Genomic DNA, 72,089 nt, shown 5'->3' on the forward strand with positions numbered 1-72,089 from the left:
TGCCCTGGATGTGTATCCCACAAATCTCCATCAACTGCAAGATGCTATCCTATCAATATGGACCAACATTTGTAAAGAATGCTTTCAGCACCTTGTTGAATCAATGCCACGTAGAATTAAGGCAGTTGTGAAGGCGAAAGGGGGCCAAACACCGTATTAGTATGGTGGTCCTAATAATCCTTTAGGTGAGTGTAGATACAGTATTATATAAATATATCTTTTTAACTTTTGTAAGCTTTATCTTTTGTTTAATGTTTTGTTAAATTGTTTTTACTAGCTGTGGAAGAATGAACAATCAAGTCAATTTTATGCAGGTTTAATGAAATTGCTCAGATCATTTTCTGATGAGAATCACCAAGTGATAATCTTTTATAACAATGAAGCACATTCTGCATTTTATAATGTGACACTTGAAGCCCTTCAATCCTGAATCTGAATGGCATGTGTGCTGCACAAGGCAGCTTTATAGTTCTAGACTTATTCACCCTGTAAATCTTTCCACTTGACAAATGCTGAGGATAAAATGGAAAAATAATGAAAAGTCAGTGTGGCTCCTATCATAACCAATTAAAAGTTCTAATACAATAAAGAAGATATTTACTTGGCAGCCTTTTATTCCATTAAATACTCCATAAACCAATTTTACAAGCATTCTGTATGGTTACTGTGAAAACAATAATTCAAATAAAATATGTAAAACATGAAAGTACCCAAATTATCATTTAACAATTTTATGCTAAAAAGAAACCTCTAAACATCTGATTCATTTACATAAGCACAGATTCCATCACCATCTAGAAGCTCTTGCTGCAAATTTTAAAGCAGTATAATAAAAAAGGATGTTGAAGATATCAATTATTTTTATTTATTTCTGTAATATCTATATAGAGAAAAAAGAGAAGCTTCAGAGTTGCTTCATTTTAGAACATTAAAGGTCTAAGGGGTCATTATTGTCACAAATCACTGTAATCTGTTTTCAGCACATTGTGAATTACAAATGCAATATTCTGCTTAACCTACAATAGCGCTGTAATAAAACATGATATTGGTGCGTCAGAAATAAGATTACAGGGAAGCAGCTCTGGAAGACATTTATAGAATTTTGAATGATTTTTGGCATATTCTATGATATGTAGCCATACAGCTAAAAATAAGGCCTGAGATTTAACACAATTAATACAATTAAAGATAAGCCACGGCTTTCTCAACAAACCTAAGGTCAGAGTGGGGGGGCTCCCACCTGGGATGGAGCTGCAGTCTATTGTAGGCCTCACTCCACACACACACACACACGCGCGCACACACACACACACACACACACACACACACGTGTAATGCCAATTTATAGCCATTTGTAAACCTCATGTGCACATCTTTGGAGAATACAAGACAAAAGCAGTGAAAAAAGCATGTAGGCACAAGGAAGGCACATAAATTACACACAACCACTGAGCATGGAATTAGAAAAAAATAATAAAAATATTATTCACACATTCATGTCTTATACAGATGTGTTTTGAATAAATGAATTTTATCTAAACAGCATATGGCAACTTTTTAGCTAGCAGAACCATTAAAAGTGCCTTTATTAAGCATAACAACACTTAAAGGAAGCAAATCATTGTAAAATAATACAGGCAGTCATTCATTAAGCGGACTTGTTTTTCAATGAATTATTCAATGTTTTATTACGTGGCAGGCTTCACTGAAGAAGGGCTGAGTTTTGGGCTACATTGACACTACTGTGTTTTTAAATGAACACAACCTCCATCCACACTACAAAAGTATCTCCATAGACACTAAAATGGCTGAAAATGCATATGACATAGAGGTTCACTTACACTGGACATGGACGCTTTGGAGGAAAAGCTCTTAAAGGGGTGGTAATGCTGCCAGCCATTAAACTTATTGCAAAGCTGTAGTAACCGGTAAATTATTTGTCTTTTGTGCTTGTATGCAGCATTCAAACTGTACAAAGCATAGTTTAGATGCTTATGGGTAAGCAAAACAACAAACACCATGGAAAGCAATTCCTGCATGTCTGCTATGTTGGAATTACAGTTTTCTATCGTGAAGGGCTATGTAATAAGCATGAGGAAATCAGAGCGTGATTAGAGTTTGCATTTTTAAACGTCTACATTTTTGGCCATCCACATTGCAACACTGAGCCAGAGTTTTCTGGAGTATGCAGGCCTACAGAGCGGTTTTAAAAGTCACCATTATTGGGGGTTAAAAACCCCAGGTTAGTGTAGATGAAGGGTAAAAACAGAGATTAATGTCTGCATATTTAAAATGAAAATGTAATAATGTGGAGGTAGCATAAGTTACAGGTATTAATTAGGAAAAGCAAAGTACAAAACCAACTGACAATTATTTAGTCGAAATTAGAATGAATAACCTTATAACGGTGTGTCTATCGTAACTGCTTCAAAAATTGGAATGTAATTATTCTGAAAGTGTGTCTTAATTATATTGTTTTAGATAGTAATAGATAGGATGGTTTATTCTTATGTCCCTAATATAATTCATGCTGGTCATATAGTGAGAGTCAGTGGCAAAAAATAAACACAGTTTAGATTGAAGAGTTATATGGCAACAGGAAAATTACATTTATCTCAACAGACAAGGTTGTTCATATTTTAAATGAGCAAGTGAGATAAGTGTTGAGTTTTTATGGTCAAAAATCTTCAATTTTGGAAAATACAGCATTGTACAGTTTCATTTAGTGATTACAAAAATGGGCAATATGACTTTTCAAGGCCATATGGTACAACAGAGCTTGTGATTTTAAAAGGGATAGCTATAAAGAGGTGAATGTACTTATTGCATATATGTTGTAGACCTAAAAGGACAAAAAACGATTGAAAATGATATGCCACCCCACCTCAAAAGAAAACATCCCCTCTAAGCTAGACATTTGAAATCCTGATCCAGTAGCCCATCTCAGTAGGCTATTCTCAAAATGTAATTGATAATAATTGTAAATCTGTTTTGGTTATTCATGTCTTTTTGCTGTGGCGCATACTGTAGTGTAACTTTAAAGAAAAGGTAACTAATGATTCACATTTAATTCATTTTACCACTTTAAATGATTTGCTAATTTGACGTACACAGAACTGGACCCCTTGGTGGCCTATAGTTCATCATTTAAGTGTAATAATGACTTAATATTTTAATAAGTGTTCTTGGTTTTTAGAAGCACATGAACGATAATGAACATGTGCTGTCCATCACAGTGTCATGTTGGGTGTTGTTGTGAAGTCAATTCCTATTCTTTGGTGGACATGTTACCTCACAGTTTTGGACCTTCGTGTTTTTAATCGCATAACAACTGGCTGTTTTAGATCTGTCTGAAAGAACAGAAATTGTATTAAAGTAGTATTAGAGTGCAAAAACAATCAAACTTTATGTTCAACAATTGAACTTTATGTAATCTTGTACTCTTTATCATACATGTATACCTATCAAATTTAATTTAATCAGCAAGAAATTCATTTTTGTAAATTATGAGGTCTTATAGTCGACTTTTCCTTGGAGTCATTTTGAGATAATAGTAAGTATGTGGATACTCTGTCATTCCAAGACTTTTACAAAGCAACTGCGATATGGTGTTGCTTTTTGTAACAAAGGTGTAGGCGGGATGTCCCCTTTGATGGATCAACTTTGCCAGATTTGTGACTAGTCTCTTCATATAGCCTTTGTTTCTGAATTCTGGAAGGATGTAACCCATCCTAAATGTGGACAGTTCGTCAGTCAGACACCATCCCATAAAGTGGCCCTCGTCATCTAATATGTAAGCAGATGGTAAAAGTTCAATACACTTCTTTATATAATTCAGGCTTTGTTCACTTCCACAGTACTTTGTATTTTTGTTAATGAGCTCTGCAAGGAACGTAGTGTCACTGGATAGCTTTGATGATTTGTGAAACCTGCAAAGTGAAACAAGAAGTTTTGTTGTTAGTTACTTTAGTTACCTTACTATTGTGTGATTTGCTGTCATATAGTTTCTTGATTATAGACTATGCTATGGAGCAAATGAATTTACAGCTAAAGGATGCAATATAAAAAATGTACAGTCAAACAACTTTCAGCTTTGTCCCCTCATATTATACAAACCAGTTGACCCAAATAATCAAGGTCTCTTAGATGTACAGTATATGGGGGGATTAAATAATTCATGAATAAATAAATGTACTCACAGTCAAGGTCTAGCCAATCTAGGGCTTTCCCACCTATGCCTGCCACTAAATTGGCATCCAACCCAACCCTCACCCATCATCTTACAGGTGGTGAGCCCACATCCTCGGCCACTATCACCCATGGGGTCCCTCAAGGATCTATTCTGGGGTCTGTTCTTTTATCACAGTACGTGTTGCACTTATGATCCATTTTTACATTTCTTTCCATTGCTACGCTGATCATACACAGATATATTTTCCACTGAAACAGATCAAAACAAAATCTCTTAAGCCATTATTGGAATGTCTAGAAGATATTTAAACATGGATGTCCCTAAATCTTCTTAGTCTAAATGACAAAAAAAAAAAACAGAGATTGTGTGTTTTGGACCTTCTGATCTTACTTGTGCTCCAGAAATGAATCTTGTCCCTTTGACAACTTACTGTAAATACGTCAATGATTTTTGGTAATGCCCTCAAATTAACTCTTCATTTCAGAGTACTGGCTAAGGTTGAGTTCTTTCTTTCTCTAAACGATTTTGAAACACTCATTTGTTTGTATCTTCTCATCCTGACTACTGCAACTCATTATACATTGGAGGTAATCAGTCATCCCTTACCTGTCTCCAGCTCGGCCTGAATGCTGCTGCCAAGTTTCTAACGGGCACACAAAAACAGAATCCCATCACACCAGTCTTAGCTCCTCTTCACTGGCTTCCTGTTTACTACAGGATTGAGTTTATTACATTTTACTGTTTGTTTTTTAGTCCCTGAGTGGTTTAGCAACATTCTATCTTATTGACCTCTTGCTGCCTTACTCTCCTTCATGATCACGGAGGTCCTCTGACCAGAAGTTATTGGTCATACTTAGAGGGCTCCATGTCTTTGCAGTAGCTGCCCCTAAGCTTTGGAATAGTCTACCTTTTTATATAAAGGTCAGCACCAACTTTGGTCACATTTAAATCCTGCCTGAAAGCCTATATTTTCACCTTAGCTTTTTAAATTGTATGTGAGCATTTATTTTTGGTGTACTAGGGGGCTTTGTCCCCTGCTCGCTTCGTTCACCAACCCCCCGGCTGCGCTATGTGCCAGCCACTCGCGTATATGGATTTCACTTTCACCAAACAACAAATCTTTTAATTCTCACAGATATGCCTCTTCTTTGGGAAGAAACACTACTTTTCCCTGATGGCAACACGAATTAGACGATCTACAAGTCTCCGTCTTAACCTTTAAATCCGAACAATATGTTTGATTTCTTTTCGCTGTTCCGTTATTTCACCGAGTAATAATTTCCAGAGGTTTGCACTAATGCGATCTTTAATATCAGTTTTTTTTGAGACTTTTTGTACTTTCATCATCTCTAACCTGCTCTGCATGTGTATCGCGCCAACATTTTTGAATTCTTTACGACATTCTACTTTGTCATCTACTCTTTGTCTTTTATTTCTGGCCTCGGACGTAGTTAAATCTCTTGGCATAAGGTCTTATCTTGCGGTGCTTGAAAGTATCTCTCTGAAAATGTCACGTCTCATCCCAGGCTAAAAAGTTTTTTTTATATAATAGAGAGACTTATTCATTCTAGAAGCTGTACAGCACTTTAGTCAACTTATGTTGTTTTTAATTGTGCTCTGTTAATAAATTTGACATGACTTGAACATCACTGTTTAAGTATGAGCCCGGATGAGTTATGGTGGTTGCTCAACCACCTTCTGTCCTCTGGGGAACGTCACTCCCAAGCCTGGCTCTAGAAGTGGATCCCGGTTGTTATGATTTGATATACAAAACATGGCAGATGAGGTAAGGTCTTCAAAAACCTCTACAAAAGGCAGACCAGAACCTTCATGGGCCAACCCAAAAGAGGCTTATCTCAGACCAGTTTGTCCCAGAAATCCACCTGCAGGCCCCATATTGGGCAGCTGGCCTTGAAAGTTTGAAAAGACTGTGATGGACAGCAGGGCTGGACTGATATCCCAGTTGGGATAAAATCCCACACCCTCACATGGCAGGGAGGCCAGTGTAGTGGATGGACAGGGATTGATGGGCTGGAGGGTGGAGGGGTAGGTACTGCCTCCCAAGAGTACATGCACACTGGATGACAGCATTCTTGTGCCAATATGCCCATTTATGTACCTGCAGGGCATGTTGGGAGTTGTGGTCCCCTGGGTCGGCCTTGCTGGGTTCCTTGGGCACTGACAAGGGAAGCTGTTGGGGAGGACTGTCACTACTTTCAGGGGTTTCTGCCTGACTTGGGAATGCTTCCACCTGAACACAGGAAGTATTTCTGGGTCCGCATAAAAGGGGGCACCACTGTTCTCTCCGTAGTCTGCGTCTGGAGGAGGTGGATGAGACTGCCTGGGAGGTGTAGAAGGAGAAACCTATCGCTTGGTGTGGGTCTAGAAAGAAGGAAACTGAAGCCCTGTGGAGCAATTGTGCAAAATAAACACCTTGCATATGAACCCAGGACTGTAGTAGTAGTGTAGTAGTGCCTGGGAGTTTCGGGCACTGCAATACCCCACACAGGTCACAAGACTAAATGTTGCAAAATATACAATGGAGAATAAACGGTGAAAATTCTGACCTGTAGAACAATCCCAAACTGTATTTTAAATTGAGGTTTATGTACATATGTGGAAAATAACAAAAAATGCTCCAAATAGCAAAAAGGATGTGCCTTAAAAGAAAAACAAGAACCAAAGTCAGAGCAGAAAAATCCATCCATCCATCCATCCATTTTTTAACCCGCTGAATCCGAATACAGGGTCACGGGGGTCTGCTGCAGCCAATCCCAGCCAACACAGGGCACAAGGCAGGAACCAATCCTGGGCAGGGTGCCAACCCACCGCAGAGAGCAGAAAAATCCACACAAAAAACAATACTTACAATAAACTCCTTCACGCTAAAGTGTTCTTCTGATTTTACTTGTCCCTACCTATGGTCATGAGCTGTGGGTAATGACCAAAAGAATGAGCTGAGCTGACACGCTGTGATAGGGTTTGAAGTTCAGCAATTCCGGAGAGCACTTAGAGTAGAGTTGCTGCTTGCCAGATTGACAGGAGACCGTTCTGGTGGTTTGGACATGTGGTAAGGACGCCCTCTGGGTGGCTCTCCCTAGAGCTGCTATGGGAACATCCCACTGGATAGAAACACTGTGACAGACACAGGACATGCCAGAGGGATTAAATCTCTCAACTAGTCTGATAACACCGGGAAATTACCCAGGAATCTGTAGCTGAGGGCAGGGAAGTCTGGGTTGACCTGCTTTGACTGCAACCCTCAATAGACAAAGAGGTAAAGAAGATAAGTGTAGTTGTTATATAGAGCAGCACATTTTGGTAAATCATTTTATTTGTATCGATCCATCCACCCATTTTTAAGCCCTCTTAATTTCAAATTTTCCAGGAGCCAAATCCTGTCTCATCTACTCTATCATTACAGGCCAATTTTGATTCAACAATTAGCCTAACACAAAGCTTTTTTGGATATGAAGGCAAAACATTTTAGAGAATGTGGTTAATTCTGCTGCATTCTGAATAATTTTTTCAGAACTAAAGTACAGAACCAACATTGTTATGCTCTGGATTTCATCTGTGACAACCATGTTGAGCTGAGCAGAAATGCAAATGCATTTTGTCTACACTTACAACAATGAAGTCAACAAAAAACTCAAATGATTGTGCAAAGTGGTGGCAGCAGTCAGGTAAACATTTTAATGCCAGGAGAAAATGCAATCCAGCCAAACTATATACAAGTTTATATATGAGATGCACTTTAACGGGGCTCTTTGAGAAAACTAACAGTCATCATTGGCCATGTTTAACATGTGTTGAATACAAAAAAAAAAACAAAAAAACAACCAGGACTCTGGAAGTTCACTATTAACATTTGAAAACCACAGCAATATAGGGTTAGCTAGCGGCTATACCAGCAGCAGCAGGCAAAGGGCAGGGACCGGCCATGAACACAGTATGACTCCACTGGAGGGCACAATCACTCCTACTAAACCAATGGACCATTTCCAGTCAATCCACACTTATTCTGGATGGTGGGGGTGGGGGGGGGACCAGAGCACCTTGTGAAAACCAAAAAAGACACAGAAAGAAGGTGAACAATTCATAAAGATACCAAGCTACTAAACCTGGAAACGCATGAGAAATAAATACTCCTGTTTTGCCGAATTAGACAATGCATAAAGAAAACTTTAAAGAAGCACTGGTTCAGAGATTCTATTTGGTCAATTCCCAAACTGTATTACAAATGCAGCTGTTTCTTTAGTTTCGAAAAATGTGAAAAACCATTTAATGGAGTTTAGGACTGAGTTGAAAAGATGTGAAAGTTTCACTGCATTGTTGAAAATAGTTTTTTTGTACATATACTGCATATGTTAATTAATGTTGACTTATTTTATTTTCTTACTGTGTCTTTTATTTTTCTATTCTTCATTATGTAAAGCACTTTGAGCTACTTTTTGTATGAAAATGTACAATATAAATAAATGTTGTTGTTGATATGTGTGCATATACAGTAATTTTGCTTAAGTACCTCTGTACTGTCTAAATTTAGCTTTCAAGTATTTATTTTTTTGTAAAAGAAGACAAATTATGCAGGCAGTATTAATAAATTTGCACAGGATACCCAATGTGTCAAGCAGACTGTTGTCAGTACTTACCAACCATCCTCAATAATTTCTGGATTATGATGAATAAATATTTTGCTTGGCATCGTGAAATTCTCCAATGTCAGATCTTTTGCATCTGCCACTTCTTTCAAAATATCAAAGGTGAAACCTGAAATGCCTTAACAAACATAATGTACATTATAACAAATCTAGAATTTCAACAAGTGCTGCAGGTCTGCTTTCCTCTCCACATTTTTTCTCTTTTGATAGGCACAGTATAATGAGATAGGATGTGGTAGGCAACAACTTTAAACTCATTTGCCCTCATGGGTAATGCCTTCAGGAAAGGGCACAAACAGGTGAGATGACTTTTCTTTATGACAGACATAAAGACAGTGAAATTTGAAGTATGAATCTCCAAGTTTAAAAACTTCTCTCCACTAGAATACTTTTAAAGCTGTACAAAATGTCTAAAATTTTATCTCAGATGTTTTCTCCGTTTAACCACAGAGCCATTTTTTTGGAGACGTGACTTCAGGTGACATATTAAAGCCTCTTACTCTTTATAAGATTAGGTTCCAGCTGTTAGCTCATTCTTGGACTGTCTCAAGTGGTCTGATACTTACAGTATAGCAGAAGGCTTTGCTTCCAGTCAATGACTTTGAATTCCAGTAGCATTCTCTTCAGCTGCTCTGGCTCCTTAGCAAATATTGCATATGGATTGGAAAAGGCGTCATTGTCGTCTGTGATAAACTGTTAAGTAATTAACAAGAGAGAGCTGTTAAAAGAGGTCACTTCTGCGTAGTCCTTTCATGATCACTTTGTTCTTGTGCCACTTGCAGTGTTCTGTCATTTTCTTTCTGAGTGATAATTGAAGGTGCACAATTTCTGATTCAATTTTTTCCTAAAAGTTTCCAGTATACAATCAATTTCTTTTTTGGTCTTAAAAAAAGATCACTCGGTAAGTGACAGTTCTTTGATCGATGGTGATCACCTCGATAGACATGTTAATGGGGGTACGGTTGGAATGATAAAGGAAATGGGTATCTGAACAATGTAAAGTAAGTCTAAAATACCTACACAATAACTATAATCATAATAAATGAACAATAAAACAGTGGAGAAGCCGTGGATTAAATTAAAAGGCTGTAGTTATCAGCAGGGAGACGTGAATCCCGTGGCGAAGCAAGGAACGGAATGTAGCGACCGGAGCGACAGACGGCCTTATATAGGCAGGCAGCCAACAACGTGGGAGGCGTTGGGATGGGGGACCCAGCGCCGCCTCACACGGTGACCAAGCTGCAGGCTATGGACGTATATATGTACTGTGGCAGTAGGGGGCAGTAGTGCACCCTCGAACCCTCAGGTACGACTCCTGACACCAGGTAACAGTCCAAGACCTTTTTATTTTTCCCACAGTGCACCAAGCACCTTCCACACTACAAATAAACACACTCTAATAAACACTATCCACACAATAACCTCTCCTCCTCGCCCAGACACTTTGCTCCTCTCCCACCCAGCACAGCTCAGTGTCTGGACTGAGGCACGGTCCTTTTATAGCCCCTGACCCGGAGGTGTTCCTGTCCCAGCAATCCACAGTTCCTTATTCCTTCCGGGTCAGGGCAATCAGTCTATTATTTCACACCGGGCACGCCATATCTTCCTGTCACGTGACGTGACATACTCCCGGTCATAAGGCACAACAGAGCCCATAAGTCCCCCACAGCGACTCCTGGTGGCCCAAGGTATCCAGCAGGGCTGTGTATAAACACCACAGAGTCCATAAGGCCCTGCTGGACCTCGGGGCATGATCCCGCTGTCGGGAGAGCTCCTCCTGTCGGCCTGGGGGTGCGGACCGGCCTCGGAAGCCGGCAGTCTTCCACAGTACTTAAGTAGGATTGAGTTAGCGTTGGGAACCCGCGTACCAAATTTCTTGAAGATGGGCCCATAAGTAACAAAGACCGTTGAAAAGTTCAATATGGCGGCCGACAGTAGCATCATACCACCGAAATAAGTATGTACATTGGTTTCGGTTAGCGCAGGGAAGCCGCCTACCAAATTTCGTGAAGATGGGGCCATATATAAGACAGTTCAACATGGCGGACTTTGTCGACCGTTATGACCGTTACTCGTAGAATTTAGAAATGAAACCTGCTTAACTTTTGTAAGTAATCTGTAAGGAATGAGCCTGCCAAATTTCAGCCTTCTACCTACACGGGAAGTTGGAAAATTAATTTCGTTGGAAAGTTCAATATGGCGGCCGACAGTGGCATCATACCATCGAAATAAGTACGTACAACGGTTTCGGTTAGCGCAGGGAAGCCGCCTACCAAATTTCGTGAAGATGGGGCCATAAATAAGAAAGTTCAACATGGCGGACATTGTCGACCGTTATCGACCTTTATGACCGTTACGTGTAGAATTTCGAAATGAAACCTGCTTAACTTTTCTAAGTAAGCTGTAAGGAATGAGCCTGCCAAATTTCAGCCTTCTACCTACATGGGAAGTTGGAGAATTAGAGACGAGTGAGTGAGTGAGTGAGTGAGTCAGTGAGGGCTTTGCCTTTTATTAGTATAGATAAATAAATTAGATAGATAGATAGTTAAGCATGAAATTGGTCATTAAATATAAAAAGAGCACTCTAAATCCTGATTAATCCAGTTAAGGTTAATGGGGCCACCGACTGTCCCCTCAGCACAAACCCAGGACTGTGAGCCAGTGCTTTGCACAACCCATTCATGCACATCTCTGTACTCCTGCTCAAATGGAGAGAAGTTAAGAGTCACCAAGTAACCTAACCTGAACATCTTTGGGATTTGGGATGAATGCCCATACCAGGCCAGTTTACAGTCACAAGTTAACCTAACAAATGGCTGACTGGTTTGCCAACTTGATTTTGGAAATTATACTGTAAAAGCAATTTCCTGGGTAAGATGTTTCAGGTTTTTAAGACACAGACTATACAGTAAAAGTCTTGTGCTTTTATGGTCATACTAATACCTGTGTTAGTATTAAGAAATAATAAACAAGTCATTTATGTCATTGTTTTGTTTAGAGAGAGAGAGAGAGACATGGTTCTTCCTATGAAATCAGTAGACGGATTGGGAGAGCATGGGGGTCATGAGGTCGCTGGAAAGGGGTGTGTGGTGCTCCCAATCTATACAAAAGGACAAAGGTTCAAGTCTTTAGTGTCCTGGTGCTTCCTGTCTTGCTATATGGTTGCGAGACATGGATGCTATGCAGTGACCTGAGACAAAGACTGGACTCCTTTGGTACTGTGTCTCTCCGGAAAATCCTTGGGTACTGTTGGTTTGTCTTTGTGTCGAATGAGCGGTTGCTCATGGAGTCCCAAATGAGGCACATTACCTGCATTGTGAGGGAGCATCACTTAGGCCATGTGGCGTGTTTCCCTGAGGGTGATCTAGCTCATAAGATCCTCATTGTTGGGGATGTGAGTGGCTGGACCAGGCCAAAGGGTCGCCCACATATAGCCTGGCTGTGGCAGATAGGAGGTCATTTCCGGAGGGTGGGACTGGACCATGTGTCTGCCTGGGGGGTTGCCAAACAGGATCCCAAGTTGTTTCGTTGTGTAGTGGGTGCGGCAACAAACTGTACCAGTGCATGCTCCCCAACTTGACTTGACTTAACTTGACTTTGTTTACATATTAAAAACTGAAATCAAATAATTTGTTAATTTCTGCAGTGACTGACCAGTCTGTATCTGGATTCATTTGTAAAAAAAAAAGGTGGAAGCCAAGCCTGGATGTTATCTACATATCTTAGTACAGTTCAAAAAATGTGCAGAAGAAGGAATCAGAATGCACTTCAATAAGTGAATCCAAATACCTGTCTCTGACGCCGCAAGACAACTGTTCTGAAATCTGGCCATGAATCAACGCACACCTCCATGTTGAAAGGATTATTGTTTCGTATGTGCTGAAGACCTCCATAAACCTGGAAATGACAGTAAGAAGAAAGGATTTGAGTGAGTAAGTGAATACTTACTTTCTGCTTCACTTTGACATACCTACAAGTACTTGTTTTATAGATTTTTCATCATCAGAGTGGAAGGACGAAGTGTGAGCCTTAATTCCATCTCAGGAATTACTATGTCTCGTTTAGATACAGTGACCACCGGGGTCACTGCGTAGTGTGTGACGTGGTGAATCTTTTAATATCTGTTGAATGCTCATACAAATTATGTGTAATCATTTCTTCAGTTTTATATACAGTAGGTGTCTTCAATGAATCAACCATCACAAAGCACCTTAGAAATATACTCCTATAATACACAGTATCAAGAGATAAAATACATTACAAGGCCATTTAACATTCTCAGTCCTAATTAATACTGCTGAGGGGGTGGTGGGGGGCAGAGCCTATCCAGTCTATCACAGGGTCAGCTCATGCACAGACCCTCACCGAGCCAATTTAACCAATTACCAGTTAACCTAGCGAGCACATCTTTGTAATGCTAGAAGAAGAATACCCCATGCAGACAAAAAGAAAACCTGAAACACGTAGGCATGTACAAATAACAACCATGTATGTTATTTGAACTCGGGACACAAGATCCATTGTACCACCCACATGATCGTGCATGTTAGTATTTATTTGTTGTTTTTGTTTTATTTTTTAATTTAACTAGGGTGCTCTTTAAAATTTAAAGAGATTGTTATTTTCATGGGAATTTTTACACATGCATTATTTTCACTTTTACTTTAAAACTTTTGTAAAAACAATACTTGTCCTTTATTTCCGGCCCCAGGCATGGTTAAATCTCTTTCTTTTCTCGCAGGACGTATAATGCTGATCGCATTGTGAAGGGGGGGGGCGGCTGAACACACGCTAAGGAGCAGCAGTTAGATCATCTGCTGGCTTGTTGCTGCTGCTGGCGGGCTGCATCTTCTGCTTGTTGCGCTGCACGTCGATCATTTAAAAGCCTGTACAGCAGCTGACCTTTTGCCACTTCGCGTCTCTGCCGCTTGCATTGTGAAGGGTGGAGGGCTGAACGCACCCTAAGGAGAAGCGGTCGGATCATCTGCTGGCTTACTGCTGCTGGCGAGCTGCATGTTCTGCTTGTCGTTGTTTTAAGAGCTGGGAGCACATGAAGTGTGTCTGCCAAAAGCATTCCAACAACTGCTAGGTTAGATGTCCGTGAACTTGTTTTAAATGTTGTCTCACTGCCTTGACTCGCGGGACGGTAAAGTGTCTCTCGCGGGACGTCAAATTGTCTTCCAAGAAGATCACGTCTCGTCTCTCTAGTCTCCCTCCCAAGATTTTTTTTCATAATAGAGAGATATTGTTTTTGTTCATTTTGAATTATTTTTCATGTTTTGATTTCATTCCTGTTAGTTTTGTTTATTATTTGCTAATGATATACCGTCTTTTTAAAGCGATGTCCATTCCTTGTACTTTGGAATGTACCCAGGAGGTGGTGCCACTCTGATGTCATTGATGCCTTGTCTTCATTCTGGCTCTACCTTTGAGGCACAAAGACCGGGCCAGCAGTGGATCATGAAGCCTGTGTAGGAGTTTGAAGTAAGTATTGTTGTTCTTGATTTTTTGGTTTATACGATTTATTTTGCTCTTGTCTTTGGCTTTTGCTGTCGGACTGTGAATTGGACTATTTTGCCATTTTGGATTTATTTTTGCTTTATTTTTTCTACATTTGTTATATTTATTTTCTTTGTCAATAAATATCTTAATTTATAAAGATTCTTTGTGTGAGTTTTTTTTTTTGAGTTTCACAGTTTCTCTCTCCATTGTGAGATATTTTGACATTTCTGGGACACTTGTGATGTTTTGAACTTTAAAGGTCAGCTCTTCATTTTTGGGCCTGTGCATGCCAAAGCCTGTTATTGGCAGTTGGGAACATTATGACCTGGGGTGAGCCTCACCTGAGGTGGCTGGTGAATCTCCTGGTCTTCTAAATGGAACATTTTCAGAGGCCATACACCCTTTCCACTGTGTTTGTGACTCTATGTTTGTCTTGTCATATCGGGTCCCGTGATTACCCTATTTTCCCTTTTATACTATTTATTATGTATACTTTACCAAAATGCCTCAAGCCACATACACTTACCACTCTGTGGTCAAGTACCGTACTTTAGCATTTCCTCCTCCCTTTCATTCTTCATGTATAATTTCAGGCAATCAGAGTGAAAGAACAGGCAGAAGAAAGAGCTACACATTCAATTAGTTATATATTATTGGTCAATATAGCCAAAATAATAAGCAAAATAAAATGAATGTGACAAAAATACCACCACAGCTTAAGCAGCAGTGCATCTTCTGTTGACCTACAGGTATATTCAGTGTAGCTTTGTCTTTGTTACCATGTGGCCTTTGAGTAGACTATGGAAACACTCTTGTCTTAATATGGGTGCCAAGATAGAGTTGTCTTCATCATGGAAAAGTGGTAATTAAGGGAATTGATCTTCTCGTCACAGCCAAATGACAAGAGGTAAAGAGAAAGTCAGAGTGACCAGCTTATATCATTCTTATCAAAAATCATAAACCAATGGGGCATCACGGTACTGAAAGGCATCTGAGTCAAGACCAATCATAAACGGCCATAATTTAGGCCAGTAGGTGCACCGCCTTTTCACACTTGGCCTAAAATCTTATCTGTTCCTGTGGGGAATGGCTTATAAAATGTCCTGCACAGAATCACCCCTGCCAAGCTGGTCCAAGATACGCCCTAACCCAATGCAATAAAATGCACTTCCAGGGCAGCACTTAACAAAAGGTAATGGCATTCCTAAAGCTTTGGGGGAAGGAAATAACTACTGCTTACTTAAAGAAAGCCACTCTTTCTTTTAAGTTACTACTAATTCTTAAATGACAATGTACAGTCAAGGGTAGTCAGATATCGAGCCGTACAGCCAAATGACAAGAGGTAAAGAGAAAGTCAGAGTGACCAGCTTATATCATTCTTATCAAAACCTCCTTGGGTATGCCCACGCGTGAAAACAAATTAACCAGTTCCCGTGCGATGCTCATAAACCAATGGGACAGAACATCACGGTACTGAAAGGCATCTGAGTCAAGACCCATCATAAACAACAGATCATTCTCATAATTTAGGCCAGTAGGTGCACGTGGACGCCAGGCCGCGAGGAGTTTTCACACCTGGCCTAAAATCTTATCTGTTCCTGTGGGAATGGCTTATAAAATGTCCCAAATCACTGGGAAGGGGGTCAGGTAACACAGCGACCGTCATTTGGATTGGTTCTGCACAGCCAAGGGATGCGGCGGGTACAATACCTCTCCGATGATGTCCAGCTGCAGTCCAATCACCCCTGGAGGAAGCTGGTCCAAGGGCATACAGGCCACCCGCTCGACCACTTTCCGCCCGTCGGGCTCTCTGGCCGTAGCCAGCGGCCCATCTTGCCCCAGAACTTCGAGCGCCTGGGCGCGGCGGGGCTTTTCAGGGTCAAAGACCCAGTTCCGCCATTCGGCCCCGTAGCGGGCCAGTATTTGGGCTTGAGGAGGTCGTAATTAGGCCTCCTCCTCAGGGAGGTCATAATAGGCCCGCAGCGCTCCCTTCAGGTATGGCGCCAAGATGGGCGCCCACTGGACCGCTGCCACTCGTTCCGGGTGGCGTCCTCTCAAACATGCCCAGGTAGGCATCGGCGTCCTCCGAAGGGCCCATCGGACCATAGGAGGGCGGCTGCCTGGGCGGGTCTGGTCTCGCCCGTTGGGCTTCCATGTAAAGGACAATTTTCCGGCCCGTAAATGGTCAAAATTATAAACAAACAGTTCCAGGGCAGCACTTAACAAAAGGTAATGGCATTCCTAAAGCTTTGGGGGAAGGAAATAACTACTGCTTACTTAAAGAAAGCCACTCATTCCCTGCTTTTAAGTTACTACTAATTCTTAAATGACAATGTACAGATAATTATCAAAATATTAAATATTAATCTCTATAACAGTATTACAACAATATAAGTAACGAGAAACTCATCCCTGCGATGAGACGGTATACTGTACAGTTTGCTAGAATCAGGAATGGTACTTTTGATACTGGTGATGTAAGGCAGATTTGGGAATAATTTTGCAGATGTGGTTGATTTAAATGTGTTAGTAGATGTTCACTTTGAGAAAAAAAATTTCTAACCAATAGTAGACATCAGAATATGGGTTTCTTTATATTGGGTACATTTCTGTGCCATTACCATTGCAGTATAATGTTCTTGATCTTAGTGATTATTTGGTTTGTGGTGCCGCAACTATATTTTGTTTTGTACATGGCTGCCACCATGTTATAATTCCTGTTACTGGTACGCTGCTCCCAGTTATCAAGTAAAGTGGCTTCAGACAGCACCATGTCTACAGAAACACTTAAACACCAGGGCAATGATTCATTTATATCCATGATTTGGGTAGAAAACTCAAACAAATGTAGTGCAAATTTCTTTCTCAAGTTTCTGATTTCCAAACTTTGTTTTCCCTCTAACTTTGGTTTCTGAATGTTGATTAGGTTTTGGTGAAAAAGGTTTTATCTTCACTGTTTCAGCTTATTTCTGGTTTTGACTACGTTTCGTCTTCTGGGGTCTCATGTATAATGCCTTGCATAAAATTCATACTAAAACATGGCATACGGACAAAACTAGAAATGTGCATAAACATAAAAAAATCAGGATACATAAAACTGCATAAGCAAAGTTCCACACACTTCCCCTTTATAAATCTCAATCAAAGTGAATTTTAACACACATGCCTACAGCCTATTTAAATATGCAAATCAATATAAATAGCCCCTTCTGTTTAGTGTTTTGTTAAAAGACAATGGCAAAAGCATGTGTAAAAACAAAGAATTTCAGCAAATGCGAAAAGGAGGTCCTGCTCAGTGAAGTGGAGGCAAAGAAAAACGTACTATTTGGTGGCTTAAGTTGTGGTAGAGGTAACAAAGGAAAACTGATGGAGTGGCACAGCATGGCGAAGGCACCCAAAAGTTCAGAAAGTTGCACAATACCATAAATCAAAAAGAAGTGGTCAGATATCAAAGTCGATGTGAAAAGGTGAGTTGCAGCCCTTCGTCGGAGTGTCATACAGAATCGTATTAAGGCCACAGAGAAGAAAAAAAATAGGGACACAGTGAAGAATAAAAAGGTCTATGTTGGCATTAAAGTCGAAATGTCGATTGTATTCTCGAAATTCCGACTATAATCTCATCGTTTATTTTGTCATTAAGATAGAATGTCGTAAATTTCATCTTAAAATTGATGTTTAATTCACTAGTTTCTCAAACTCCAATCGTAAATAAAGTAGCACGTTAAATACTTCATATTCTAAATATTCCCCGACCCAGTCGTTAATCTCTATGTGCTTCCTAAACAAGTTTTCTGTTGGGTCGACAGAAGCTTGTAGGCAGCGATAGCCACACAGAATACATTACATGCATGACATTACAGTTTTCTGAACATTTTAGAATTCTAGATGAATACTTGATATAATTTTCATTATGAGATGATTTAAAGCATGTATTAAACATGTGATGGCATAGTGGCACAGCAGTAGCACTTAAGGCCTTAAGGGTTGTCTTCAAAACTTTTAAGGAACACTGAAAATTCTTCATTATAAATATTTAATTATTCCAGCCATCCATCCATCCATGGTCATGCCAGTACCAGCAAGCATCATGCGTGACACAGGAGCAATAGCATGAGAGAGCGCCAACTAATCGCAAGGTGAATACAAGAGCACACATACACTAGTAGCATAAATTTAGCTGTAGCTCACCAAATCCTCTAACGTACATGCCCTTTGAAAGGAAAGTGCAGCATACTGAGGAAACCCACCGGGAAAACATACAAACTCTAGGCAGGGTACACCCAGGACCAGCAGCACTTCTGCCATGCCACCATGCCCCACATGTTTAATTATTAAGAGTAAACATTATTTAAATGAAGTTAACAATTTATCTGTAAAATGTAATATACATACTTTAATACCTTTCATCATAAAAATGGCATCAAGTGTACATCCTAGTATTTTAACAGCACACAGCTATAAGAGGATAGCTCTTGGAAATCTAAATCGACTTGGAAGGCAGCCATCATCATGGGACAGGAAATCAATATAATCTCTAAATATGCGCTTTCTTCTAATTCTTCCATTTGCGATGTCTTCTAACAATGCTAAAGCAACCATGGTAGTTGGTATAGTTTGGCCATTCTGTGCAGATTCAATTTGTAAACAATATGCAATTAATTTCAGTGTATTTAATAAAGCCCACGTCAGGGATGTGAATATGAAACAGAAAGGGAAACTTGTCAGAAACAATATCACTGCTTTGATGCTAGGAGCTGCCCGTTTACACAACGAAGCAGAAACGTGTGGACGCGTGGTCTGAGGCTGCCATGAAAATGTGTATAGCTTTATGCCAAGTTTAGATTTTATAAATCTTGATGTGAGCATGGAAACGGGTGTATACAACATTTTTGTGTGTACACACCATTTATACAGTGGGATGCAAAAGTTTGGGCAACCTTGTTAATAGTCATTATTTTCCTGTATAAATCGTTGGTTGTTACGATAAAAAATGTCAGTTAAATATATCATATAGGAGACACACACAGTGATATTTGAGAAGTGAAATGAAGTGTTTTGGATTTACAGAAAGTGTACAATAATTGTTCAAACAAAATCAGGCAGGTGCATAAATTTGGGCACCACAAAAAAGAAATGAAATCAATATTTAGTAGATCCGCCTTTTGCAGAAATGACAGCCTCTAAATGCTTCCTGTAGGTTCCCATGAGAGTCTGGATTGTGGTTGAAGGTATTTTGGACCATTCCTCTTTACAAAACATCTCTAGTTCATTCAGGTTTGATGGCTTCCGAGCATGGACAGCTCTCTTTACCTCACACCACAGATTTTCAATTCTATTCAGGTCTGGGGACTGAGATGGCCATTCCAGAACGTTGTACTTGTTCCTCTGCATGAATGCCTTAGTGGATTTTGAGCAGTGTTTCGGGTCGTTGTCTTGTCGAAAGATCCAGCCCCGGCGGAGCTTCAGCTTTGTCACTCATTCCTGGACATTGGTCTCCAGAATCTGCTGATACTGAGTGGAATCCATGCGTCCCTCAACTTTGACAAGATTCCCAGTCCCTGCACTGGCCACACAGCCCCACAGCATGATGGAACCACCACCATATTTTACTGTAGGTAGCAGGTGTTTTTCTTGGAAAGCTGTGTTCTTTTTCCTCCATGCATAATGCCCCTTGTTATGCCCAAATAACTCAATTTTAGTTTCATCAGTCCACAGCACCTTATTCCAAAATGAAGCTGGCTTGTCCAAATGTGCTTGAGCAGACCTCAAGCGGCTCTGTTTGTGCTTCCTCTGCATCACTCTCGCATACAGCATCGCCTTGTGTAAAGTGCGCCGAATGGTTGAACGATGCACAGTGACTCCATCTGCTGCAAGATGATGTTGTAGATCTTTGGTGCTGGTCTGTGGGTTGACTCTGACTGTTCTCACCATTCGTCGCTTCTGTCTATCTGAAATCTTTCTTGGTCTGCCACTTTGAGCCTTAACTTGAACTGAGCCTGTGGTCTTCCATTTCCTCAATATGTTCCTAACTGTGGAAACAGACAGCTTAAATCTCTGGGACAGCTTTCTGTATCCTTCCCCTAAACTATGATGGTGAACAATCTTTGTCTTCAGGTCATTTGAGAGTTGTTTTGTGACCCCCAGGTTGCTACTCTTCAGAGACAATTAAAGGAGGAGGGAAACTTACAACTTGCCCAAATTTATGCACCTGCCTGATTTTGTTTGAACAATTATTGCACACTTTCTGTAAATCCAATAAACTTCATTTTATTTCTTAAATATCACTGTGTGTGCCTCCTATATGATATATTTAACTGACATTTTGTATCGTTAACAACCAACGATTTATACAGGAAAGAAGGGGCTCTAGTTTTAGGTTAAGTCATTAAGTCAGCGACAGCAATCATCAAGTTTGACAATCCCTCTAACTAAAAGTTGTGCAATGTGACGCTAGCTCAATTCTGAGGTACTCTAGAAGAGGGAGGGGAAACCAGCTTGCACCACTGCAAAGGCTGATTGAGACATGTTTTCTGTTTTAGCTCAGAACAGTTTTGTTTTTTTTGATCACCGTTCATGAAGGCAAAGAAGGCACAGGTAATAGAAGCTCCCAGTTTTTAATGTCTCAAACTCCTTAAATGAAGAAAAATGGCTCCACTCCTGGGAACCTGTCCAGAAACTACAAGCACACACTTAGATGACTTAATCTCCAGGTTATGTCCTAGTGGAACTCGGACTAAAACTCCTACACCATATGTGCACCAAAAATACATACAGGAATGGAGGAAAATATGGAGGGCTGAAAATAGGCAGCTTATTTCACACCAAGCTCCCTGTCCCTGTCCCTCTTTGAGTTCTCCTTAATGTCCCCAATCAGAAAGAAGGAGCTAACACAGTGGTTCTCAAACTGTGGGGCAGGCCCCCCTTGGGGGGCGCGAAGATGTGAAAAAAGAAAACAAGAATCAAAAATATGAAAAATACATCTATTGAAACCAAAAAAAAAATTAACTTAAACTACATTCTGATACTAGAAAAATAAATACAGAGTTAGATAAATGTCGATAAAAGTTAAGTAGGTCTAATAAAATATGCGTCTATGATATATCATTAATTAATAAATAACAAATTGGTATTAGTGGGCTCCTTTCAAAAAAAAGTTAGGGGGGCGTGATTAAAACTGTTATAAAAACTCGGGTCACAAATACTTAAAAGTTGAGAAACGCTGAGCTGACACATTATAACGAAGCACATAACTCATCGTGTGGCTACTGCTGTTTGTGTGGATGGTGCCGGCAAGTTGTCTCCCTCCATCCAAGTAACTGGTGACTGTTTGTCACTGACTCTAACTAAGGTCAAGTTTGTCTCTTATTTTTATACCCTTCATAACAGGTGCATAAAACAATAGGTAATCCATATCTATTAAGTGTTAAAGTTACCAAAGAGATTAATGATTTTATTTAGGTTTGTTAAATCCAATTAAATTGCTTTGATTTAGAACCTCACATGTCCCTGGACAATCTTTACCAGGAGTATTAATAAATTATTTAATATCTGTTAAACCCAATCAAAATTTAATTATATGGAATGCTCATGCCCAGGGGTCTTAGTTTCTTGAAACTTATGTACTGCATGCAATAACGTAAGAGTCCAGGACATCTGAGGACATAGTGATGTTAATAACCTGTTGTGAGGGTTGGCCAGGACACCCTCAGGATGGAAGGATGGTGGGACAGCATGCACATGACACTGTCTCCCCCGGAACATTAGATGGCAGCCCTGCTGGGTTGCAGCAGCACCACACATTCCCGCAGGGCATCATGGGACTTGGAGTTTGCCGGCTCAGGCTTGTTGAGCTCTTTGGGGTGCTGCTGGGACTGGGGAGCCTTACTTCATGAGACTTTCACCTGACCCGGAAGTGCTTTTGGACCACGTGTATGGCACACTGGAAGTACTTGCAGGTGGTAGATAAAAGGAGCTGCCTGCCTCAATTTCAGAAGCCAGAGTCGGTAGGAAGGTGAATGAAGCTTACGAGGAGGAGTGGAGGAAGTGGTGACCAATGACAGAGAAAAACAGAAGAACAGGCATTACTGAGTGCTGTGTATTGCAGTACATTTGCGGTGTGAGAAACGCTTACAGAGAAGAGTTTCCCTCAAATAAAAACTCTTGTGCTTTCACACTTATGTCTGAGCCTGTTTGTGTTGAGTGTTTGGGAACCTTGAGTGCCCCCTGGTGTCCACACTGTACTATGGTCATCCCCTTTGAACTAGATATCTCAAGGACTTGTTTTAATCTTGCATTGCCTGTGGTTCAGGGTGTGCAAATCCAGACCACTGACCAACTTCATTTTGGCTTACCTTAGTTGACAAAAATCACATGTGTGATCCTTTCTCTGTGCAGCAAATTAGGGGTGCTGTAATAAAAATAATAATTCTTTGCATTTGTACAGTGCTTTTCTCACTACTCAAAGTGCTCAGCAATTGCGGGTTAAGGGCCCAACAGATCAGAGTCCCTTTTGGCATTCAAACCGGCAACCTTCCGCTTGCCAGTGCAGATCCCTAGCCTCAGAGCTACCACCCCGTAAATGAGTCCACTACTTAGTGGGAAGTGGAAAAATTTAAGCTCAAGTTAATCACTTATTGGATTCAAAATTTTCCACACATACTACTTGTACACATTTTGGGTAGTCTGAGGAAAAACATCACTAAGAAAAAATTGGGAGTGGTCTCCTCTAGACTTTCGTGTATACTCAGATATGGGGATGGATATTTAGGGAGTAAATCACCAGACAATGATTATATTTTTATATAATCATAGTTTTATAACAACAAATTAAGTCAAATATATATATTTAACAATTTTCATAAAAGTAAAGTTAAATAAATCGGACTCTGAAGCTGCATGAATAAAAAAGTACTACTTCCGGTTAGCGGAAATGGATTTCTATCATCTTTTGAGCTACATATTATACCTGAGACTTCTAGGCAAAATTTGGTTGACCTAAGTGAAAGCGTACTCAAGTTATCGTGTTTACATAACACCCACACAGACAGACACACAGACACAGATATAATTCCAAAAATTGAATTTTCGTACTCAGGGAAGTCTTAAGAGCCGAGATTCAACAAAATCTCGAGGTGGAATTTTTGAACGATTACAATACTTTCTCTATACGTTGTATACAAGAAAGTAAAAAAGAGTGAAATCATATTAGAAAGAAAAGAATACATCTTACAGTTATCGAGTGTGGCAGATCTCTTTGAAGAAGATGAGCTAAGACTGATAGCTTTTTCATTGACTCCAGCAGAATCATGGTGAAGCGTAAGAAGACACTGAAATCACTCTGATGCGGCACTGGTGAAAGAAGGTGTAGTTCCAGAATGTGTCTGATGAAAGACAGGTCAGTTGAAGGTGGCTCAGTAACTCTCCTGGAATATAAGGAGATGTTATGCTCAGTAAGAATACCCATCTCAGAAGCCATTTATCAGCCTGTAAAATGCAGTAGGAGTGTCAACTCATACTATTTCAGGACCAATATATGTCAGTTTATTTTTGTGGGAAGCCATAGCCTATCTTGACAGTTCTGAGGATAGGGCAGCAGCCAACTAGGAATATAGCAAGGCACATTCACTTAAATACCCATACCAGCTCATACCTGGTCACCTTATTTCCACCTGTTTTCTCAAGTTTTTTGTTCCAGTTTACGGACATAGGCTGCTGGATCCAGTCCTGGGTTAGCTTCCTCCATATGTGGCTCAGCCTTCATCTAAGCCTCGGCAACCCAGCGTTTTACAGGAACAGAAAAATCCTGAATCTTCCCTTCAGTGGGAATGTGGAGTAAGTTGTGGTGTCACATATTTTACAAGAGGAGCTCTTCAATACAGATGCTCAAAAGGTTCACACGTGGCTTCTGTGACGATGCGAGTTCGACTCCATCCCCCTATTGTTGTTCAGGAGCCCTTGAACCCAACACCGTCAATAATGTCACCGAGATGAGTTGACACATAGGGACAAATCTCTCAAGGTTAGGGGATATTCCATAAAGTGCTTTATTCAAAAACAAAAAGTGCAAAAGTGCAGAGTCAAAGTTCAATAAATAAATCCATAAAAATCAAGTGTCCAGTGGGGTTAAAACCATCAACAATAAATAAATCCTTTAAAATCTGAGGTAAAAATGTAGAAGTTAAAAACGCAGTCTCTCACACCCTTCTTGTTCTCTGGCCCACCTGCATAACTCTCTCCCCGGCTCACCATTACTTGCAGCCGCGGAGACCCAACAGTCACGAGCTCCTTCTGTCAACCTCCATCTTGGCCTCCAAACGGACGTCACTGCCAGACCGACGAGGCTGGCTCTCCTCCCGTGATCTTTCGCCCACCCGTAGTCGCTCCTCAGATCCCGCGGGATGACACCTCTTCTGCTCACCCCACTCGCTAGTTGTCAGTGGGGCGAACTAGCCCCCTAGAGCGCCTCCATCTAATGCTCCTTCGCGAGGCCCCCGCTCATTCTGATTCTGTCTCTCTCTCTCTCTCTCTCTCTCTCTCTCTCTCTCTCTCTCTCTCTCTCTCTCTCAAGGTGGCCAGATCATCCAGCCTAGACTGCCATTGCCGTACTTTAACCTCCTTCTCACATCGTTCACCCTCCTTCCATTTCTTTCCCCGATTTATCTCTTTTTTTTCCACGATTCCTGATTTATCCCTCTCTCTCTGCCTCCGTGGGCACAGCGTCTTAATTACACACCGCAGGAAGCCAATGAGGCAAACAAGAGTGACCGCACCCTCACGTGCAGGTGCGATTCGCTCCAATCACCCCATTAACTCCCCGCGGTTGTGCAATCGCGCCCACGGAGAACGACACGGTTTTTTCAGAAGCCGTGGACCCGCTATACCACAGCTTCAGCAGGTATACAAGTATGGGCTGGCAGAAAATAAAGGGATAACAAGGCACTGAAAGTGGCAGAGTCTAGGCTAAGACAGGAGGCTCTAGCAGAAAAAAGGTGGCAATTGGGATGAACTGGCCCAAGAGTGGAGACCCAAGGAGCCCTGCTGTCTCCCAGCTCCAGCAGATGTAAGGCTTGAATAGAGGCCCAGTCACTGAGAGGGGTTTGCCTGTTCTCTCTGTGTCTGTAGGGGTTTTTCTCTAAGTACTCTCATTTTCCTCCCACATTTCAAAGTTATGAAAGTTGGTTTAACTAGAACACATAATTTATTCCTGTATGAGCAGGAATATCTGTGTACAGTATATACCCTGTGATAGATTGATTCCCCATTCTGGGATTGGCTATAGCTTTGCACATGACCCTACATTTTTGAAAATGAATAAATGAATGAATAATTATTTATAAATGTGCATGTAATGACAGACATATGAGTGAATGTGTGAATTTAAATGAAATTCTGTTCTCAACAGCTTTAAAGTAAAAAGAAAATAGGCTAATTCCTCCCTATTAGCCAAGATAGTATTGGTATTCATGGGTAGGCCCTGCACTTAGCAGTTTCACACAGCAGATGGTACTCTGTACAATGAATGGGACAATAATAATAATAACAGTAATACATTTTATTTATATAGTGCCTTTCCCAAGCTCAAGGTGCTTATTTAAACAGCAGGGTATATGTAACATTGAGAAGAAATATTTCTGCATAGAACACTAAACAGATAAATACAGGAGATACAAAGCATTAAATAGAATATACGGCAATAAACCAGAGTAAAATACTAATTTCAATACTAAAAGAAAAGCCTGCACAAATGACATCATTTGTGATATAACACCCACTGAACATCTGGACAGAGAGGTAAACTGAAAGAAGGGGCTCTAGTTTTAGGTTAAGTTAAAAGCCTTCCTGAACAGACAAGTTTTAAGTTGTTTTGTAAAGGAATAAATTGAGTCAACTGATCTAATTCATTTAGGGAGGTCATTCCAAAGTCTGGGGGCTGTACAGCTAAAGGCCCCCCTTCGATTGAGACTGCAAAGTGTGAATCCCAGCTTAGGCACTGTCTGTGTTGATTTGTGCCAATGGAGCTGTTTCTATGAGTGATTTGGTTGTTCTCCATAAAGACATGTGTTGGGTCAGATTATCTGGACAGTCTAAATTAACCAACGATGACTCAGTATGGTTGTGTCTGTCAATGCGCCCTGTGATGCTGTGATGTTCTGTCCGGGTTTGGCTTGTGCCTTGCGCCAGATGTTGCTGGGATAAGCTCTGACCTTTATAACCTTCAGTTGGATTAAAGGGGTACAATAAAGGATGCACAGATGAAAACACTGAGACAGTTATTAATATATTTTTATATCACATGTGACAACTGAGTGTTTGCTGCTGTCCACTGTCCAGTGGTATACTGTATGTAGCAGTTTAAGATCCAATGCAAAATATTCTAAGAGGCTTCTCTCCACCTTTTCTGTAATAACATGTGGTACATGGCCGGCTTGCCATCCCAGCCAATACCCCCAGGCCACCAGATGGAGCCCTCCCTGAAGTATGGAGGTGCCCCGAAGACCAGCAGGGAATCATGGACTATGTAGTTTTTATACACGACCCTGCTGGATACCACAGGGGCCGTAAGAGGGAGCTGCAGGGAGGACCGAAGAATCATTTGTGCCCTATAACCCGGAAGTGCGTCATAGGAGGAGCGACGACAGAAGTAACGTGCTTCCGGGGTGAAGAAAAGGACTTGTACCTGACCCGGAAGTGAACGAATCACATGGACTGCGGCTTGGGAACACTTCCGGGTCAGGGAGGATAAAAGGACTGTGGGAGCTCCCAGATGGCGAGCTGAGTTGGGAGGCAGAGTGGCAACGCGTCTGGGAGTGGAGGATTGTATTTGTGACTAGTGATTTGTTATATGAGTATAGTGGAGGAGAGGGTGCTTTGTGCACTGTGGCATTTAAATAAAGTCAACATTTGGACTTTTTCCTGGTGTCTGGAGTCTTGGACAGGGGTTCAAGGGAGCGATAGCGCCCCCTATCTGTCACAAACATTATACAGTATGATCAATGCCATATAAAACTGATACTCACTCCTTTGCTATGGTAATGGTAAAGATATAACACACAATGAAATAGTTTTACAAAATGCAATCCTCCTCCATCTAATTGCGGAAATGCAATTGGACATCAAAATCAGGAATACAGTAGTCTACCAATGAAGCATAGATACTCAGTGTACCTCTGTAACCACAATATTTCTTAACTGACTTCCCTCAGAAGCCAAATTCTGATGATCAGTCACCCACCTCTGCTTTCAAAGAAAAAAAATGGCAGTTTTTAAAGAAACCTAGTTCTCAACATTGCATAATTATTAACATTATCGTTCACATATTGGAACCCACCGTTGGACTCAGCCTGCACTTGCTCAGGGGTCTCTAATCACCAGTTATGACGTGTTGATTGAATAATTGATTACATATACAGGGTGGTCCAGATCTAATTGTGCAGATCCAGATCGTCTGGATGACTTTGATTTATACTGGGACGATTCCAGTTCAGCGTGAAGACGATTCTTCATGTTGTCAGTTTGTACACTTCTTGATGGTCCGGGATTTTGTGGGTGATTTTCCATGTAATAAACTTAATAAGTTATAGCGTAATGAAAATTGCATAATTAGATCTGGACCACCCTATAGTTAGTATTAGCCCCTTTGATATGACACACCTAAATCATCACTGATGCAGCCAGTTGCGTTTTAGAAATCTCACAATTAGTCGAATGGAGGTCACCTGTTTGTAGTCAAGGAGTTTTCTTTGACCAGCTTGAGGCAAGTCAGTATGGTGGCCTAACACTCCAATCAACTCTGGGAAAAGTTGACAGAAAAGCACAAAAATACGAAAATATCCAAGTCACTGAATATCCTATGGAGTCCAGTTAAATCCATCATGAAGAACTGGAAAGGAATGGGTGGCTTCTTTGACTTCTTAGACAAACTCTTTTTGGCTTCTTTCACATTTTTGTGCAAATTTTGTGTATTTCTGCAGTATAAATAAATATTCTTATTTGTAATGATTTTGCTTTGTTTTTTTTTTTTGGTCATCTATGTGGTAAAGGCTAGGGGGTACTAAAGAGCCCCCAAACCCCAAATAAGATCACACAAAACACAGTCCTAGATTGAAATAAAGGGAATTTTATTACAAAACACCTTCTACCAACAATAGACAGGTGTTTTCTTCTCTCTTTCTCTCCCATCTATACACTGCACTGCAGTTACCTACCTCTGCTCTGGGCTGCGACTCACTTGGACAAGGCAGTGCATCTCTTTTATTGAGGACCCAGGAGTACTTCCAGTGACGTGACATAGCCAGTTGGAAGCACTTCCAGGTTATGAGAAAGCCAGGAAGATCCTCTCCCAGCAGTGCCCTCTGTCATCTGCCAGGGTTCCTTACAGGGCTACTCCTCCATACTCCAGCTCCCATGCTGCCCTGTGGATGTCCATACTGGGAGTTTATATGAAGGACTCTGCCACCTATTAAAGTGGGGGATATACTGCTCCCTGTCATGCTCTCCTGCCAGCTCTTGTAATCTTCAGGCATCCCACCCTGGGCGGGGATCATAAGGCATCCTGACTGGCTATTGCCTCCATTTAGTCCATCCTTCTATTACGGAATTCCAGCTGGGTAAGGACTCCACCCTAATCCAGAGCAGGACACCCAGCTCTCCTCTGGGGCATCTACAATGTGTATTTTTCCTTTGGGACATTAAAGATATTTTGATTTTTTGATACCAAAAACCCTTTTTTAGGTCCGTTCAGGTTGAAGCCAGACAGAAGATTATTGGAGTCAGGCTGCCTTAGGTTAACATACCGTTTTTCATTTTAGAGTGCAATCAATTCATGCCGAATAACTAATATTACTTAAGAAATGTTTCATTTTTTGCTATTGTTTGCCTCAGAGTCATGAAGTTGTGCAACCTTTGCTAGGTTATGCTAAACTGACACTGTTAGGGCCTGGTAATGTGACAAGTAGTCTGAGGGTGTAGAAGAGACAAGTCTGACGTGACTAACTGCCTGCACGTTCTCAATATCTGTTAAATATCAGCATTAGCATACCAGCATCTGCATCCTTCACTTCAACACGCAGTGTTTTCAGCTTCATCATTAATTTCTACAGAGCCTTTAACACCATTCTGCCTAATCGACTGTGGAAAATGCTCAAGTCTTTACATCTTGTTGCCCTCAAAATCTCATGGATCATAGACTACCTGACCAAGAGACAGAAATTTGTGAGGTTCAGTTTTTCAACGACTAGGAGTCCTAAAGCACGAAAGTCCAAAAAGCACTTCCAAAAATGCCCACTAGAGATCCCATCAAAATTCCTGGTTAGACACAAAAAGGGCCTCATAGAATCTTTATAAAATAAATGATTATTCTTCACAAAAAGAGTTCTTTAATAACAATGAAGCTCTGTGGAGCACAAAGACAATAGGATTTGCCCAAAACAATCAAACAATCCTATACAACCAGCCATCCATTATCCAACCCGCTATACAGTATCCTAACTACAGGGTCATGGAGGTCTGCTGGAGCTAATCCCAGCCAACACAGGGTTCAAGGCAGGAAACAAACCCCGGGCAGGGTGCCAGCCCACCACAGTCCTATACAACCAAATGTCACAAAATCAAGAAACATTGAAAAATAGAATGAAATTGTTTTGCCTCGTTATTCAGGGGAGGATGTGGAAGTGGTACAGAGCTACAAGGACCTGGGGGTTTACAAGAACAACATACTGGACAGGTGTGACAAGACCGTGATGGCCAGAGCAGCCTGAACTAGCCAAGAAGACTCAGCAGGTCTTTTGATGTATGTAGCAATCTGCTGGAGATGTTCTACCAGTCCATTGCAGCTAGTGTATTATTCTATGCTGTGGTCTCTTGTGGAAGCTACCTGAGCCCAAAACATGCACAATACCCAGACAAATCCATCTGGAAAGCCTGCCTCATCACACCGCCAACCCTGGACACAATAGAAAGCTGTTATGGAAAAGAGGATTTTGGCAAGCTTGGATGACATCATGAAAAATCCTCTCCATCTCCTCTTGGAGCACTTTTAGTCACAGGCTCATTCCACCACACAGTGCTAAGAAGCACATCTGGAGGTCTTTTCTGCCCACTGCAATCAGGCAATTCAATGCTTCCTCCTGATGTCCCAAATTAAATGCTGACACTCTTTAAGTTTATTTTGCAATTTCTGCACAGAAATTCTAGACAAACAAAATAGCGACCCTGTATAAAAATGAGAATAGCGGAAGAAGAAGAAGAAGAAGAAGAAGAAGAAGAAGGTGGTAGGTAGGTACACTCCAACATCAAACGTTGTCACTGTATCTGATCGTGTTCAGCTCTGACGGGATAGTGTTCCCTGCATGGGGTGAACAGCATGTGGCCGTGATATAACTACCAATGAGGAGCCACCCTCTAAAACACACGTAGCTGAGATCTCTCTCAAAAATGTCAAACGTTGCTCTTTAACAGTCTCTAGATAATAATGTCTGCTGAACAAACAGGTATCGCTAGTTAAGTGGAGGCAAGGTATACTCCAACACGTTGTGAGAGGTAGAGTGACTCAAATGGAGTCTGGCACATGAGTGAGGAGGGCCCCATGTGGCTCCCTACTCCTGAGGTCCTGCCTCCCCCTCCCCTTGGCCCACAGCCTCTCTCTGGGATTTGTGCAAATAAATCAGTGCCACAACCGAGCTATGATACTTAGCGCGATGAGAGAAGTCACAAAATCAACTGAAATGTTCAAGCAAATTATCGAAAAAATCCTGATCTAAATACGTTAAGTAGTTCTCTCATGAAAAGTGGACTGACAGACAGATAGATATTGGATTTTATATATAGAGAGAGATTAATTGATTGTATCATTTGTCCTATAAGTCTGGATCTTTGTTTTTATGCACCTGCTCCTGTATGGATCTAAATTCCCCTTTGGGATTAATACAGTTTGTTTATCTAATCTAATCTATGCCATTCACTGAAAATTAAAAATCTATCCTTTTTAAAAGTATCTCATGTGTAATCCATGCTTCTTAGTGCTTCTTAGCAGTTACTGACAACAACATTGATATTTTCTAATGGTTGGGGACTACACCATTATCTACTTACAACTGAAACTGAAACAGATGTGCTGTGTGAAGAGCGCATGCTTGTTATGTTTTATGAATAATTCAGTCTCGGCCACACAGCTTTATTCAGTTCAGTTCAATTTATTGTCCTGTAAAATCTAGTGGCAATAAAATGTTTGTGTTGTCAATCCCATTGATGTATAAATGTAGTGACAATATAGTCCATGGCTTCAAGACACAGCATGGCAAAGGTCATATCCTATGACAGTGCCACATTTGAAGTCACTGAGCTCTTTGGTGCAACCCATTCTACTGCCAGTGTTTGTCAATGGACATTTCATGGCTATGTTCTGGACTGTTGGCACCTCTTAGCAATGGATGCAGCTGAATCACCTGGACTCAATAATTTGGCTGCAGAGTGTAATAATATTGGGCAAAAAGCACTCCCTTACTGCATATATTAGAAAGAAAGATCAAAGTGACTGAAGACGTACATCCAGGAAAAGCTTCAAACTCAACCTTTGTGTCTATTTCAAGCACTTGAGGCCAACATGTTGCAAACAGCAGCAGCTGCTTTCTCCCATTGGGCCCATGGAAACAGCACTTGAGTTATTAATTCTTACAACACAGAGCTCTTGATTTTGTTGGTAAATGGCTCTGCACCAGTGATGCTGTGCTGTATTTTTTATTGAGCTTCTCAATTTATACACAATACTCTCAAAAATAAAACAGCATCACAGCCCACCAGTTAATGCTGATGGACTCTCCAACCTAAACCAACATGCTGCTTTAACTTTTATATATGTGTATAATTAAGAACAAGTACAAATGACTAAATATAAGATGTTGTAAATGTATACTTAATTGAAAATAATGGTATACAATTACGGGCGGCGCGGTGGCGCAGTGGTAGCGCTGCTGCTTTGCAGTTAGGAGACCTGGGTTCGCTTACCGGGTCCTCCCTGCGTGGAGTTTGCATGTTCTCCCCGTGTCTGCGTGGGTTTCCTCCCAAAGACATGCAGGATTGGTGATTCTAAATTGGCCCTAGTGTGTGCTTGGTGTGTGTTTGTGTGTGTCCAGCAGTGGGTTGGCACCCTGCCCGGGATTGGTTCCTGCCTTGTGCCCTGTGTTGGCTGGGATTGGCTCCAGCAGACCCCTGTGACCCTGTGTTCAGATTCAGCGGGTTGGAAAATGGATGGTATACAATTACATAAGGATCATATTTAATGGTGAATAATAACAGACACTTTGAACTCGATAATGAAATCCACATCAACCTACATGTAAGTGGACAAGGGCTATTGCCATGTAGTGTCTTTCCACCTCCGTGTTATGATGATAATGAATGTAATTTTCTCAGTTCCATTACTCTTTCATATACCTGTACAGTGGAACCTCGGTTTGCGAGCATAATTCGTCCCGGAAACGTGCTCACAGTCCAAAGCACTCGTATATCAAAGTGAATTTCCCCATAAGAAATATTGGAAACTCAGATGATTCGTTCCACAACCCAAAACTATTCATATAAAAATGATTAATACAAAATATAAAGTAAAAATACATAAAACAAATTAACCTGCACTTTACCATTGAAAAGAATCATGGCTGGTGTGAGTGAGTTTCTAAACTCTTGTGGGATTCCACCCAACGGGATGACACGCGGAAGAGTATCCCAAAGCAATCGCAGTCTCCCAGTGCTGTAGCAGTTCGCCGTCTATGCGTATCCAAAAAGATCGCAGACATGCTATAAGCGCCTGCCGTCGATGGGTGATACAAGGAACATAACCGCACTGTTGCTGTTTCAAGCTGAATAAAGCTGGTGTTGTTACAGTACTGAGACTCAGCTTCGTGTTTTGGGACGCAAGACGGGGACTCGCACTTCACAGCAAACACGTGTGCGCGCGCACACACACACACACAGTCACAATGCTGTAGTAAACAGTATACGCTCCGCTCGTACGGATGTTGACTATATGAGTGAGGCACACAGACTCAGACAGAGAATAGGAGACGGTTGCCCTCAAGAGAAGAGAGAGAGAGACGCGGGAGCGAGCGAGAAAAGGAGAGAGAGAGAGATGCGCGCCCGAGCGAGCGAGATAAGGAGATAGAGACGCGCGCGAGAGAGAGAAGAACAATCAGCTCAGTTGTGATCACATGACACTCAGCAGACAAAGTGTATCCATACTACTCGTATTGCAAGACATCGCTCGTTTATAAAGTCAAAAATTATTTAAAAAATTTAGCTCGTCTTGCAAAACACTCGTAAACCAAGTTACTTGTAAACCGAGGTTCCACTGTATACTGTAAATTTCTTTTTTTTTGTTGTTGCTATTGTATTAATATCATTAGTCTATGGGATACATGCAAGCAAGTGTTTCAGTGTACAGTGATAATAAACGTGAAATTTACTCCATATATTCCCAAGAATCTTTACAAGAACTGTTCACATATACCTATACAACACCACAGATGGTCACCTTGAATTTGAGCTGCATATAACATAATATCCATCTTAAAGAAAGGACAAGTGTCTGAATGTCTGTGTGTCTGTCCGGTTGCTACAGTATGTCTCTGTTATATGCAATTGGGTTTGTGATTTGTAAAAGAAGTGCTAATGTTTGTGATGCACCACCTGCTGGCAAAAAAATGTAATTGCATTTCATTACTACAAATCTTTGTGTACTCCATCTGTTGGAATGACATATGCAATGTATTTAATCACTACATGCATTACGAAATGCATTGCAATAAATGGTGCGCTGCAAACGTTAATACTGAACACACTGAGGTCTACGTTGATTGCTTAGGTGTAGACCAGCCTTAGACGGGCAGCACAGCTAGTATTGTAATAATCTTAATTCCTTAATGCAAATCCCCTTATACCATTTAAGCATTTATCAGACACTTCAAAATAAGTGTTCTTATACACTCTCTGAAGTTTAAAAAGTAATTCAGATTATAAAGGGATTTGGAATGGCGGATCCCAGATTTTGCATTTAAATTAATTCTTCAGCAAGAACATGGGGACATGTTTGGAAACATTTTAATGGCAAATGTCACACAAATGCTAGAAAGTGCTTCTTCAAACATGGAAACCATAAATACATTGAATCAACTACCAGGTAATGTGGTGGGGAGTAGGACTTTAGGTACCCTGAAACCTCGATTTAATGTTATTTTGGGGAATCTAAATGAACAGGATTGGTGAACTTGTTGGGCTGAATGGTCTGTTCTCATCACGATTGTTCAAATGTGAACCATTGCTTCTGCAGAAGTCACAGCTTCTCCTCTTGAACCTTAGATGCTGTCCACTGTACTTCAGCTCTGACTGACTGATGTTTGCCCTTCTGCTTATTACAGACATGCTGATGTCCTGCTGAACCTTTGCTGTGTTTTATGTCTTGCTATAAACCCTTAGAACTCTTCACCCAGTTAAGAAATCTGTTTGAAACGACCAGCTTCAGTCCCTTTCCTATAATTTGCTATTTCTCTATATTTTGCCCCGTTCGTATGCTTGACTTCGTTTTCCTAATTTTAAGCTCTCTTTCTTTCTCATTCTCTGTGTTTGCACACATGCTCTCTGCCCACAGTCTACCAAACTTTACTTACTAAAGAATCCTTTTTGTTCTTTGTGGTGGTCACCTGTTTTTCTATATCATTTGAGTTGCAAAACAAAGATATTACCAGAGGGCTTTAAGTATGAGATTAAATGTTCCCTTTGATAGATGTGATGATTGTGGCTTTTCAGTGGACATCAGACATCTTTATTAAAGATTGTGCTAGACTGACAGCAGACATAATGATACAGTGAAAGTAACGGCAAAATACAGTAAAGTTAATTGTGTGTGGTGCTGAGACTCACTTTATTAGCTGTGTAATTGTTTTTTGGGCCATGTTATTTTTCAATAAGTAATGACTTCAAAGTGTCCTCAAGCATGTCACTCAAGACTGATTATCAACTGATTATCACTTTTGTCACATTTCACAATAAATAATCTTGCCTTTGTGGCGTTGAGGTATTACATTTTCATTAAACTGTATGGAGTGCCTGGCCTAATATCTGGGAATCGTTTGTATTGGACAACAGAGCAATATCTTGTCATTTTCTTGCCTGCCTAATCCAGACATTGGCTGCACGGGAAGGGGGTGGAGCCTATCCCAGCTAGCATAGGGCACAAGGCAGGGACAACCTAGGACAGGCTGCCAGTCCATCTTAGAGTAAACACACACACACACACCAAACACACACACATTAGGGCCATTGAAAATTCACCGAACCTGAATTACTTTGGACATGTTGTGATTGGTGAATCATTGATAAAGTGGATATAAATTGTTGTCTATCAAGGGCCACATTTACAGCACTCATTTCAGATGCAGAATCCTGATGTTGAATTCAGAACGTCTTGAATTAAAGTACTCAATCTGTGGAGTAATTATGGGCAATTTTTTTTGCAGTCACATGTGAACATTCAAAACGTAGCATGTGCCTCACCAACACTTCACCAGTCTAAAACTCACTACCGCCCACCCTCTCACTTCATTGTGTTTTTAATGCTGCATGTAAATTCATTGATATCCATCCATCCATTTTCTAACCCGCTGAATCCGAATACAGGGTCACGGGGGTCTGCTGGAGCCAATCCCAGCCAACACAGGGCACAAGGCAGAAACCAATCCTGGGCAGGGTGCCAACCCACCGCAGGACACACACAAACACACCCACACACCAAGCACACACTAGGGCCAATTTAGAATCGCCAATCCACCTAACCTGCATGTCTTTGGACTGTGGGAGGAAACCGGAGTGCCCGGAGGAAACCCACGCAGACACGGGAGAACATGCAAACTCCACGCAGGGAGGACCCGGGAAGCGAACCCGGGTCTCCTAACTGCGAGGCAGCAGCACTACCACTGCGCCACCGTGCCGCCCCAAATTCATTGATAAATAAGTGAAAAAATCATTAGATAAATATAAATGAAATAAGCAACAAAAACATTTCATAAAAGATTTAATTATTTATTCCCACATACCAGGGGTCCTCAATCCCAGTCCTGGAGAGCCGCAGTGGCTGCAGGTTTTTGTTCTGACCTGGCTGCTTAATTAGAAAGCAATTCTTGCCAATAAAGCACTAACAAGCTATGAAATTAAATTAACTCTGCTATGTCAGGCCATTCTCATATCCTAGATTTTCTTTCCCTTTCTATCATGCAAATGATTTGAAGGCTAAAATGGACGAGTAATTCTCAGTCCTTCACTTTTTTCTCTTCATTTTTCTTCCAAGTATTTAATTAAACCCAATAGTGCAGATAAATACACACAGGTGTAAATGTAAATAAGCTAAATGGAGAAATGCTGCTCTCTCTTGTCATTTGCATGTTATTGATAATAAGGAGCATTTAAAATAGCTGTTTAAGACAAAATTAAGCAATAAGGGCTCAAAATCACTAAAGTGAAGCAGAAGTGTTACTTTAGCAATAAGTGCTTTTTATTAAGCAACTGGGTTGGAGCAAAAACCTGCAGCCACTGCGGCTCGCCAGGACCGGGATTGAGGACCCCGGCACATACCATTTCGCTTTTATTTATTTATTTATTTTCACACAATTCATATTACATTTATTTATCTATTTCATTTTGTCCAGTATATCTAACCCACTGCAATGTCCAAGAAAAGAATTGCAAGTTGGAACATATGATTGTGATGAGCAGAGAAGTGTCTGTGTGTCTTGTCTGTTAAGAAAATGCAGCAGTAGTTACGTATTTGTTGATATGTTTCAACGTGATTTCTTTATATAAAGTGTTATTTATGTCCCTCAATAAAACCTATGGTTTTAAATGTGAATGTCATATATGGAGTATTTTGTAAATTTTAATATAAAGTCATCCATTAATAAAAATTTGTAGTGCTAATGAAGTTCAAATGGAAAGTAATATTAAGGGTGGCAGGGTGACACAGAAAGCTTGGAATCTGCATGGTCTCCCTGTGTCTGATTGTTTTATCTTGGTAGAGTGATATATATTGCTCTACTTTCCCCTACTGTATTATTAATATGTAGCCTTAGAATACCTAATCTCACAGATTTAGCACTGTTTATAAGGTATTATTGTATACTGTATAACTTATCCCCACCTTCCCTTCTATATCTACAACCTCAGGCAATTAGATGTAGTAAAAAGACAAGCAGGAGTTAAGTTACACATAAAATAATGTATTACTGATAATATTCATAAATAATAACAAAATGCAAAGTACATTTGAATATTGGCAACCATACAACCTGATTAAATGGTGATGTGTAACTCAGGTGGCACACAGACTTGTAGTTACTTAATGTCTCTAGTTAAGGCATCATTGGTGCTCAGCTTTTAGCCACATGTCTGTTCAAAATGGCTGAAGCTGTGCTCTTCATTGTGCTGTTCTTGTCAGTTTATGGTGTGATGGTCTTCATCAGTTGTTAACAAGAGAAATGTACTTCTACATCATCACAGGTTAGCAAGAGAGATGTTTCTTTCATCGTATGTTGGTAAGAGAGAGAGAATGTGGTTGAGCAAGCAAATTTATAGGTTTTCTATCCAACCCCTCCAGCCAAACCAGACAGCCATATCTCAGACCAATGGGTGAAATAGAACATCTTATCTCCTGCCCCAAAACCATATGTTAAACATCCTGGCTTCCTTGCAGGGGGGTTGAAAGACTTTAGCAGAGAAATACTCATCAAACTGGTTTAAGACACATCCCCTCAAATCCTGTCATAAAATTACAAAGAGACAGTCGTAAAGTGTGTGTGTGTGTGTGTGTGTGTTGGGGGTCAAACACAAATACCTCTCACCAAAGTAACACTAAATTACATTGGTTTGCCTAAATTATAAATAAAGACTGTCACACACGTGTGCATGGGAAGCAGCTGAAGGGCTTAGACAATACTGTTTATACATCTGCCCAGGGGCGGGGTACGCTGACGCTCTTTCTGAGTTCTCTGCAGGTCTTACCCGGAAATCCCACCAGGACCGCCATTTCCAGGAAGGACACATCACTTCGGTTCCGGCCCCAAGAATGAGGTCACTTCCGGTTCCGGCCCCAAGGATGATGTCACTTCCAGTTCCGGCCCAGAGGACGACATCATTTCCGCCCTCTGTGCTATAAAGCTCACTGCCTTTGCTTAGGCAGGCAGTTCTGTTTTGGACTCTGTTGTGATACAACTGTTTAAAATGCCTCAAAGACTTTTGCAGCCGGGAAACCGCATTAAACGGGTGGCTGCCCCAAACCTTTCCACGCCTCTGGTCTCCAGTTCTTACAGTGGCGTAGTCGGCAGGATGGTGTCCCCGAAGAACCGGGACACGAACTTTCAAGGAACCAGGTGGGTGAGTACGGGGCGAGTTTGGGCAGGGAGTGCGCGGAGGGTCAGGAAGGGCGCGTGCAGGCTCTGCTCCACGAGCATAACCCGGGGCTACCAACCCATCTCGTGGAGAAGGTAGAGGGGACCCACAGGCGTGGGCTGGCTTCTGGGGAAAACACACGAGTGGCTCAGTATGCTCTTCTGGGTAGGAAAGCCGAGCCGCCCATCGGGACCAAGGTCCCTGTTAACGATGGGCTGTCCCCAGGCCGGCAGGTGAAGAATATAATAGACTGGGAGTTTAACCCAACTAAAGGGCTGTCAGAGCAGGCTATGGCTCTCTGGCAACAGGTGGGTGAGTGGCTACGGCCATTTGATTTGACCCCCTTGCAAATAGTGCAGCAAGTGGCCTGTTTTTTGCTGCTACAGCGGATACCCCAGGAATTTGCCCAGCCGGCCTGGGGCGAATTCCATTCTATGGACGAGCTGCTACAGCTCTTGCAACCCAGAGGCGGCTGTGAAACCGGGAGGCAGAACAGCCGCTCTGTGGACTCCCGGGAGTTATGTCCTACAAAAGCAGTCCCTTCCACGCAATCCAGAGCCTGTTCCGAAGTCGCCGGGCCGTCTGGCTTGCGACCTGTCGGGAACAAGGCGGACCGTAGGGGACAATGGCGGGGTTGTTTGTGTGCCCTTAGCAATCCCCTGGCGGATAAACATACGGGAGAGCTTCTTATTAATGGACATATGATAACAGCGCTGTTTGATTCCGGCAGTAGCGTGTCTGTCGTTGCTCGCCGTTTTGTTCTACCGCAACAATGGATTAAGAAAAGACCAGTCTAAAATGTATACACGGAGATATCCGCTCGTACAATACCGCCCGGTGTTACGTATGTCTCGGAGGAACCCTTGACGCTTACGTGCGGTACACCGGATCCTCCGTTTCCGTAATCCTCGGGCGGACTGGTCTGACAGTAACGGTAGTTTAGAAAGCATTCCCCGAAAAGCTTTTGGCCTCGTTATAGATGATAAAGATTCATCTCAAGCTGCTTCCACACCGTGTAATCAGCCGACAGGGAGTGGGGCGGTAGGCCAAGAGAGTGACGAAGACACTCCCGGACCGTCGCGGGCTACTACGTCATCCACTAGCGCCCGGCAGCGAGGAGGATTCTCCGCCCCTTGAGGTCAGACCGGACCCTCTCTCTGAGTTGCACTTTCAGTTTAGAGCAACACCGGCTTCTTTCAAGAGAGAACAGTGGAATGACGACTCTCTGAAGCACATAAAGAATGCAGTGGTTCTCGTTAACGCCAACGACGCATTTGCCCATGCCACAGGGACCTCACTTTGTCATGATAATGATTATTGTATCGGGTTGCTGAACATGAGGGAAGGTCCGGAAGTTGTTGCTAGTCCAGCGGACCTACCGGCGGCAGGTTTGCGAGTTAGCACACTCCACCTTCTTGGAGGCCATCTCGGCTCCGATAAAACATTAGAGCGCATTAAGCTCCGTTTTTTGGCGGGGATTAATGAGGAGGTTAGCGCTTTTGCATTTCCTGTCCGGAGTGTCAACTGCGGCAAATTCCTAGGAAGGACCGTGCTCCTCTGATTCCCCTTCCCTTATTGGCGTTCCTTTGACAGGATTGGGGTGGATATAGTAGGACCCTAGAGCCCTCAGCCGAGGATATAAATATATACTCGTCCTCGTGGATTATGCAACCCGATTCCCTGAAGCCGTTCCATTGCTCGGCTACCACTAAAAATATTGCACGGAACTAGTAGGAGTCTTTTCACGGTGGGCATTCCTAGAAGTCCTGACGGACCAAGGAACGCCTTTCACCTCGGAAACGTTCAAGGAGACTGCCAAGTTACTGAAAATAAAGCATTTAAAAACCTCGGTGTATCATCCTCAAACCGATGGGCTAGTGGAGAGATTTAACCAAACTCTCAAGCAAATGCTACGTAAGGTAGTCAGCAAGGATGGGAGGAATTGGGACCAACTCCTCCCCTTGTCCTCTTTGCCTACGGAAGTTCCTCAAGCCTCTACGGGTTCTCTCCCTTTGAATTACTATACGGAAGACAGCCCCGGGGCTTATTAGATATTTTAAAAGAGGGCTGGGAAGGGGAGGCACAGCCCTCCACTAATATTTTGGAGTATATCGCCCAATTGCGCGATAGATTTGATGCAATAAGACCGATTCTAAAAAGTCATATCGAGGAGGCACAATCAGCACAGGCCCGCCTGTATGACCGTGGCACGACTCTCCGGGAGTTCCAACCGGGGGATCGCGTCATGGTATTGGTTCCTACTTCACACTCTAAACTGCTCGCACATTGGCTAGGCCCCTACGAAATTAAGGAGAGGAAGGGATTGGTCGACTATTTGGTGAAACAGCCCAATCGCCGACCAGCTGGGGAATATATCATGTAAACCTGCTGAAACCGTGGAAGGAGAGGGATCCCGATCCCTCCTCCGGACAGCCCTGCTCTCTCTTGCGAAGTAAGTTCCCTTAATTTCGTGGAACAGCTATCTCCCAGACAGAGACAGGAGCTCGAAGCAGCTATCCGCTCGGTCCCAGAGGTGGTAAGTGAACAGCCAGGTCGGACCTCTCTGATTGCGCACGACATATTGACTGACCCGGGGGTGATCGTCCGTGAGCGACCCTACAGACTCCCGGAGGCAAAGAAAGTAGAAGTGGAACTGGAAATCAAGCGAATGCTGGCACTAGGAGTGATCGAGGAAAGTAGTAGTCCCTGGTCCAGTCCCATCGTCTTGATTGCTAAGCCTGACGGCAGTTGGAGGTTTTGCAATGACTTCCGTCGGCTCAACCAAGTTTCCCGATTTGATGCTTATCCCATGCCTCGCGTGGACGACCTCCTCGAGAGACTGGGACCAGCCAAATTCTTGACTACACTTGACATGACAAAGGGGTACTGGCAGGTTCCTTTAGCGAGTCCGAAGGAAAAACGCGTTTAGCACTCCTAGCGGACACTGGCAGTATCGTGTCCTTCCATTCGGGTTACACGGGGCCCCTGCGACTTTTCAGCGTCTGGTGGACAAAGTGCTCCGGCCCCATAACTCGTTCTGTGCTGCCTATCTGGATGGCGTTGTCATCTATTCCAGCACCTGGAAGGAGCACATACAGCAGGTCACAGCAGTATTACGGACATTGGGAGGCGGGCTCGCATCAACCCCAAGAAATGTTTCTTGGGTTGAGAGAAGCCAAATATTTGGGCTACCTAGTGGGCCGGGGTACTGTGAGGCCACAGTGTTCCAAGTTGCAAGCCATAATGGCCTGGCCCGTCCAAAAGCCAAGCGGCAAGTCCAATCCTTTCTCGGTTTGGCCGGGTACTACCGCCGGTTTGTGCCTCGTTTCTCCAGAGAGCGGCGCCCTTGACCGACTTGACAAAGAAAAGAGCTCCTAATACGGTGGTATGGTCTGATAAAGCGGGGGCTGCATTCAGTGACTTAAAAAGGGCTCTGACTTCAGCACCTATCTTAATCTCCCTAACTTCTCTCTCCTTTTGTCCTCCAGGCGGACGCTTGGACACAGGCTTGGGAGCCGTGTTGAGCCAAAGCGTCGGCGGTGTTGAACACCCGTTATGTACCTGAGCGGAAACTGTTGGACGGGAGACCAGGTACGCGGCGGTGGAGAAAGAGGCTCTGGCGATCAAATGGGCGGTGACTCAGCTGCGGTACTACCTCTTGGGTTGCGTGTTCACTCTGGTGACGGATCATGCGCCTCTGAAGTGGATGGCCCTTCACAGGGAGTCGAATCCACGGGTCACGAGGTGGTTTCTTGACCTGCAGCAGTACAAATATACGCTCGTTCATCGACAGGGGTCCCTTCATGCCAACGCCGATGCCCTCTCCCGGGCCCACGACCTCTCGGTGCAGGTCGCCCGACCCGACGGGTCTGGGCTGAGGGGGGAGTCTTGTCACACACGTGTGCATGGGAAGCAGCTGAAGGGCTTAGACAATACTGTTTATACATCTGCCCGGGGGGGGCGGGGTACGCTGGCGCTCTTTCTGAGTTCTCTGCAGGTCTTACCGGAAATCCCACCAGGACCGCCATTTCCAGGAAGGACACATCACTTCGGTTCCGGCCCCAAGAATGAGGTCACTTCCGGTTCCGGCCCCAAGGATGATGTCACTTCCAGTTCCGGCCCAGAGGACGACATCACTTCCGCCCTCTGTGCTATAAAGCACACTGCCTTTGCTCTGGCAGGCAGTTCTGTTTTGGACTCTGTTGTGATACACTGTTTAAAATGCCTCAAAGACTTTTGCAGCCGGGAAACCGCATTAAACGGGTGGCTGCCCCAAACCTTTCCACGCCTCTGGTCTCCAGTTCTTACAAGACATACAAAACATTTATCAAGTTATATGCCAAATCTCACATCACAACACTGATACACTGCTTTTCTTCCCACATTCAAAAGATGAGCATGTTGGGTTAACTGGGGATGATAAGCTGATGACATATGAGGGAGTGTGACTGTGTGCAGCAATGTGCTCAGGTCATGTACTGGTAGCCCATTCAGAGTTAGTTCCTACCTTAAGCTTGATGCTAGTGTGATGGGCACCAGACCCCTCAAACCTGAAATAGGTTAAGGGATTTGATAATGGCTGTGGCGTAACAGCTCAGACAAAGGACTTGAAACCTCAAGGCTATTGTTTTTGTTTTTGCCTCTCCCTCACAGAGTGTCCTTGATCAACAGCATGAACAGAATATTGTAAAACATATTCTGTGAACAGTTCTATTGTATCCTGGTCTTGTAAGCCGAAAAGCCTCAGCCAATTCTATTGTATAGTAATACATGGATGAATAAATTTCAGAAATAAATTTTAGTTGTTCAATCATGTTAGTAATTCCAAAATGCAGTTCTTGACTATTAGGAACTGACTGAAGATCTTGGACCATTCAATGTGAAGACTATGCGGGAGTAGAGGGTGACTTCATTTACTGTAGCTGGATCACTATTGAATTGTCAATTTTGCCACCCACGTTTTGTATTTTGGTATTTGCTGGAGGCCGCAGCTCCCTTTTTCAGCTAGTCGCTAATGGGATAAGGCCATGGTAACCAAACTCCAGCAATATAACTCTTCGTAGTGATGAATTCCTGGCGTTTTGCGCATTTATTTTTACAGAAGCGCTGATGCACGAGAATCCAGTAAATTACTGCATGTTGGCTGCTCAAGCACTCTGCTGCACTGAGTGACCACGCAGAACTGCATTGACTTTGTCCTCAGCTATGTACAGTATGTGAGTCTGCGGTTCGGACCACCAAAGGCAGAGCAGCTATCTATCCAAAAAGTGGTCCGTGTCTAGCTATCTATCTATCATATAGTGCTTATAACATCTTTCTATCTGTGAATCATCACACACAGAAATCTATATACTGTATAAGTCTTTTAGTGACATGCATCATTTGTATTCTAGTTATTCTATTCATTTATGTACTGTATGTGGCAGTTGTATCTTCTGGTGACACTGTGCCCATCATTTGCACAATAAAGGTTACATATCTCTCCACACATTCTTTTGGCTTCATTCGTCTTGAAAGCATATCGCCATGAGCTTCTTTCTTTTGTACTGATACACGGATACTGTGCTGCAGTAAGTCACAATCAGCTCTGCTCCGATGTGAACAGTTGCTGATGCCTGCAGTTTAGTGGGACAGGGACATTCTGCATCACCTTACTAAATTCATAAACACCTGAGTAAGCAATAATTGGACTTCCCCAATGAAGGCGTGCAATCACTCACTCTAGCTCTTAATTTCTAACTAGAATGAATTAAATTTTTAAAAGAATGCTACTTTTAAAATGATTCAGTACATAATGTTAAAGTTTTAGGATTTGCAAAGTATACCACCTAAACAATAAACAGTTGTCTCTCCCTACAATTGCACAGCATGCACCTTTCCTGTCATTTTAAATGTAAGATTATATAAACCATTGGGCCACCTGGCTTCCTTCATGTAAAACAAACTCACTGACCATATAAATGGAATTGTTATAAATGTTGCCGATTCTTAGCCACCAAGATGTTTCTTGCTTGTCTGAAATTGATTTTGCCCTGTGTGGAATACAGGAAGCTTCCTTTTTGACAACTCTGATCTGGATTTATCTCAACATCCAAAGCACAACTTTACAGTATGAATATTTTTCTCAATAATCCAAAATTTTAATTCTCCAAAATCAAGTGGAAGCATTCAATTAAGTGAAGGACTCAGTAGCTCCTGATTTGATAAAGCAACTCACAAGGCTCAAATGTGAAAATGCTGGCTTTGCCTTGCATTTTGAAATTCTGGTTGGCATGGCTAGAAGACAATACCTTGGCAGCTTTAAAAAGAAGGCACTGATTATTGAAATATGTTTAGAGCGGGGGGCATCAAAGACAGCAAAAATGGCTCAACATGCTGATTTTCATAATAAATGGTGTCTAAGGTCATGTAAATTTGGGAAACCAAGCAAAGGACATCAGCAGCAGTAACTGGATGCAGTGCTGATGTGAAGAGCAACTCAGCAACATTTTACAGCAATTTTTTGCACAGGAAGAAACTGTGGTCTGTATACATAGCACAAAGCATCCATTACCCAAAATAATGAAGGTAAAGGCAATAAACACATTGAGTGCACTGGGGCAAAAGTCATAGGTAATGGACAAACAAGCAAAGGACACAACGACCTATGTTGAGATGAATCATCCTTGTCTATGACTTTCACATGGGTGGCTCCATACGGCAAATGAAACCTGGAGGCCTGAGTTTTTGTATCCAGCCATTAAAGGATCTTGATATTAGTTAATGGCCTGGGGTGCATTTCCCATAAAGGTATGGGTAGAGTCATCACAAGGACGACAATTACATATTTGTCATTACTTTACAATTACGACAACTTTCATCTCCTTTTTCCAACATGTATTTATCTCCACTCCTTCGCCTCTCAGAAGCTGTGCCTTTCAGGTTGACCATGCTTCTGGTCACAGAACACACATTCCTTTCACCTTGTAGGCTGAAGAGTATGATCATGGACTCTTCTACATGCCTTGACTTTCAAAGTCACTGTGTCTGAATCAAATTGTGCAATAATAGAAGATCTAGAAATGTTGTTTGAGAAAGATTTCTGCAAGTGCTTCAATTGGACATAACTTGATTGAATTTCCTAAGCTAGAATGGTGATTGATACGTGCTAAATTGCAGATGCTAGCAGACTGTAGATAGCTACATGTAGATGTATGTTCATTAGTTATATGAAGCTGGACATGCAGCATTTGACTGCAAGAAGAGTACACCATAGACAGGTTATTTTTAGAGAACACAGCCATTCTCACTCACTCACTCACTCATAAGGCAACACTTTTGATTAATAAGAAAAGCACTGAATGTAATAAATAGACTATAAAGGCACTACAAGAGAGAGATATGAAGCACAATATAAAATGATGTACTGATAGATAGATAGATAGATAGATAGATAGATAGATAGATAGATAGATAGATAGATAGATAGATAGAACTGAAATGCACTATATGATAGATAGATAGATAGATAGATAGATAGATAGATAGATAGATAGATAGATAGATAGATAGATAGATAGATAGATAGATAGATAGATTCCCTTGCTGGGGTGGAAGTTGTAGTTCTACCCAGCCAGGAGGCTACCATTAGGAATGGACTGCCAGGATGGATCAACATTCCCTGTTTTTCTGCTGTGTCTCTGGTTTGTACACTTACATGGCTCCCTGGGAACTTTAGGTAGGCCACCAGGGGGTGCTGCTGTGAGGGGATACAATTGTTTTTATGGCTGTTCCAACTGGCCTGGTGGTGCTTCCTGTGTGCACCAGAAATAATCTCACATCCAGCTGAAAACAGCTTTTTTTTTTTACTTGGTGAAGAAGAAGAAATAATGTGTGAGTGTATTGAGCCTGTGGAGAGCTTTCTATAAATAAAATATTTATTTGAACCCAAGGCTTATATCTGTGTACTTGTGTTTGGGGTTTGAGGGTCTGAAGTGTCCCCTATAGGTCACGATAGATATGAAAGGCACTATATATTAGATTTTGTGGATATTGTTGACAGTCTTATACAGTGTACATAGATAGATAGATAGATAGATAGATAGATAGATAGATAGATAGATAGATAGATATGAAAGGCACTATATAATAGATAGATAGATAGATAGATAGATAGATAGATAGATAGATAGATAGATAGATAGATAGATATGAAAGGCACTACATAATAGATAGATAGATAGATAGATAGATAGATAGATAGATAGATAGATAGATATGAAAGGCACTATAGGATAGATAGATAGATAGATAGATAGATAGATAGATAGATAGATAGATAGATAGATGAAAGGCACTATATGACAGATAGATAGATAGATAGATAGATAGATAGATAGATAGATAGATAGATAGATATTTCCATGCATTTGAGGTAACTGGACACTCTTCAGACAGTAGTGAGAGTGAGTGCAGGAGCTAATCCTAGAATAGGATGGTCACAATGGAACAATTAAGTGTCATCAATCAACAAGACTTCTTGATTTGGACTGCGGGAGAAAACCAAAGTTCCCAGCAGAAAATCAATGTAAAAATTGAAAGCGTTAATAGTTAATGCACCCCAACTGGAAACCAAACCCAAGCCCCTTGGTAGTCCTACCACGTTTTGTGCTGCTGCTCTCTTGCAGCATATTTTACTCTTTGCATTTTATTTACTAAAAAAGAAAAAGAAAAAAGCTAGTAGTAAATGATTGTCTTATCTTTCACAACCCCCACACTTAACAATAAATCAAAATGATATTCATTTTAAAAGGGTTGCTTCCTTTTGGACAGCTGGGATACTCTATTTAAGTCATTTTATAAAAATGGAGTTTTTAACGTTTGTGACGGGTGAAAGTACATGTTATGTTGTGGAGGAATAAAAAATCGGTCATTATGAATAAGAAAAGATAAAAAAATTAAACCTGAGCAAAGAGAGAGCAAGAAAGAGAGAGAGAGAGAGAGAGAGTCGTCTCGACTTGCCTCTGCCTGTTCAACTGCTTATTGAACAAGTTCCAACTTGCCCAAAAAAATGGGTAGACTACTCCACCCCCAACACCCCACCCCTCATGTGAGCATATAAAACGAAAATGCACAGTGAAACGTTTCAGGAAGTATAAGAGGTTATTATAATAACAGAAATCAATAGTATGCGCCTTTGTAACGGCGTTTTTGGTGCCTTTATTCTGATCTCGTGTTTCGCTGCAGTAGGGAGCGGCTCGTCCCGACCTTCTCAGTGCTCTCTGCAGGTCTAGACTTGTTCTTCCGATCAGATGGCAACTTCCCAGAGTGCGTCCCGAGAAGCACTCTCGTCATGAAGAGGATAAGCTTGCAGCTGCATCAGAAAGGGGGACTGTAGGTGAAGAGCGCTGGGAGGTGAGCGGAGTTGCAGGGGTACTGAGACCAGTTTACCGGGAGGGGAGCTGCTCGTACCGGCGCGGTCTCTTTTTTAACGGACTCCTGCTGTGCTAAGTAACGATATTATTTTTACATTATTTCCTTTTATTTTGATAAAAATTGTTTATTGTCATGACATGTAATGTTCCTTTTTTTAACTGCATTCATTACAAATGTGTGTCAGTATTTTATATGGAATAGCAATATCGCAACATATGTGTATGTGCAGCATATTAAACAATTAAAAAGTACGATGAAACTTTACTAGAAAGCAGCGGTGACATCTGTCTATCTATCTATCTATCTATCTATCTATCTATCTATTATATAGTGCCTTTCATATCTATCTATCTACTGTATCTATTTATCATATATTACCTTTATCTGTCTGTTCATAGACGCACAGCGGCTCTCTAGTGCTATATAGATCCAGAGACTGGTGTTTGATTTTCTCCATATTCACTGCCAATCTAAGTTCGTTTTCTTTCCGTTCTCCTTGTTAAAGGTGTTAACTGATGACTCAGTTTTGTGGTAGAGTCGAGTGCGTTTTTGCCCAACTTTGGGCTGGCGTTCCGTCTGGACTTCGTTATACCTTACAGTGCAATTTGGCTTCTTGATTCCTTATAACAGAAAAAATGCATTCAAGCAATTACTTGGCTGTCCTTGTAGCATGATTTAAAGCTAAATTTGAACTGACAACTGTTTTAATCTGTCTTTTAATGCTAATTAGAATCTGCTACAGGAATAAATCTATAAGTCTCCTAGGGTAACTGTGTGGGTGTGGATGTGTTCTCTGTAAAGTACCGGGTATCGTAAGCTGTCTAGCTATCTAGACAATACGAACACTGACCTAGATCCCCATTCATTTACTGAAAACTGTTTTCCATTATAATGGGGGTGAAGCCCACTGTAGAAACATTGAGTTCAAGGTAGGAATCAAGCTGGAATAAGATTTCAGTCAATTGTAAAGGAATACACACACACACACATTCTCTTAATACTGGGCTAATTAGGTGAACAAAAGTCTCTAGGTTGTATAGACAGTTTAATTATATTTTTATTTGTCCCCAAGGGTAAATTAAATATTTACAGAAGAACAAGAAATAATATTAACATTATGACAAACCATAACCCCCCCAAACACAAGAACTTCTGTCTTGGATAATAGGAGAGCTGCAGCTGTCTGATTACAGGCTTGTAGGTGGGACTAAGATGTAGTCAGACCTGCCAGTTGTGCCACAGGTTTACATTTAAACATTTTGCCAAAGCAGTCCTGCTTGTTTTTCTTCACAAATTGATAAAATTCAGTTCATTTCTTTTATTTTACCAATTTAGGTGATTAGTGGTGTAGATGCATTAAATATACATCACAAAACACTTTTATCAAATATAAACTTGATACAAATAAAACATAGCAGTGAGTGTAATACTTATGTTATAATATTTGTTTGTCCACATTATACATCAAAATCAAACCAACATTAAGTCTCGACTGATGAATGATGCAAATGATAACTGTTCATCATAGGAGTTACACCTGTGAATGTTTATTAAAGCCTAACGTATTTAGAGGATTAATAGCACTTGGGATGAAAGTGTATTTGAAGCCGTTGCTTTTTATCCTTGGAACCCTGATCCTGTGACTTGGTGGCAAAAAGTGAAATTGAGAATGTAGTGGGTGAGTCATATCTGACAGAATACACTCTGCTTTATATGATACATGCATTTTAAACAGGACTTTAAGGTTTGACTGATGAGACCTTGCTTTTTTAATGCTTTTTTAATGCTGACATTTAAGATTTCCAATCCAGGCCAGCAGAACATCAGTAAAGACAGACTGAAGACCAGATTTATAAAAGTGTGACATAATAGAAAGACCCATATTAAAAAGAACAGTAGTAATGGTAAAGCAAATTTCTAGAACAAGTCTGGCTGAAAAATACGATGAGACTTATTTGATGTGCAGTTTTAATTATTAGTATTCTGTACTGTATTAAAATCAAATTTTTACTGCAGACTATTGATTAAAAAAGAGTGTACAGTATATATATTTTATTTAACTGACATCTAGAGTTTACTGTCATTCAATTGATCTGAAATTGTTAATTACAGTACCTGCACAGCAGGATGTTTTGCCTTTAATATATGCATTAAAAAGTGTAAATGCAGTTACTTCATACACACTAAATATAACTTTGCTTTATTGTAAATAGTGATAGCCTAATGTGTACCCATTTTAGTATATTTATTGGCTTGTGTATTAAAGTGCATTATTGTGTTATATAATTTAAGCCACCAATTATGCTGCATTGTTTAGCTGTTTCACCACTGCACCAAATGTAGTCATGTTGTTATTTGCTGATCTAATCTGCAAATCCAGAATGTTTTAGCCTATTGCTAGGCAATTTAATTTTCTGATATGTCCAGGTTTTACTTTTGTCCTTGTTAATGCTGGGGATAGTGACATTTCTCTTTACTCACTCTCACCAAATAGTTTTCATTTATGGTGACACAGGGACTTTCTGCTATGGAGCTTTTAGTTTCTGTTTCAGATTAAATGTCTCTTTTAGTCTCCTTAATGTCATTATTTATTAGATTGATCCCACTAAATATTTTATTTAGCTCTGTTGCAAGTTTTATCTTACAAAAGGCATATCACATTAAATAAAATCTAATCTGTCTTATAAAATACAGTATTTGAGTCTATATCATGCATTACTATCAGTCAGTGGTGCAGTACATGATACAATGGGTGAGAAAATAAGACATTATTTGTGCATATTAAATCACAGCAATGTCCCCAACTTTCCAGCGAGATGATAATTATATGAAATGGTAAACGAGCACCCTAATGTCACCTTAAAATCCTAAGAGACATTTCAAAAGGAGTAACATCTGCTTAAACTAGCAAATACCCTTCATTACGTGTTTTTCTGCATCTCCCCTCAAACCAGTCACCATTTCTGCTGCAGCTGTGTGGATTTAGAAGGGAAGTGGGGGGCTGCGATCAGAAGCAATGAAGTGTATATCAATCCCCACCCCACCCCCTTAGTTTAAGCAATGTCCACATTCTTGATATCCTTAAAACATTTGAAGGTTATCTGCAGCTACTGAATCTGTACATTGCTTAAGTTGAGGGTGGTAAACTGGCAGAAATGGCTTGTGGCTTCAGGATGAATGAAGCTGTGCTTGTTATTCTTTAGCTTGTCTGTCTGTGAGATGACAATGAATAATGCACTTTTTTTGTCAAAAGGTTTGATCGTGGAAGACATTGGCTTAAAGACAATTTCAAACAATCATATATCTTACAACTTTTAACTGAAGAATAAAAACATCTTTAAAACAACAGTGAATTTTTGCTCCTAATCTATCTGCATGGTATTTTAAGTATTTTATGTTGTTTATTAAAAGGAGTTATTTTGAGTGCATTATTTATATGGATACCTGTATCAATATTACTTTTATTTTCATAATTTTGTATGTATTGGGTATTAGGGCAGTATGGTGAGGCAGTGGTACTCTTGCTGCCTCAAGGATCTGATATCCTGGGTTCATATCCCGTGGCCAGTTTACTGTCTTTGTGGTGTTTTCTTCTTCTCCCTGTGGCTGTTAGATTTGTCTGTTAGGTTAAATAATTATTCCAAATTGACCAAGTGTGAGTGTGTGTGTGTTGAGTAAGACCAGCAGCATTTTATATATTCCATACAAATATGAAAGTTTATCTAGGGACAGGTGTTTGAAGTTAGCTTCAGCTACATGTGCTGTACACAGTGAAAGAAATGTTTGCTTTATAATATATCCCAAAAAAGGATAAATAGATTTTAGTCACTATTGTTAATAATTTACGGAAAAATAGATATGTAAGACACTGTATGTTAGACAGACAGATAAATATGTAAGGAACTATAGAAAATGACATGTTACTATATGATGGATATTATGGTTTACTCTAATTTGTACTGAGATGAATGTTTGCTCCTGTGACCAACTGTAACCACCATTTGACAGACATATGGAGAGTTAAATAGGTAGATATAAAAGGTGCTACACAATGATGTACATTTTTTAATTTTTTGGAAACTTTTATTTTCAATTGTGTTAACAAACAAGCTGTATTTAATCACGAGAAGCCACTTACAACCCTTCTTTATTTATAAATTTTTTATCAACAGCAGTATAAAGATTCATCTTCAGCAGAGCACAAGACATCATTGTTTTGTTTTTTTTTAATTTCTTGGAAAATTTCAGCGTGATTGTAAAATGCGAACTCCATTTTAAGTGTACTGTTAATAGTAAGCTCATAATAACTTTAAACAGTAATAAACTACACAAGATTAATGCATTTCTCAACATATTTTGTCTTGTTCCTAAGCAAAAAAAAAACACCAAGTAAACAGATATGAGTGACTCAAACCAGAGTATAGATATGAAAATAGTTTGATAAATCATGAGGCTAATTATGATTGGTGTATGTAACCCTCATTGTGCAGATGATGGCCACAGTGTCACCAGGTGAGGCAAATGTTACACACATAAATACAGAAAATATCTAGAACAACAGATCTTGCATGTCACTTTTTAATTTTTTTTTAACTTTTTGTTTTTAATTCTCCAGCCTGAATCAAGTTTTTTTTTTTCTGTCCTACTGGCCATCCAACCTTATCTTTTTCTTTGTTACATACTGTATTAAATTATAGCCTAATCTTGTTTTATGTTTTATATTAAATTGAGCTACATTGTTTGTATGTTGTTGTTGTTGTCACTAACAATCTTATAAATTGATTTTTTTATCTGATGGCAGATAGATAGATAGATAGATATTATATAGTGCCTTTCACATCTATCTATCTATCTATCTATTATATAGTGCCTTTCATATCTATCTATCTATTATATAGTGCCTTTCATATCTATCTATCTATCTATTATATAGTGCCTTTCCTATCTATCTATCTATCTCCTGAAATATTGCATTTGGGAGATTCATCCTCCATATTAAAAGAAGGACATAACAGTGGTGGAGACAGACTAGATAAGAGCTAAAAGGATTTCAGTGTATGAACAGGGAAGAAACATTAAAGGAGTAGTATCTTTAATCTTAAGCAAACATAGATCAAGGGATGACATGACAGAAGTGTTTAAAATTATGAAGTAATATGGTGGGCACCAGAGTTTCTGTAAAATTAGTTTTTTTCAACTGGAGACACTGATAAAAAATAGTTATGGGTTAAATTCTTAGAAGCTTTCAAAGATGTTTTGTCACACAGAGATCCAAATGGAATAAATTAACAAGCCATGTAGTTGAAAGTGACACCTAGAGACTATCAAATCTTAACTCAATGATATCTTGGAATTATATTTTGCTGTGTGAAAAATCCTTTTTGTTTTTTTTTTAAACTTGTCATGATTTATACAGACTTTTTTTTCTTATTTAGTAATTTGGCTTTGAGACTGAACTAAGGTGGGCAGCATGGTAGGTCCAGAGACAAACGTTCAGTTTCTACTTAGGTCACTAGCTTCAGTGTATGTGTTTGCACATTCTCTTATATGTATGTTAGTTTCCTCTAGATTCTCTAGTTTCCTCTGAACTCCCAAAAAATGTTCTTTACTTTAACATCCTGTTTCTTTTCTGAACCGGGGTGCCTTCTGGGTAGAATTTGACATCATCTTCCTGTGTTTTTGTGTATTTCCTCTAAAACTGTTGACTTCCTCTCGCAGTTCTCCTCACTCTTGCTGTTAGGTTAATTGGTATCTTTAAATCACCTAGCGTGAGTGCATGGACTGGCATTCAATGCAAGGCTGGGTCATGTGATACACTCAACACTGAGGGATTGGCTGTCACCTGCCACAAAGCTGAAAATGTTCAGAAGATGGGTGAATGAACTAAACTGATCAGGAGACTAAAAGTTGTACTTTTCTTTTGTATTTAAATCATTCTTTTCTATTCTTCTTCGGTTTTATCTATTACTGTGCTAACATACTGTAAGTGTATCTAAAATGAATTATAAAACTGAGGCTGCATGGTACTCTTTATAAGCGTCCTATTCCTAGTATTTGTCTATTCCATTTAATTTTTATATAGTGCCTTTTAATTTTCTTAGTGCAGCACAGACTGTCATGGACATTTTGAGTAAATAGTGAAATATTAAACAAAATGAATCTATAATGTCATATTAAATTTGTACTTTTGAGAAGAGATAATCTAGAGGTAATAAAAAAGTGAAAAACAAAAACATCAGTGTGATTTGAAATCTGAGAAAAAGAAGCCATCAGGGAGCAGCACAGAGGCACAATGATTATGATGACATATAGGTCCTAGAACATGGGTTCAAATAACTATTGGCATAATGGATAATGCTATTTCTTCATAGCTGTAGTAACTTGGATTCAGATCTCAGACAAGGTACTGCCCCTAGGGAGTTCCTTTATTTTCTCCATGTTTGTGTGCATCAAAGCTTTAGGAACATGGGTTCAAATTCAGCCTGCGCACTACTTGTGTGCAAGTTGCATGTTCTCCTGGTGTACATGTGAGATTTCTCTGTTTACTTAAGGCTCCTCCTAGCGTGACTGGTGACTTGACTTTAGAATTGGCAAGTAAGTGAATGTGCCCTGAAATGGACTTCTTAAACAGGATTAGCTACTGGGACCTACTGCTGTCAGGATAAGTCCCATCAATCCCATGATTTTGTGATTTTGTGTCCAGTAAGGGGTCAAGGGATTTTTTTTAAGTAGAAATTGAGTATAATGATAGACTAAGTTTGTGCCACTACTTTAAAGTGTTGGTGACAAACCAGTCACAGTGATTATCATGCCCAGATTAAATCAGAAAGGAAGGTAGAGCATTTATCATTATCTGACAGGTTATCTTCTTCTTTCAGATGCTGCATTTGTTTATCTATTGTACCTTGACGAGCATCTACTGTGTGTAATGAGCAGATGCCTTTGTTACGAGGTGCTTTCATAGTTCAGTAGAAATGCAGTTCACTTCCTCTGGTGTTTTAAATTTTAACAATTGCTTTTTCAGATGACTTGCAGGCTCCCTGGCAATGTTGATTTACTGTGTGTTAAAATAATGCACAATGCCAGGATCCCTGCAAGCTGCACTTTCTGCAAAGCTGTCCATGGCACCTATTTACGTGATTGAAACCAGTTCCATAGGGAAATCCCCTCGGACAGCAGCGCAGATAATGCAGCAAAACCAGCAGTAGCTAATGGGGTCAGCCTTCCCGTGTCCGAACAGATTAACCTTCAAATGCTGAACCATCAGCTTTCCAAATGGAAAGAGGCAAGTGCTCTTGTGGGGGTGGGGTGGGGGCTTGTATTGATAAAATAATTTGTGGCCTGGGGACGAGGTGAGTTTTTTCTTTATTATTGCAGAGGTTGGGCGAAGTCTGCAGATGCGTAAGCCAGAGAATCTCTGCATGGTCACACACTGGCCTCTGTCGGCCATGCTGCATGGGTCTCAGAAACCTTGGGTGTCAAATTTACATCTGGCCAGAATCGATTTCCCTATGGTAAATTTAACTTGGCTAAAAGTGAGACATGTTATCTTTCATGAAGCAAACTGGAGTTGCTGTTTGTTTTGGACATTTTTTGTTCCTGTATTTTAAATTGTTTGATTGCACAGTACAGTAATACCTTTGTCAGGCATTTACACTGTAAGATGATGGCTAACTGTGTGTAAATAACAAAATAAAGGAAGCACAAATGACAGGTGGGATTTTTATTAAAAGCAGGTAGTTCTCCACAGGTCAGGTCATGGACATAATTAAAATTTTATCATACCTTGGATTAGGTGTATAAATACACAGCCGACCCAGTTCCTCATTACGCTGACTGTTACAGTCTCCAAAATGACACCCCAGTGACTTTGAGTTAGAGCCAATTGTTGTAGAAATACTGCACAGGATATTCACTGACAAAGGCAATTCACCTTATTAATATTACATATGGAGCGGGTAAGGTGATGTTGGCATCGAAATGGTAAGGACATACATCATCAGCTATGGGCAACTGTGGATGTAAATTTAATCTCTTTAACTGTGATGTTCATGCATTGATTCAAGATGCAAGGTAAATAAATACAAGCAGCTTGGGATTATTTGACTGTCAGTCTTTGAGGCAGAAGGAACCTTAATATAAAGCAATTAATTGAGATCATCACAGAAGGAGATATTGTGGTGCAATTAAAGTTCATAACTGTTTTATTGTTCCTAAAAATTCTTTTTTTTTGTAGCAGGTGAAATTGTGAAAGAACAGAGGTCTACTGAGCAGTAGGAAAAAAATCATCTGGTCAGATAATTTGTCTTTCTCTTTGCTTTTAACAAGTGGACGAGCACACGTACAGACAGCTAAGGAAGTCTGCTGGTCTGAATGCTTTTCCCATATTGAAGGCTTCTGGTGGCTCTGTTATGGTGTGGGGTGTATTGTGCAATAAGTTTTTAGATTCACAGACTTCCAAAGTAAATGACAATAAGTACAAAGAGTTCTAAGCAATTACATTCATTGTTAATTCTGTCAGATAACCCAAGTATCTAGAATTAGATGTTCTGTTGTCCATTTGACTGATGGCTATAAAAACCAACCAATCAACTTTGCAAAAATGTAGTCTAGGAAATACAGAAACATTTTTAACATATCCAGAGTAATGAGATGTTAAAAAATAAGCATTACCTAATGCAAACCTCTCTTCTTATTGTATATGAGTGACTGACAGTTTTTGCCTGGTATTATAAACCCATTCAAATTATAATTAAATAGTGGAAATTGATCTGACAGACGTAACACAGTGGAATCTTCCAGGAAGAAGCTGGGGCACACCTGCTCAGTAAATGGGCTCTGAACCTTACATCAGTGACATAAGCATTCTCTGTAGCCATCCCAGTCTCCAGATCTCATCCTAATGGGAAAATGATGATGCAGTACTTTCCCCCTAACATTGCCAGAGAACACCAACTGATATAATTTGTCATGCAAGAATGCCATCCAATTATAAAATCTATGACTAAGCAGTGATGTGACTCATGGTGGTCCAGTGCCCTGTTAAGACTATTTACATAGGAGGTCCTGTTTTTTGTTAATTTCACCTTAAGAATATACAACTACTACTTCTACTGCTACTACAACTTTGTGTAGTTATTATTCATGAAGACATGCTGGCCCCCCAAGTGACTAAAACACTGGACTACAAAACATAAAGCTGCATCTGGCTCATTGAATAACACTGAGCTAGCCATTTTACTTGGCAGCACAACAGTTGTAGTAGTCTGAAATTAATTGTACTGTATCTTGGATTTGTGATTTGCTTGAGATGTAGTAAACGCATCAGGTCGTTAATGCACTGGGAAATACTTTTAATGGCCAACATTGGCCTAGCTTGCCAGAAGATTTAATTTTTTTAATTTACTCTACCTCTTCATCATTCTTATCTTGCTAATTTCCAGATACTACGTAAGGCACTAAGTCATTCATTGGTTCATTGACTGATATTTTAATGGTCTGGTGCTCTTGCTGACCTAAGGCTCATCTTGAACTGTCCAGATAACATTGATTGTTGCATTGAATCTTGGTCTTGGAGTTGTCTTAATCTACCCTGCAATGCAGAAAAGAGACATACAGAATACAGTATGTTGCTGAATATATTCGCATGGTCAGTGCCAGCATACCCCTACTATCCATCAATTCTGAATCCCATGTAATAGAGCAAGACATAAAATGGTTTCCTTTTATGTTTCACTGAAATATTCTAACAAAATCTTACTAAAGGTTAAAAAATGTCAGGCATTGACTATGAAATTTGCAGGGATCCAGCATTCTTGGTTGGAATTTTATGCCCTGTCATTTGCTGTATGAAGCAGGCACATTCTCCCCATCTCTGTTTGAAATTTCCTGTCTAGGGTTGGTTACTGTCTTGTCCACTGCCGTAAGAACAGGCTCCAGCCACCCACAACCCTCAACTGGATCATGCAGCCCTGAGAGTGTTGGTTTATGATCTAAATCGGGAATTCCCCAGTTCTGATCCTATGGTTGCTGGTTTTTTTTTTTTGTTTTGTTTTTTGATTTGGTAGGCAATCTATTATTTATAGGAAAATTCTGCTTTCTGATTGGCTCTATTTGGGTTTCTCTGTAAAAACCAGGGTGTCAAGTTTAGTTCCTTTAGTGCCTCCAAAATAGAATCATTCTTTTGCAAACTGTAGGTCAACTTGAACAGTATGACAGGAAAACATGCATGTGTACAGGCATGCACATTTCATGGAGTACTGTATGTGGATGTCCTCAGACACCTCAACAAGCTGTTCAAATTGACATTTTTGTCTATATTCAGCAGTACTGAGGACTTTTTTTAATATAAACATTCAGCCAGGATTAGTCATTTAAGGAGGTTTTGCACAATTGCAGTGATTATAGGAAAATTTGTTCTTTATGTTTTATATTCCTTTTTTTCCACCCATTAGCTACATAAAGCTGGAAGTGATAGTCCTCTTTTTCTCCACTTTGCCCTTTTTACTTTTACTATATCTGAGTATACGAAAAATTCTATAGGGGAGACCAGTCCCGATTTTTAGTTTAACCCTCCACTTTAAATATCTGGAGTTGCTTCCAGTCAGGTCCCATCTGACACTACTCTGGTCTCTTCTTGAAAAAAAAACAACAAATATGTAACTGGTTCTTGGACATCTAGAATTTTCCAGTGTTCCCAGCTTTGTCAACTTGGAAAGTGGATTGAATTGTCATAAAACATTGTCCAAAATGAATGAGCACAATGACATAACTGAATAGAAAATGCACAGCACACAGGTTGATGTTTCCTAAGTGAGAATATTGCCCAAGGATGGGCAATAACATTGTCAGTAAGTAATCAAAAGAACAAATTAGATGGAGAAGTCTTATTTGTTCCCTAACATTGTTATAAAATTGGCCAGATGAACATTGCAAATGACTATAAAATAATACCATTTTCACTGTAAAAACTCTAAGGTTAAAAAATTCACTGTTTTTTCTAGGACTGTTTGTTAGCAAAGCATTGAGTTGAAACATGAGTAAATTCACTGCCTGTGCCGTCAGAAATCTGAATGGTGAGAAAGGACACATCAAGACACCAAAACCAGAATGTATTCCAAGAATTGCAGTCAAAAAGAAAAGCACGGATCCAAGACCAAAAAGCACTAAAATAATTGATTGTTTTTATTATACAAATCACAGATTGTTAGTGAAAGGCCAGTACTTAAACTGTTGTGTAAATTAAGTCAGACATCCCAATGAGCAAAACAATGTCCTCTTACCAAGCAAGAGGCATGTCATAGCAATGTAACCCACAATAAATGGCAGTGTGGGACAAAAATAACATAAGATTAACAAAATAAGCTTTACCCCCAATAGAAAAATGTTAATAAACCGGGCCAAGAATATTCTAAAAGATTAATATTGCCACAAACTGTTCAAGAAATGTTCACTGTTAAGTCAAGACAATTATTTTAATAATTGGCCCATTCATAACACTGCCTGTGTGCAGTTAGAATAAAGTCTCATACAGTTTATTTCTAAAACTTTCACTGGGCAGGAGTCATATAAGGAGCAAGCTGGAAATCAAAGTTACACCTACAGGTGGCAATGTCTGATCAAGAAAAAGATCTAATCTGTGTCAGATAAATCAGCTTCCCGGGAGGTTGACTTGAAATATGCCTCCCAGGATTACAGATACAGTTGAATGTTTTTGGAACTTTATGAATGAAATAATTAAATTCAGCTGGCAAATTCATCTTTTTGAAATATTCTTAGAATGTAATTTAGTAAATTCAGTGACCTGTTTATTTATTTAATAAGACTCTTTTGGTTTCTTCCATCTCAAATTTCAAATCCTACAGTTAATTCCAAATTTCATTGCTGTTATGATTTTTCTAGGTGTCTATGTATTTGTTTCCTTAATACAATTTCAGATTGAAGATAAGTGGGTATCAAGATTCACAGCCAGTTAAATGTACTCTCCCTTTGCTTTTGCTATCTGTATCATCTATCTGAATCCTCTTTCCTGTGTGTCCACAAACTCTTCAGCCATGCTTACAAAAGTATAAACATTGAAACACTTCCCGACTGGTCAATGGGCATTTGTTTTGATTTGGTTACTTTTACAATTTTTTAAGCTTTTTCTGCACCTTGTATAATGGGTTTGTGTTCTACTTATGGTTTGTTATGTTTTTTCATATACAGAGTGTTGTTCTGTAGGATAAATATATTTTACATCTCTTACTGCATTATCATTGTTGTTTCTTACAAACAACACAATTTAGTGTAATCTTTGTAGACAGCTGCTTTGGTTTTGCTGTCCTGGTTATCCAAGATAGCAGAAACAACCTTAAAAATGTATCTGCCAATAAACTTGTGTCCTACAAATTCAGGTGTACATTTGCTGGTTTCTGGTTCTAGTTAGACAAAACATTGGATTGATTGTTGTTTTGATGTTGGCTTGGTTTTCACCATATTTTCTTGTATGACCTCTTACACCTGACTACTTAAGCCAGTGTCTATATTTTTTTAACATATCAGAAAGATATCAGGTGCCTGCAAGTCATCTCATACTGTACCTTGCAAGTAAGGACCTTAAGACCTTCAGTGACTTTCTCACAATTTTTGCTGATTTGAAAAACCAGTCAGGAGCACACAAAGCTCAGAAAATGTAAACAAAATTGGATTAGAGAAGTAGAATGGAACCAAATGACTGCATTATCTACACATTATAGTTATTCAGTATTTGTCTGACACTAATTTATTGGCAAAGCTCCAGGCCTGTTCACTATCATGGTCCAAAGCAGCCAACAATTTTACCTTGAGACTCCATCTTTCAAAAATGATGTCTCAGAAATGTGAATTATAATTAGCCATAGACCCACTACAAACAACAGATAATAAGACTTCATCAATTTCCATGACATACTTCAGTTGTACAATTGGACTTGCATGATAAATTTCTTGTAATAAGTGCGCCAAATTTCGGGGAATTAAGTCCACTGGGAACAAGGTTGTTTCATGTTAAAAGACAGATTTGACAATGACTAAACTGTAGGCTCTTTTGAATTTTATGTGAACACACCCAATAATTCAGGGATATATAAGCCTATTATTCTTTCTCAAAAATCTTGAGAAAATGCTCAAATGATCAGTCATCTCATCCAAGTCACACAAATGTAAAGATGAAAATGAAGCCTTCTCCTAAATGTTTTGTGATCATTAAAGCATGGATAAGCAACACAAATAAAAAATGAAGAAAAGATTACTGGGCAAACAGTTTTTGGCTGGCAAGCAAATCAATGCCAGTTTATAGTTCATATATGGAAAGCGCTGGTCGAGCAGTATTCATTTAGTGCTTCAGATGCAGACAGCAGTGTTTGAGCCAAATTAGATTTCCAGGCGTGCAAAACTTGCTGCTTATGCCTTTTAGATTATTAACTTGAGAACTGTATGTTCTTGACTTGTTTTAAGAAAAATTAAGGGAAAAACAAGAGTTTTGAACAACATAAGAAACAGTCGTAACTACAACATGTACAGCTTATCAGTTAAAGATATATACTAGGGGTCTCATTTATTAAACTTTAATTGGTTTCAAGTGTTAAAATTCACATTTACCAAAAAAAAAATATGATTTACAAAACCTGCCAAATATATACTTTAACACAATTTACCATTATAAATTACAATTATCTTTTACTTGTGTGTACGTGAACGTACCTCGAACTAAGTCTGGCTTCCAGCATTCCAGCACCCATATATGGAACATCCTAATCATCCTCATACATACAGTTTGTAATCACAATGGTGCAGAATTTCATTGGCTGGTAGAGCAGCCTCTCTCCTGGCACATCAATACTCCACCACCTCCATTCTAGAGTCTCTGGCTGTGCTCTGCAACTGAGTGACAATATCATATGTGACATTATAGACCCTAATCTTTGCGCTCTGGATGTCAGGGGAAGGTGTAAGATGTCAGGTAGTCACCTAGCACCTTAGCACGTGCAATGACGTGATTGCTGTTATAATGAATATTGAAGGCCATATAAAAAACTGAGGGTTCAGACCGTTACCTTACCAACAAGCCAGCCACTATGTACAGTACCAAATCACAAATGACTTGTGTGTTAATGGAATTTAACTGCTTATGGTTAACAAAAGCAACTTTATTCTTTGATTATGTTAGGAGAACCAAACACTACTACAAATTGCGTTTTTATGTTGGCAAAAATATGTTATGTTTTATTTATGTGCACTTGCACAATGTGGAAATTGGGTGAATTGCCTTGCCAGTTGGTTAATGGCTTCTAACACAGTGGGCGTTATGTAGTCAGTTCCATAAGCAGTAGGAAAAGGTAGCCTACTTGTATATAAACTGCCGTAAACATACATGTTTTCCCTTCAAGTTTTCTTTTAGAAATCCCAACTTTTACATGAAATGCTACATATGCACATTTTGAGTCTATGGTTGTGCACATTCTTGGTTCAGTAAGGAAAACCACCACTTCCAATTTTGAATAAGAAACCACTGGGATTGTCACCTTCAGAAACCTCAGGTATGCCATCTGTCCAAATGCCATTTCTCTTAAATTTGTCTTCTTGATCAGTCCACTATACCTTTCGTTTTTTTCTTTTTTTAAGGCATGAATTTTTACAACATGGTGTATGATTGCTATTTGTAATGCACATGTTTTTTTAGCTTGAGATTGTTCTTCCTTTGCAGCTTTCATCTCTTCATTCACCTTATGACAAGAGACAGTACAGTGTTGTTTAATATAAATGTTTGTTTGTTTATGGGGCTTATCAGACTTTCACTTTCTTTTCCATCCGTGCTGCAATTGCTCTGTCCTGGGTATGATATTAATCTGCATCCAGCCCTGCATGTAGGCCCTCCAACCTGCAGGGAAAAATACCTGGGGGTTGGTGGCAGAATTGGCCCTCCGGCCACCATAAAAACCTTCACCCTGGTTTCATTCCATCTGAACTTGTGTAGTGCTGAGGTGTCACCCATTGCATGGCTGCACTCAGGTCCTAATCTGGGATCCTGAGTTGGTTTGTCATGTGGTGGGTGCAGCAATGCGCTGTATCAGTGCGTGCTCCTAATCTCTCTCTGTCTCTCTAGTATTTTCGTTGGAAGCCCTAAGACTTGAATTAGTCATGATCATTTACAGGCTAATACTGGGTACTGATCACAGTAGCACCAGTGTTGTGACCTCTGACCCCAAGTGAGCAGTGTGAGGTAGAGCCAGTGGCATAAATATTTTGGCTGGGGACATGGTAGAAACAAGATTATTTGAACTTCTTGGACAGAGATGTGGAAGATCAGTCAATTTCACAGTGTCACGGTGTATTAGGCTACCAGCATCAGTGATTATAAAAGTTTGGCCAAATAATGGCATACAAATCGTAGAAAATTAAGATCTATCAACATAGTGTCATACAGTACAACCACCAAAGGACAATATTAAAAAATACCTCAAAATCCCATACTCAATACAGAAAGCAGAAACACAAATAAATATTAATACATCTCTAAATTTTGTTCAATGGGCAAAATGCTAAATCATATTGTATATACTGTATGTAATCAACATGATTCAAGATAATGGTGAAGATTACTCCAAAATAGTAAGATATACAAGTTCACTCACACTTGTAAAAGGCGCTATATAGCGCCCGACCCGGCACAGACTTACGCAGAGGCACGTGTAAAACAAACAAGCTTTTATTAGTTTTCTTCAGCCGTGGGGCAAGTCTTCCCCATGTCCCACAGGCCCAACACAGTTCCAAAAGCACAAAACACAGCTCAAACAACCCTTCATGGCACCACCACTCCTCCCAGGCAACCTCGTCCTCTTCCTCCCGATTCTGGCCTCGAATGAAGGGAGGCTGGCCCGTTTTATAGCCCACCCGGAAGTGTTCCAGGTGCTTGACCAGCTGGCCCTGATTGCACCTCCGGGTGGGGCTGATAACTCGTCCAACCTGGTTGTTGGCTCTCGGCAGCACCCCCTAGCGGCCACCCCATCTCCCAACCAGGCTGTGGAGGACTCCATGCCCCATGGAGCCACATGGAGACTGGGAAACAAATAACGGCCGGGGAGGCTGCCACCAAGCGTCCCGGGGGAGGTATTGAGCTGTCCATGGTGGCTCCCCCGGAACATATGCAGCAGGGGCGCCCCTGGGATGGGCGGCATGGGACCCGGCTGTCCATCACATACTTTATATTGTGTCACAGAAAATCAATCAGTGGGTTGCTTAAAAGGCAGCATCCTTCAAGCCTTATGATAGAATTGAAAAGCTGAGATTGCACATTCACAAATAAACAAAGGTGTGCCAAGAACACTACAGCGTCCAAGCAGCTGTCCTAGGCAACCAACCCTAAAGCAAACCAGTAGTACCAGGAACAAAGAAAATTTCACATACTCCAAAAAAGATATATTTTGCTAGAAAACAAACTTAATTGAGCATATTTTGGAAAATTGGAATAAAGTGGTTATGTTGAGGGTGGCACATTGGGTAGCACTGCTGCTTTGCAGTTAGGAGACCCAGGTTCGCTTCCGGGATCCTCCCTGCATGGAGTTTGCATGTTCTTCCCGTGTCTGTGTGGGTTTCCTCCCACAGTCCAAAGACATGCAGGTTAGGTGCATTGGTGATTCTAAATTGTGCTTGGTGTGTGTGTGTGTGTGTGTGTGTGTCCTGCGGTGGGCTGGCGCCCTGCCTGGGTTTGTTTCCTGTGTTGGCTAGGAATAACTCCAGCAGACCCCCGTGACCCTGTAGTTAGGATATAGCGGAATGGACGGATGGTTATGTTGACTAAATTGAGTTTTAATTATCAATATGCTAATTTAAACTAGTCTGTACCAAAATCATCCCACTGAAAAATATCAGTGTACTTTATAGATTTAAGTGTGTTGAATTCCTGTCTGAAACTGTGAAATCGGAACTTGTCTGCAACAATCCATTTCAGCAAGATACCGGATTCAGTGAAAAACACTGTTTTCAAAAAAATAGATTAAAAAAAAAATAAGCCACATTTGATTTATGGTACTTTTCATGCTCAGAATATTATTTGAAGTATATTTTAAGATGAAAAATGGCAGTCTTCCTTGATCTTATCTTCAGTTGAAGTGGTAAACAACCCAAAATAAAGCATTTGCTACATGTATTGCTCTCAATCACTATTGTTTCTTTCCTTATTCCTTCAAAATAGCTAGAAATTTATATTTAACAGTGGGTCTTCATTGGACCTCAAATCTAAGAGCTTTTCAAAGACGCAAACTGCAAATCCAAGCTGTGCAAAGTTGCAAAAAGATCTTGGGAGGCATTTGAAAACATATGCTACAATTTTATTGGGAATGCAAAGGGGGGAAAACTATGAGGAACTATTTGTGGAGCTTTTGTCTTCTTACCTAGCACTTGGATGTACCATATCTTTAAAAATCCATTTCCTACATCCTCATTTTAATTTTCCCCCACGAACACGAGAGTGGTCCTTGATAAACAAGGGCATAAGTTCTAACAGGACCTAGCTCACATAGAGAGATTATAGAGTGGAAAGTGACATCTGTTAGTCATTCCACTTTCAAAAGATTATAAGAGGAAAAAACTACTAAGTAACTACTTTTTGTAAGTAATAATTATATTAAAAACAATTAAGTGTAATTTATCATTTTTTATTTTAATCTTCAGCTCTCAAAAGCAGGATGTGATAGCACCACTCCTTTACCAGAAATGGACTTTAAATCTATTGAAAAAAAAACTAATAACTTAGATTGGAGGAAAAAACATTCTTTACAGACCCTTGTTATAAAGGTGAACTTAATAATTTAATTTTTTCACAACAGCACCTTCTGCTCTGAGATGGCAGTGCCCCACTTGCCCCAAATGCATAGGCAGGCACCACTGGGTATAAGGTTAATTTTTGAGAAAGAACAGAAAGCTTGATCTGCCGTGGTGGTACATGAAGAGTCTAGCTACTGACCAAGAAATCACATTATTATTTACTGGATTTGGATATTTTAACTACATATTTCGGTGAAAGAAAGGCATTAATTTCCTATTTTGTATTTTTCTTATTTATACCATTCAGAAAACCTACACATTCTTTTCATGTGTTATAGGCTTTTGTTTATTATTTGTAAACTAAATACAATATTTGACAGACTATTGCACTCCCAGTATCATGAACTTCTTTGAGGTTGTAATTAATCTTTTTTTATACTTCTTTCCTGATTTTATTTTACTATTTTCATTGTTTGCTCTTTTTTTGTGGGTGTGCCATTTCATTTATAGCGACAGCACCCATAACGTGATGTCACCATCCTCTATAAAACTTAGCTTTGGCTAAAAGTCAAGATAAAAGCCTAGTGTATGAGACAATTTTAAAAGGGTTTATAAATAAAGTTTTATAGTGTTGGGTTGTGTCTTAATTTGTTCCTCAACTTTCTATTTTAGCTTTCATTTTAGTTGTGCTGTTTTGACTTTCTTCTAGCTGTGCTTCAGCCTTAACTGCTTCCTGACAGTCCTTTGAATTTTCCTTTATTTAAACCTACATTTCCTGTTACCAATTACTTAGTTTTTTCTCTTTTAAATCTGTTTCAACTTCATTGTCACAAATATGAACATAACAGCCAGCTGTTTTGACATTATGGCATTGTTCTATAGGAACTCCTTAAATTCACCCTTAGGGACAGATAGCTTATTTAAATACTCAATATTCAAAGAAAATGAAGTACAGTTAAATGGTGCAACAGATGTAATGTTTCAGGTGGGCAGCCCTTCCATGTAAAGTACATATTTTTGGTTAGTTTAATGGAACAAATAAACAGTTTTACACAGCTGCTCACCCTCGAGCATGTCACATAATGCTGGCCTATTACAATCAGTTTAAGTGGAGGTATGTGCCTGCTGTTGTCATTGACTGGGCCAGCATCTTATTAATAGTTATGGCAAAGCAGCCTCACAAGGAAACAATGTCGTGCTATTACAAGAATTTGGTAGAGAAATATCAATTTGCCTCACAGGGAAAACAGGTCAGGACATAACTAGATTTTGGTGGAGGAATACCAATCCCCTTTGTTATATCTCATTAAAATGATTGACTTACATATATTTCGATGGAAGATTTTACTTTGAAATTCTGTCCCATTAAACAAGTTTGAAGGGCTTAAAAGGTGTAATAAGAGTCAATGTTCCAGTTTTATAACTGTGCAAGTGCTTGGCTCCCATCCCAATGGCCTATATTTATTTCCTGCTACTGCTTCTTAATTAATGGTTAAAATTCAGCTATGCCCACTATAGTATGTGGAGGACAAGTACAGGGCTCGAGTTGTGCTTGTCTTACATAATAATAATTCCGTAGACATGAATGATCATATGAAACGAGAAATTTCTTTCTTTTTAACTGAATTTCAGTTAATTTCCATCTAGTGACATCCATTTTCTATGTACGGTCAAAACAAACTTGTTTTGATGCGAAGCCTTCAATAGCAGTGAAGACTAGAAATGCATAATGTACAATATTCAATGTGTCACCATTTTCAATCATTTCGTGCTTTCATGCTCACATCTCACCAAATGCAACTAGTAGCACACACATCTATGGTATAATCTCTGTCACAAGTAAACAACTCGATTGACAGCTTGCTGTTATAAACTACTGCTTGTTATCCCAAACATCCTAATTGTGTGTCACAGCCATTTTGTCTCAAGAAGTATAGTAGAAGTATATAGGCAGAGGTAGCACTCAGCAATCTGTTAGCAAATCTAGCACTTCACTAGATGTAACCTGCAGCATGCATAGCCACGCAGTTTCATAGGCAGTTAGCTGTTTACTTGAGTAATAGAAGACACTGCCTTTAAATCACAGCGTCTTAAGGAAGTGTCCCAGTCAGGCTGTCTGAACACAGCTGCTGGAAGTGGGAGGTGACGCCTTTAGTGGTCCCTTAGCAAAGACAGTACATCTCTACTGAGGAATCATTCATCGGTTAATGGAAGCTTTTCATGTCATCATTATGCCTTTTCCAACACTACAGGTACTATATCATAACTAAAAACTGTATGATATTTAAATGTAAAGTCAACAAGTTGTACATACTCTTGGTTCATTTTAGTTTAAATGATTTATGTTTTGTGATTTAACCTTGAAATGTTTTTCAGTAAAACATGTAATAAGATATTATACATTTTTGCTAATATTTCCATTAATAAACATTTTGGGCAAGTACCAAAGCAAACATGAAAAACATTGCATGTGGTGATTTTTCATTTCTGGAGTCCTTTTGGACACTCAGTTCACACATACCTTGTTGTTTCTCTTGTATCTATAATGCAAAGTTGACTGACTGACTCAATCACTCATCAACAAAAACACTACTACTTGTTTAGCTAAAAAGCTGAAGTTTGTCAGGATGATACTGTACATCTAGGCCAGCAGGTGTTTACTAAGAAAGGACATTTCAGTACTGTATATCAATATTTAGGTGTTAAAAAAGATGAAATTCCCTAAAGTCTCAGATACTTTGACTGATTTGATTGAAATTTGGTGATGTAGTAGAAAAATGAAAATTAGCTAACACCTGTTTTTACTTTCTCATGTATGAAGTATAGGGAAAGTATTTTAATTGTCCAAAGATTCAATGTTGAGGTTTTGATGAATCTCGACATTTTAGACCTCCCTGACTTTCTCGTATATGAAGTACAGAGAAAGTACTGAAATCCTCCAAAAATTCCTTTTCGAGATTTTGATTAATCTCTACATTTTAGACCTCCCTGAGTCTGGAAATACCATTTTTGGAATTATGTCTGTCTGTCTATTTGTGTTTGTGTATATTTAAACACGATAACTTGAGTACGCCTTCACTTAGGTCAACCAAATTTTGCATACAAGTATTAGGTACAAAACGTATATTTCTATCAACTTTTGGGCTATTTCCATTAACTGGAAGTGGTACTTCACCTTTCATTCATGCAGCTGCATGGTTCGATTTATTCAACTTTTGTTGTATAACAATTGTTCAATATATTATTAATTTGATTTGTTGCTGATGGTTCTTTAATGTACATAATATAAAAATATAATCATTCTCGTATGGTTTACTCCTCAAATATCCATCCCCATATCTGAGTATATGAGAAAGTCTAGGGGAAACCACTCCCAATTAGTGAGTGGGACATTATAACACACTATGTCTCCTGTTTCGCTACAGTGCTGACAGCAGTCTTACAGAGCAATGGGGTAAGCTGGTTTATGCAAATAAAGGCCATTTGCAGAAGCAAAGTGGAAGGAGAAGAGTTTGGCAAAGCTTAAAAAAGGCACTCTGGCTGCTTAAAAAAGGCACTGTGGCTGCAAGTGTAGTCAGTTTTGGGCAATTTTTGTGCATTAAGAAAAGTATTTAAAATATAACAACACACCAACACACACCACCCCACTACCTTATTTGCAACATTTTGCAAATATTGACGTGGGAACTACAATTTCCATAAGCCAGTGCGCTGCTCCAGATGATTCTATCAGCATTTGCAAAGTTTTAAAGAGAAGCATTTCATCAAAAGAGGCAACTTCTGCATTTGTTTTTCCTCAACCACCTTGGGATATCAATTTCATTGTTTCACTTGATTATAATATTTATCTTGAAGCAGTGTTTCTCTACCTTTATGGCCTTAAGAGCCAGTTTTACCTTTTAAAGTTCATTGATGATCCAAAGATAGCATTTAAAGATCGGGGGTTTCCCCCCCTTCATGAATCGAGTGTGATTAGAAGAAAGAAACGAGCACAGTTAGAAATGATGAAAAATTTTGCCCAGCACTGTTGATTGCTTCAGCAGACTGGGGATGTGTCACATGTGACAATAAATCTGAGATAAACTAATTACACTACTTTTTTTTGTATCAGTGCTCGGGCTTGTGTTTTTGAAAAAGCCAACACAGTTGTCCACCTGCATATTGTCATTAAGTCATTATGTTTGAATATATCAGTCAACAATTAAGTACTTTTTGAAGTAAAAAAAATGAAAAGGAAATAAAAAAGACAAAAAAAAGGAAATTAACAGATGGGGCCAAACTATGAATGAAGTGTGATTTTTTCTGTTGCTGATGGAGATGCTGTCTATCAGCATTTGATAAGATGAGAACAGGACGGTGCTTATGAGTGAGCAGAAGTAATTAATAACTTTTTTTTGACATTAATTGAAACTCCCCATATACTAGGGAAGTATTGTTTTTTAGCCTTTGATGTTAATTGAGAGTTAAGAGTTTTAATTGTTTTTAGTCTTAAATGACTATAAAATTTCATTTATAACATTACCAAACACTGCTATTGGCAATGTCCTTTAATATTATATTATTGAGATTCTGCTGCAATTTCTTTCACACCAACACCACAAAGGACTGTATTTAGCATGTTCAACAGTAAGCAGCTCAAGTGAACTATTAATATTAGCCTCTAATAAATTATATAAATATTGTACACAGGAAAGTACTGAGTTACATAATATCTCTGATACATCTGAATAACCAATGGCACTATAATTGAGGCCTACTGATTTAGAAAATTTCCAAAGTCGGGTAACACAGCAAGTTGAACCTTAAATTCTCTCTTTCTTACTCGTATTTTCTTCTCCTACTGTCATTTCGATGAACAGCTTTTGTCTTTGCTTCAGGGAGTGATGCCTCTTGTCTGCACCCTGCTTTGTTTCCTGTTAGATGAAGCAATGAACCATGGCGCCATATCTCTTGTAAATTGTTTAAAAACAAAAAAAGACATTTTATTGCACATGGATCCAAGATGCCACTGCTGGCAGTCCAATTGTTACAGTCAATCAGTTATTTTATAATCTATTTATATATCACTATTTGTAGTCAATTCTATTATACAGTAAATCAAAGAATTCACTGCATGTATTGTACATATATATTTACATATAGACAGAAAAAGTAGGGTGACAATTGATGAATGAGGGCAGTAACAAGGCAAAGAGAGTAATAAGCATTTAATTTCAACCGAAGGTGTAGTTCTGAATGTAGCAAACAAAAGAACTTTATGCTTCTCTAGGACATCTTTGAGTTAGCTATGATTGTAAATAGGAGTCATTCTCTTATTTCTCAGTTTGTGGTCATTTACACATGACAGTCCCAGGCTGGGTCAGGAGTTACAGAAAAAAAGGAACCTTCAAACTTACTTTAAAGTCTGTGGTTAGATATGTCTAGAGTTTTCGGTTGTAAATTATTGATGCATTTTTTTCTGTTTTAAAAACTGCATAACATTGACCTCCTTGGACTGAATGATGAATAAAAACTTATTTCAGAGCTTTGCCAATTTTTAAACATTACTGAAGTTCAGTTATATTGCCATATGTATTCAGAGCAATAAAATTGTTTCCTGGATGTCTCCTACATATAAATGACAGTAGTGCAATATCAACAATAGACACTGAATACAGCATCACATAATATGCAGTTGTCAATATTAATATAGGACCTGATGTGATGGTAGCAATTGTCCTTGAAAGTGCAAGTGGTGATGATCTTGAAAAGTGACAGTACAAGATGGCTGAATTTTTTTACAGTTTATCTTTATAAAGCAGCATAAGTTATGTATGTACAAAACAGAAGGGAGCTGTGTGTCAATAATACTCTGTGCTGACTTCATCATCCTCTGTAGTTCTGTGTGGTCCACTGTTTTGCAGATATTGTACCAGAGTAAAATGTAGCCAGCAAGGATGGACTCCACTGTGCACCTCTAGCAGTTGGTGAGCATACAGGAGATGGAAATATCTGGGCGTTCCTCAAATGCTGGAGTAATAATTTCTAAATCAAGAAACATCTTCACTTTTTTGAGAAAGTTCTTGCATTAGTCACAAACTTATAATTGTTATTGATTGGCTCTCTTA

The 72,089-nt window shown here is 40.0% G+C and overlaps 1 protein-coding gene across 5 annotated transcripts; it reads right to left on the reverse strand.

Annotated features, from left to right (window-relative positions):
* Positions 1–468: 468 nt before the first annotated feature.
* LOC120530848 (glycine N-acyltransferase-like protein 3) lies at positions 469–24,639 on the reverse strand. 5 transcript variants are annotated; one of them, XR_005634022.1, is made up of 7 exons: positions 24,604–24,639; positions 23,588–23,780; positions 12,646–12,753; positions 9,423–9,549; positions 8,848–8,974; positions 602–3,929; positions 470–512 (listed from the first exon to the last, which is right to left on the reverse strand). XR_005634022.1 is itself a non-coding variant. In XM_039755524.1 (6 exons), exons 1-6 carry the CDS (start codon positions 24,061–24,063, stop codon positions 3,515–3,517), a joined length of 1,026 nt encoding a protein of 341 aa, XP_039611458.1. In that variant the 5' UTR covers positions 24,064–24,363; the 3' UTR covers positions 597–3,514. The 5 variants fall into 5 exon arrangements, 1 of the variants encoding a protein (XP_039611458.1); XR_005634021.1 differs by having other exon boundaries at positions 24,579–24,614; XR_005634019.1 differs by lacking the exon at positions 24,604–24,639 and adding an exon at positions 24,008–24,363.
* Between the last annotated feature and the right edge of the window lie 47,450 nt (positions 24,640–72,089).

This window comes from Polypterus senegalus, chromosome 6 (assembly GCF_016835505.1).
Source record: "Polypterus senegalus isolate Bchr_013 chromosome 6, ASM1683550v1, whole genome shotgun sequence".
In the NCBI taxonomy this organism is placed as follows: Eukaryota; Metazoa; Chordata; class Cladistia; order Polypteriformes; family Polypteridae; genus Polypterus; species Polypterus senegalus.

What these genes read in the sequence shown, in the direction of transcription:
- LOC120530848 (XM_039755524.1), bottom strand. Translation starts at nt 24,063, where the DNA reads ATGTCCGTAAACTGGAACAAAAAACTTGAGAAAACAGGTGGAAATAAG. An exon ending in GCAAAGCCTTCTGCTATACT is followed by an intron (nt 8,975 to 9,422) that starts GTAAGTATCAGA and finishes ATGTTTGTTAAG; the next exon opens with GCATTTCAGGTTTCACCTTT. An exon ending in GAAATTATTGAGGATGGTTG is followed by an intron (nt 3,930 to 8,847) that starts GTAAGTACTGAC and finishes TTCACTTTGCAG; the next exon opens with GTTTCACAAATCATCAAAGC.